The sequence below is a fragment of the Oryx dammah genome, unplaced genomic scaffold (assembly GCF_014754425.2).
Source record: "Oryx dammah isolate SB20612 unplaced genomic scaffold, SCBI_Odam_1.1 HiC_scaffold_7, whole genome shotgun sequence".
Classification (NCBI taxonomy): domain Eukaryota; kingdom Metazoa; phylum Chordata; class Mammalia; order Artiodactyla; family Bovidae; genus Oryx; species Oryx dammah.
In genome coordinates this window covers 18,231,744-18,303,832 of record NW_024070191.1, presented here as the reverse complement: position 1 = coordinate 18,303,832, position 72,089 = coordinate 18,231,744, and the positions used below count along the sequence as shown (strand labels likewise).

General features: G+C 39.5%; 1 protein-coding gene across 1 annotated transcript; it reads right to left on the bottom strand.

Moving 5' to 3' along the window:
* Positions 1–36,923: 36,923 nt before the first annotated feature.
* FGL1 (fibrinogen like 1) lies at positions 36,924–61,461 on the bottom strand. Its single transcript, XM_040243142.1, has 8 exons — positions 61,367–61,461; positions 54,627–54,706; positions 51,296–51,476; positions 46,019–46,178; positions 45,696–45,793; positions 42,264–42,352; positions 41,808–41,995; positions 36,924–37,288 (listed from the first exon to the last, which is right to left on the bottom strand). Exons 2-8 carry the CDS (start codon positions 54,696–54,698, stop codon positions 37,129–37,131), a joined length of 948 nt encoding a protein of 315 aa, XP_040099076.1. The 5' UTR covers positions 54,699–54,706; positions 61,367–61,461; the 3' UTR covers positions 36,924–37,128.
* Positions 61,462–72,089: the final 10,628 nt, after the last annotated feature.

Here is a 72,089-nt window from a genome sequence, read left to right as displayed (position 1 = left end):
AGAGGAGCCTAGTGTGCTAAACAGTCCATAGGGTTGCAAACAGTCAGACACTACTAGTGACTGAACGTATACCATCACTTTGGAGGAGGAAATGGGAACCTATTTCAGTATTCTTGCCTGGAGAATTCCATGGACAAAGAAGCCTGGTGGGCTATAGTACATGGGGTCGCAAAGAGTCGGATATGGCTGAGCAACTAATACACACACTATACTATCACTTCATTGAACAAGGGATCTGAGCAACTCACAAAGACAGGCACAGTAAAATTTTAAAATAAATATTTACAAATATAAAATAGAATCCAAGGAAAAGCAAACATCTGAGAGTAAACATATCCCTGAGTAACAAATTAAGCCAGTGAGCTTCTTGGTAGCCAAGTGCCCCAACCAGTTACATAACAGCCATTCTTCCAAAGGGGCTGATAGTTCCTCAGTGGAAGCACTGAATTTCCTAGCACTGAATTCAAATAAAAAAATGTTTTCACTCACATTTCCAGTCAAGACTACTGAATGGAAAACAATAATATATTGTTGATAATGCTGTAAGAACCTTTTATGTATGTGGTTATTTTTGTAGTCATTTTGAACAAAACTCAAAGTATTCTAATGAAACTCAACAAAGGTATTCACCCAATCAGGTACCAGGTCAGCGTCAATCAAACCTTGTAACAACCTAGTGTGAACAAGGATTGACCGGAAACAGATATGACTGGACTGCAGTTCCTTACTATAGTCTTCAGAAAATCAAACATACTCACAGTCAGATTTTTAATGTCTCCACACATCCCTCACCTTAGAGATAGATGTTTCTTTATACAACATTCCAGAAATTTTCTAGTCGGCCAGTCATCTGATAATTATTAGAAGTGAACTCAGTTGCTTTAGTCATGTCTGACCCTATGGACTGTAGCCTGCCAGGCTCCTCTGTCCCTGGAATTCTCCAGGCAAGAATACTGGAGTAGGTTGCCATTTCCTTCTCCAGGGGATCTTCCTGACCCAAGGATTGAACCTGCATCTCTTGAGTCTCCTACATTGCAGGTGGATTCTTTACCACTAGTTCCACCTGGGGAGCCCTTAGATGTGATAGAGACCCGGAATGCTAGAATTCTGTAATGCTGTAGATGACTTTTTTCCTATTTTTGTTAATAGAAAGATGTACATTACAAATTGCCATGTGACTTTTGTGACTTGTATCCCAAGATCATGAGACATGCAAAGTCAAATGTGCATACTGACCAACGGTAGCAATGACTGCAGAGCAAGAAAACATCATCACAGCAGTGAATGGTCTTGATTTATTTACAAATAATTCTTAGGTTCCTAATTATCCATTCTTTTCAGTGGGTTTGGAGACTCAAGTGGACTCCTCTCTCTGTGTTCCAAAAGGGTGAGATCAGATTAGGGATGTTCTAGTGTAGAAGTCTGCAGATTAATAAGTAAAGTATCTCAAGAAAGAAAAGAGTTTCTTGTGAGTTCACAGCCGTAGCAGTTATAAGGAAATATAGCTTTCTCTTATCAAAATGACTTGAGAACATCTAAGAAACTTCTCCATCCTCTAATAAAATGGAAGGCATCTTCAACAGTCCTTTTATTCCATTTATAGACTCGGTAGAAGGAATCATTCTTATAGCATGATGCCAAAATTATTTTAGCTCATGCACAAACAAGTTGTTCTGTAATTGTGCTTTTGACCACTTCATATTAGGAAAAAATTTAAAAATATATAGCACTACCACTTTGTTATGAAACCACTTTGAAAATGTTTACTTGGACTCTTTTAAATGTCATGACTAAAGAAACTACTGTTGTGTGTAATCCACTCTTGACAGTGAATCATAACTGTGTCACACTTGGACTTGGTTAGCCTTTGCTCTGATCTGACAGTCTTTCCTTAAAAAGTGGATGTCTTTTCAATTGCAAACTATTTATTGCTTCCTGAAAAATATAATAACAAGTTTGTGACTCTGAAATCCCATATCTTTGAGACTATCATAGTCTTGATTTAGACTTTTTGAATATGCTTTCAATTTATACCTCTGGCCTTATGCTCCTGGCCAAATGCAAGGGCTGGGAGATGCCTTCCAACTAGTCTCCATTTCCCTCAGGCCTTGATAATTGATCAGTGATCTCCTAAAAAAGAGTGCAAACCGTGGAGTTCAGTGGGTTCAGTGTTGCTTCATGGTGACCTGTCCAGGCCTCATCTGATTGATTTTGGTTCAATACTGATGTGGAGAACCAACTCATTGGAAAAGATCCTGATGCTGGGAAAGATTGAAGGTGGGAGAAGAAGGGGATGACAGAGGATGAGATGGTTGGATGGCATCACCGACACGATGGACATGAGTAGGCTCCGGGAGATGGTGATGGACAGGGAGGCCTGACGTGCTGCAGTCCATGGGGTCGCAAAGAGCCAGACACAACTGAGCGACTGAACTGAACTGAACTTTTACAGCTTTTGGTCTGGGATCAGAGTTCCTGATCCATCCTTGACCTGGAGATCCTCCGGCCTTGCATAGGATATGCAGTCCAGCAGGCCTAGTGTTCTAAGTTCTAACAAATGTTTCAAAATATAATGATGTAGGAAGAGCCCTAGACTAAATCAATGACAGCAATTAGCTCTCATGCTCTTACATAAGCATTCCTCAAAATAGAACCGCTCTTCTAAACATAGACTGGCAATTCAGGATAGAGCCACTGGAAATGCTACCCTCATTATTCTCTTCATACAGTGGATAGGACCCGCACCAAGGGCCTAAACTGCACACTGCTCTGTGACAACACTGTCAGGTCAGCGTGCCTGGTTAGTGACCGGCAAGCAGGGCGATCTTAATTCTGGGTTTCTAGAACATTGAGAAGTCAGATTGATAATCCAGGAGAGCAGTTTAACACTACCAAAGATCTATCTGTTTTGGATAAGTCTACTTTTTATCTCTTTTTGAGTATCTACAAAATTATGGTTAGTTTTTCATAATTTACAACACAATTACCAATTACCATATACATACGTACATATGTGTATATGTACGTATGTATATATTTGTTATCTAATCCAGTAAAAAAAAATTATTGTCTGCAGATTTTAAATAGAATAAATCCACTACAACCAGCAAAAAAAAAAATACGACTGGGACTTCCCTGGTGATCCGGTGGTTCAGACTCTGCTTCCACTGCAGAGGACATGGGTTCAATCTGTGATTAGGGAACTAAGATCCCACATGCTGTGCAGCTTGACCAAACAAAGAACACAAGACCAAAAAAACCCCATAAAATATTATCACTCCAAAAACAAAACAAACAAAAAAAAACATTATCACTCCAAAATCAGGGACACAAATAAGACTTAGTTTTGATACCTATTAATAGATATGTTTTAATTGATTTGATCAGGTTTAGATCTTAGGGTCTTTTCTATAAAATTACTTTTTTAGATCTCATGGGGGCTTTGTGAGGACAAAGTATGTTTGGAATTACTGATATCACTCATTTCCCTTCCCATTGGTCTGTGAACTTGAGCTGAGGAAAGGCTTACCTTCCCCAACACCATCCCCTCCAGTCTACCGAGGCCTGCCACATTCCTCCTCACTTCGCCTTTCATTTCACACCTGAAATATTCAAGTGAGCAGACCAGTGATTTCCAAACCATTCCCCCATACACCCCATCTATAAAAAAATTAAGTGTGCATGCCAACATTTGTTTCTTTATACATTGTATATAGCATCAGAATACTGATATGTACACAATAAACTACACAGAAAAATAGAAATGGATCAGATTCAAAAATCGATAACTAGATTACAGTTCTCATATTTTCTTCCCACACCCCACCATATACCCTCTGGGGACAAGAAACAATCTCATTCCTCTTAAGAGCCTTTATTTATTTATTAAAAAATTTTTCATCATGCTGCACAGCTTGTGGGATCTGAGTTCCCCAACCAGGGATTGAACTTAGGCCCTTAGCAGTGAAAGGGCAGAGTCCTAACCACTTGACTGCCAGGGAATTCCCTAAAGCAGTCTTTAGTGTAGAAGACTTTTCCACTGGTGATAAGTTAAAAGGCAAAAAGTAAGTGCCACTTTCAGTGTAAATACCCAAAGTCACCTCTTTCAACAGTTCAGCATTCTAGGTAAACTCCAACAGGTTTCCATTAAAATGAACGTACCTGGATGCAACCCTTTAAATATTAATTTAACTTCTATCTATAAATTTAATTAATTTATCTTCTATCCAGAAAGACATGGGTGAATTTTTTAAACTTCTCCAATGTGTTTTATTCCAACACACACAAATCAATTCTGAGAACACTGACAGGTTGCCTTACAAATTTCACTCACTTCTTTGATAGCATCAGATCCCACAGGATAAGAGCTCAGTCTCACAAGACCTCTCCACTTCAGATGACGCACCCAAGTCCAGCTTGTTACGTGAGCTCCTGACCCTGAGTGTGTGTGCTCATGCTCAGTCAAGTCCCACTCTTTGCTGCCCTACGGACCAGGCTCCTCTGTCCACGGAATTTCCCAGGCAAGAATACTGGAGTGGGTTGCCATTTCCTCCTCCCTTCCAGACCCAGGGATCAAACCAGGTCTCCTTCATCTCCTACATCGGCAGGCAGATTCTTTACCAATGTGCCACTTGGGAAGTCGTGTTTCTGACCAACTGGCTATAAATTGGAGGTTCCCGTGACTCTCTTCTTGTGAAAGTGAAAGTTGCTCAATCGTGTCCGACTCTTTGCGACCCCATGGAGTATACAGTCCATGGAATTCTCCAGGCCAGAATACTGGAGTGGGTAGCCTTTCCCTTCTCCAGGGGATTTTTCCCAACCCAGGGATTGAACCCAGGTCTCCCACATTGCAGGTAGATTCTTTACCAGCTGAGCCACCAGGGAAGCCCTCTTCTTGGGTCTGATTAATTTGCTAGAGAGGTTCACAGAACTCAGAGAAACATTTATTTATATGTATCAGTTTATTACAAAGGACATTATTAAAAGGATAGACAGATGAAGAGGTATAAGGAGTGAGATGTAGAAGGTCCCAGAGCACCAGAGCTTCTGCCCCCGTGGAAGTGGGTGCACTGCCTTTCCAGTGCCTGGATGCATTCACCGACCTCAAAGCTCATCAAAGCTTATTCAAGAATTTTTATAGAGCTCAATCTGAAGCACCCTCGTACCACCCCTTTCCCCTTCCAGAGGTCGCTGAGCAGGGCTGAAAGTTCCAACCTTCTAAACAACAGGTCTTTCTCATGACCAATCCCATCCTGAGGCTGTATAGGAATCCCACCCTAAGTCAAGTGAAGTGTTCAGTTTTAGTTCAGTTCAGTCGCTCAGTTGTGTCCAACTCTTTGTGACCCCATGAATCGCAGTATGCCAGGCCTCCCTGTCCATCACCAACTCCCGGAGTTCACTCAGACTTGTGTCCATCGAGGCAGTGATGTGTTAGTCATGTTCAACTCTTTGTGATCCCATGGACTGTCCACCAGGTGCCTCTGTCCATGGAATTCCCCAGGCAAGAATACTGGAGTGGGTTGCCATTCCCTTTTCCAAGGGATCTTCCCAACCCAGGGATCAAACCCAGGTCTCCTGCATTGTAGGCAGATTCTTTATCATCTGAGACACCAGAGAAGCCCCAACTCAGGGAAGCAGAAACTTAAGTGTGCTCAAAAGCAGCTTCTTATGAATGAGGAAGTAAAGTGAGGTGTAATCGCTCAGTTGTATCCAACTCTTTGAGACCCCATGGATGGCAGCCTACCAGGCTCCTCCATCCATGGGATTTTCCCGGCAAGAGTGCTGGAGTGGGTTGCCATTTCCTTCTCCAGAGGATCTTCCCAACCCAGGTCTCCTGCATTGCAGACAGACGCTTTACCATCTGCGCCACCAGGGAAGCCACCACTGAGGAAAGATATACCTACTTTTGGAGAAATTCCAAGGGTTTTAGGATCTTTGTGCCTTTAACTGGGGCAAAGACCTAATCCATTTTTTGTTACACCACAGTCTAATTTTAAAACATAACAGACACAAAACTTCATGAAACAAATTAGTAACCTAATACATTTTATAAAATAAACATCCTTTAAAGCCACTGCTTCACTTAAGAAGTAGAAGGGGAGTAGGAACTGGATGAAGATGATCAAAAGTACAAACTCCGAGAGATAATGAGGGACAGGGAAGCTTGGCGTGCTGCAGTCCATGGAGTCTCAAAGAGTCAGACATGACTTAGCTACTGAACAACAACAAGTGCTATAATGGCCAACATGATAAATATAATTAACACTGCTTCATGTTATATATGAAAGGTAAATCCTGAGTTCTCATTACAAGGAAAAAATTTTTTTTTCTTTTGTATTTATGTGAGATGTTCACTAACTTATTGTGACAATCATTTCATGATGTGTGTAATACAGTGCTGTGATCCTCTGTTTTTATGGAGAGATTGGTGACCCTCCATCTTCCAGACACAGTGACTATCAGATGGAAAATTTTGGTCACCACAAAACCTGTTTGGTGGGCACTTCTTGACAGCACAGAGAATGAAATGTTCACACAGGTTGACCGAAGCCTTCTGTGGATGCTTAAAGAGATCCATAGAGAGAAAAAAAGAACACAGCAGAAGGCAACCAGCTTTTACTTGAAGTCGACTATGTGCTTGATATTTTGCTATCAGTTTCCATATCTGTTATTTCCATTTGCATTAATCTAATCAGCACCGCAATTTTCTGAAATAGAATTTAAGCCCAGGTCTGCATAAGCCCTATGTTCACTTCACTTGTAATTATGAGAAACTTAATCTCTCTGAAGGAATAGAAATTGATTAAAATGCGACAGAGTACAGATAGCTGCCTCAGCATTACAGAATCTTTGTGAGGTCCTTTTGTTTTAGTCAAACTTGGTTGGAATCTTAAAGTAAGGTTATGAATATCTTTTAAATGCAAAGGATGACATAGCTAAACTTAAAAAGCATAGGAAAATATCTTTCTAAGATGTAAAAGGAGTAGATTTAATAACAGAGATCCTCCTATCAAATCAGGCAATTCAGAAAATATAGAAACATTGGCACAACACTGTAAATCAACTATACTTCAACAAAAAAATGTAAAAAGAAAATATAGAAACATAGCCTTGAAAAGTTAAACAGCAGCACGCAGCTTGATAGAGAGCATAGATTCAAGAGTTTTGTGGTTAAAATCCTGTCATTAAAATTAATTATGATTATAAAAATAATAATAGCAAACCTTGATGTGTGCCATGCACTAGTATAAGCATTTTATATTTTACATGTGTTGTATAATTACCCATAACAACCCTATTAACTAGGTATTATTTTATCCATTTTATAAATTAAAAATTGAAACCCAGTCTGGCTAGAAATATTACCCAGTGTCACACAGCTGATAATTAACAGGACATAGGATGGAAACCCAGGTCAGTTTGACCTCCGAGCACCAAACTCTTCATAATTCTTCATTAGATTTACTGTTGCTTTCCAACAGCAGATGTATAGCTCAAAAATAATGCGTTACATTAAAACTAAAGGTAAGTTTTAAATGAAAAGAATCAGGAACAATTGTATAATCTGTTGTTAAGGACCTTTTAGTGAGAAACACGAGATTCAGGTCACACAGTAGTCAGTTTACTTACAGAAACATAATGAGGTAATTCTGTTACCACATCACTAAATATAAAGAGTGTAAACAAATTTACATTTGCATATTACCTGGTTGCATGCTGAAAATTTCAATGGAGTCAAATAAGAATTAGTTATTATAGACAACTAGAAAGCAGAATTCATCATATCAACAAATGCATTAAGTATCTGGAAATAAATGTAATTAAAATATGCTTTTTATGATTAAATCCTAAGGGGGGAAAAATAATGTAACCAAAGAATTGGGCATGTTTTTTCTGAGAAACCAAAGACCTTAATATTATTTTTATATTTAGATTTATTGCATTACAAGTAAAATTCCTATAAGAACTAATGAAAAATAAATGAACAACAACATCAAAACATTTTCATAGGTAATAAGGTAAGGGTAGATTCAGCCTAGCAGATTTGGAAAACTAAACTCACTGTGACAATGATGAAAATCATATGGTATTGAGTTATTGGAGTTTGAAATATGAGCCTGACCTATAATAGAGACAAAACAAATAAAGGGCAAAGGATAACCACTTAATTCATTGTCTTTCAAATAGTTAGCTAACGACTTGGAAAGAATCAACTTAGATAAACACAGGAGAACGAAACACTACAATAAATTCCAGCTGTATCAAAAAATAAAAGAATTTTTTAAAAACCAAAGAATACCTTATTTATCCCAGATGTGGAGAGAACATGTTCTTCTAATCCCTGGAGAAATGAAGGTTGTTATCAGGAATAAAATAGAGTAATTGAATATGCTTTTAACCCTGGTGGCTCAGAGGGTAAAATGTCTGCCTGCAATACGGGAGACCTGGGTTTGATTCCTGCGTCAGGTAGATCCCCTGGAGAAGGAAATGGCAACCCACTCCAGTACCCTTGCCTGTAAAATCCTATGGACGAAGCCTGGTAGGCTACAGTCCATGGGGTCGCAAAGAGTTGGACACGACTGAGTGACTTCACTTTCACTTTAAAACTTTTAATTTTCAAGCAACAAAATATAAAATTCAGTAATCTGATTATAGATTTCTCCCCCAAATATATGAGGAAATCAATGACTGTATAAGTCAATAACCACGACAAATTCATCACTTTCAAAGGGGGAAATGTTCCCAACAGTTTGATTTCAAACTTTCTTGTAGGTTGACTCTTCCCAGGTAAGCCTGACCTGTTAGACTTCTTTGTCACTGCTTGATGGAATTATTCTTTATCTTTCAGAGACCAAGGTGAACTGGAAACTGGGAGATGTTTGAAAAAGCACTGTAGACTGTTGATATGTCTTCTGTTTTGTACCCCAGGTAGAAATGCTAAGCCAAGGAAAAGAAGTAGGTAAATTCAATTTTAGTTTCAAGGGCCTTTTGTGGGTAATTATAAGGATGAATTATCTGCACTCACGTGGTAAAGCTCTGTGGCCCCTGAGAGTAGGATTTATAACAGTCCTGTGACTGGTATTTCAAGACAAAAGCCATAAAGCAAAGACTTAAAAATTTCATCATTAGACTAATTGTGATTCACTTGAGCCTCCAGTGTAACAATATCCTTCTGTCCAAGCCATTATTCCTTCCATTCAGCATACTGGCTTGTCTATCATTAAATATTCATTTTCTGCCATGCTTTTTGGAAGGCAGACAAAGCAGTCACTTTCCTGCTTTATATTGATTCCTGCCTGGGTTGTCTTTAGGAAAAGGTTTCAGTAGGTTCAATTGTTTTGAAATATATTTAGGTTTACTCCATGATTGGCAAATATATTTCTTTCTTCTTACTTCAAAAGTGGAATCTTAGAACTTAGATCTTTATTTTTTCCATCTAGTCTGTACTCTTATTATCAGTGAAGACCTTAAATGGTACTGAACTGTAAATGAACTCTATCTGCTTAAGAGAGTATTAGAGGAAACAGGGTCACTTTGCATGCTTCCAGACATGATTTCAACTGTTTTCAAAGGAAGTTGTACAATGAAGAAAAGAGCCTTTAGGAAAGCTGAAGTTATGGGCTTCAGGTATATTTCTGACTTCTATGGGGAAGAACTTAATAGTTTTATTTAACTAAGAAGGCCCTTTATCAAGACCTTCTTACAACTGGCTTAAACTTGAACTTGTGATTTATAGAATCCTTTCATGAAGCTTCAGTGCTTTTTTTACAAGATACTTATCACATATTTATCCAGGTTCTTATGAGACCCCTCTTTTGTTTGAGTGTGTGATGTATTATCTTCCTGAAAGGGGATTTAAATAAAATAGTTTTATTTTATGTTATTACATATTTGCTGTGGTAAATATTTGAGGGGCCAGTTATAGTGGAAAAAAATACATGGATGTATGTATTAATAGTCATTTTCTTTTCTTCCCCAGCTTTATAATTGATATAAAACACTGTGCAAGTTCAAGGTGTATCATTTGCTGTTTATTATAGCTAATCCAAAGATATTTCCTAATTGGATGCTATATTTTCTATATGCTTTACCATGTGCAGCTACTTTAAAAGATCCACTGTATAGAGTATAAAAAAAGTATAAAATGTGGTTCCTGACCTAAAATATAAAGTTATAGTAATCAAGATGGGTAATATTGGCAAAAGAAGAGACACACAGATCAGCAGAACAGAAGGAAGAGCAGAAATAGGCCAGCACCTATATGTTTATTTCATTGTGGGTAAAGATGCCAACTCACAGAAATAGAAGAAACAATCCTAAGATTTCTTTGGAACAAGAAAAGACCTGGAAAAATAAAAGCAATCCTAAGATAAAACAACAAAGCTGGTGTTATCTCAATTCCAGATTTCAAACAAAGGTAACAAAAGGTACCAAAGCAATTCAATGAGGAAAGAAAGTCTTAAATAAATTATGCTGGAAAACTGGATATTCACATGGAAACAAAAGAACTATGACCACTACCTCTTTAATTCAAGATAAATCATGGACCTAAATGTAAAGGAGAGAGCTATAGAGAGTTTAAAGGAAAAACATCAGTATATTGGTACAACGTAGGAAAAGGCAATCATAGAAGAAAAAAAATAACAAATTAAGCTCTCTCAAAATTAAAAAATCTTCTTTTTAAAAGTCAGTTAAGAGAGTGAATAGGAAGCCACAGACTGGAAGATGGACTTGTGCCCAGAATAGAAAAATAACTGCTGTATCTCAATAATGAGAGCCCAATCCCAAAAGAAAAGGAAAACTTTGAGACACATGGCAAAAGAAGCTTTATGAACATCTAATAAGTACACAATAAAGAACTCAGTATTGTTAATAACCAGGGAAACACAAGTTAAACTAAGAGAATTTCCGTCAGGCCAGTGGTTAGGACTCAGGACTCAGAACTTTTACTGCTGTGGGCTCAGGTTTGATCCCTGGTCAGGGAACTAATATCTCACAAGGTAGTGCCAAAAAACAAACAAGCAAAAAAAAAAATACAAATATGATGAGATATTACTCCATACTCAACTAGAATGGCTAAAATTAAATACACTGAAAATACCAAATATAGGCCAAGAGGTGGAAGAAGTAAAACTCCCACACCTTACTGATGAGATGCAAAATAGTACAACCACATGCCCTCTTGAGAGTCCCTTGGACAGCAAGGAGATCAAACCAGTCAATCCAGTCCAAAAGGAAATCAACCCTGAATATTCATTGGAAGGACTGATGCTGAAGCTGAAGAAGCTCCAATACTTTGGGCTACCTGATGCGAAGAGCAGACTCATTGGAAAAGACCCTGATGTTGGGAAAGATTGAGGACAAGAGAAGGGGACAACAGAGGATGAGATGGTTGGATGGCATCACTGACTTAATGCACATGAGTTTGAGCAAGCTCTGGGAGAGGGTGAAGGACAGGGAAGCCTCGCGAGCTGCAGTCCATGGGGTCAAAAAGAGTTAGACACAACTTAGCGACTCAACAACTACAGCAACCAACCTCATTCATTTGGCAATTTCTTATAGACGTACATCTACCTTATGACTCAGAAATTTTACTCATAAACGTTTACCAAAGAGGAAAGAAAACATACACCCACCAAAATGCATGAACAAGAATATTCACAGGCATCAAAAGCTGAAAATAACCCAAATGCTCATTAATAAGTGGGCCAAAATCACTATTCTTTTTTTTTCCCCAGTCCCATTTTTAAGCCATTTTAACCTTCAAAATTCCTCCACAAAATCTGGTCTTCTTGTATTTCCTGTCTCAAAGTCTATCATTCTCATCCACTCAGTTGCTTAAGCCAGAAGCTTGGGCCTTATCCTTGACCTCACTTTCCTTCAGCACCCATATCCAAGAAAGCACTAAGTTCTGACCATTTCTTATCAAATAGCTTTTCTGAATTTTCACTTTTTTCCATCTCCTCTGACCCTGTCTCAGTTCAATAGACATCTACCCAGAAGTTCTCTCCAAATCTCTCAGATCGTGGGTGTATGCGTGCTTAGTCACTCAGTCTTGTCCGACTCTTTGCGACCCTATGGACTGTAGCCTGCCAGACTCCTCTGTCTATGGGATTCTCCAGGCAAGAATACTGGAGTGGGTTGCCATTTTCTTTTCCAGGGGATCCCCCCAACCCAAGGCTCAAACCCAGGTCTCCCACATTGCAGGCAGTTTCTTTATAGACTGAGCTAGCAGGGAAGCCCATGAAAACTGGACTCGAACTGGGGTCTCTTGCATTCCAGGCAGATTCTTTACCAGCTGAACTTTAGTGTAAATATAACTTTTCTATGCACTAGAAAACCAACATTGCACAGTATGCCCCGAGGGGAATCCAGGGTGAAGAAAAACAGATTATTGGCCCTAGATAGTGAAGACACATATTAAAGAAATAATTTCAACAAGCCTCGACTCTTCCTATACATAGAAAAGCGTTAAAATCATTAACTTGAGATGTCTAGATTTTTGTGACTAGAAGTAATCTTTTGATGTTCAATTACATGTGCTGTGGAGTTTGGGGTTTTTCTGTTGTTGTGTTCTCTGTTGTTGGTTTTTGTTTTTGTTTTTCAAGTGAAAGCTCCCACATATCCTAGCTCTTCCCTTATTTCTTTGATTAGACCCTCAGATCTGTATGGGAGGCTGCCTTCCCAGGCTACAGTCCTCAGCAATGTCTTTGAATAAAAATATAATTCTGAACTTTTAGGTTGTGCTTTTTTTTCAGTCAGACCTTCTTTTCTTGGTTAACGCTTATTTAACAGTTGGATCTCAGCTTAATAGTTCCCTTTCTCAGAGAAATCTTCCTTAATCCCCCAGCCTAGATCAAGTACTCTGCACTTTAACATTTACCACACTGTGGCGGGTGGGGGGAGGGGGGGCCGGCCACGGAACAGGTACAAAAACCTATTAATAAGATTTTACTTTTTTTTCCCTACCATTAGCACAGAAATATCTTGCCAGAAGCTAACTTCATTTGTAGTGAGGCTAGACTAGATGAAAAAAGAGAGAGGATGAGAGATCAAGGAGGTAGTTCTTCAGGCTGAGAGTAAGGAAGAACTTTGGGAAAATCAGTTTCATCAGCTTACTACTGGCTGGGTGCCATATTGAGAATTTAAGATAAAGGAAATAAAAGATATTTTATTGTGCAATAAGAATGGACTCACCCTCGGGTATTTTCTGCATAGCCTGCAATAAAGATTCAAGTTGCTTTTATTTAATATGTTCTGCTGGACTAACCAAGAGGGTGGCTGGTTTATATGGGTTACACATATTGAATATTAACTTAATGACTCCCCACCTCTCACCCCTACTTGCATACAAACTTTATAAGGTCAGTGGCCTTGGGTGCTTTGCTCATTGTTTTAGCTCTAGTGTTTGCACAATTAGTAGCAGATGCTGAATCAATACTGGTTGAATTAATGTGTGATTTGAGGCAATTTGCTTAGTCTCTCCAGGCCTTAACTAGTATTGCAATTTCATGTTTCTCAAATTTTCAATAGACAGAACCAGCTGCAGAAGAGAAAAAAAAAAAAAAATTACCCCTAGAAGCCTCGGGTTGCCTGAAACATCCCATTACAGTTCTGATATTTCTCTGTAGTTTCTTTCAAGTTTTGAAATCAAGCAGGACCCTGAGGGGCCCTCCCAAGTATAAAAGCCCTCCTGTGTCCCCATTTCTTGTTGTAGAAATAGGCCTTAGTTGAGTCCAAAGAAGAGACTCAACAGTTACTAATTAGGAAAGTGAGTGGATGCAGAAACAGAGGAAAAGAAGTTAAGCAAGAAAAGTAATGATAGCTTAAACAATAGTCAGCAGCTGAAACAAAGTTCTATTGATAGTTCCTCCTCAAGAAATAATACCTAACAATCTGACACATATCTTTGAGTTATCTGGCAGAAACTAAGATCCCTGCCCCGGCTGAGGATGATGACTACACGCTGACAACAAGCATGTAGACCCCAGACAGGTTGGAACCAAAACGTTGATGAAGGTTCCTGAAACACCGCCTTCTCTCACAAGCAACCAAACAGAAGAAAGTCCGTGTGTTGCAACCCTCACCCCAAACATTTGCCTTTTAAAACCCTTCTCTAAAAGTCACTGTGGCTTCCCCGGCAGTCCAGTGATCAAGACTCTGAACTTCCACTGCAGGTGGCACAGATTTGAGCCCTGGTCCAGAATTAGGACTCCACATGTCATGTGGTGCATCCCCTACACGACCCGCCTTCCCCGGCCCCCCACCAAAAAAAGGCTTGGTGGCTTGCAAATAAGTGCTGTACTTTCCTTTACCACAACTTGGTGTCCACAGATTGGTTTTGCTGTGCAGCAGGCAAGCGAGCCCTAGTTTGGTAACAGTTTCAGATTTCAGCTTCTTTTGGCCACATGGCATATGGGATCTTTGTTCGCTAAACAGGGATCGAACCCACGACCCCTGCATTGGAAGTGTGGCGTCTTAACCACCAGACTACAGGGAAGTCCCTCGAGTTTCACCTTAAAAACCTGTTTCTTGTTTCACTTTAAAATGTACTTAAATTTTACACCACTATATATCAGTGTTTATTTAAAACTAAAGTAATTTTTAATCTCAATTCTTCTAATGAAAATGAATGACATTGTACCTATCACCTGCTGGGCTATATAAACCTCAAAACTTCTGAGAAACAGAAGCACTCATTAAGTGATCTATAAGGGTCCCTTTTCGCTCAGAGTTTTATGATTCTCTAATTATAACTAGTCAAACAACTAATATTTACTGAGTTCCTTTCCTGTTCAAGTCACAGGGAGAGAATACAAGAAACAGACAAACCATCTGCTTTTAAGAAGGTTGAGCTGTCATGATAAGTCATAAATACGTAAAAAGATAGTATTACAAGGTAGTGCAGACTGAGTGCCAAGTGACTGAAGAATCTTGTTAGCACAGAACAGTGCAGAAGAATTAAGCCCTCTAAGCCTCCATTTCCTCATTTGTAACACGGGATAGATGCTCACACCTTTTATCTCAGAGGGTGGTTGTAAAGTTCGAGAAGGTAAAACATGCCCACTTACAAATAAAAAATAACATCATTAAGAGATCAGGGCATTCCGTAGCATGGTGGAAACTTGACGTATGGGTTGCAGACAAGTGGAAAGGTGAGTATGGGTAATGGTCTTCGTAAGGTCATGGAAGGAGAAATACATCACAAAGTCACCGGAAACTAAAAATAACAATCTTTATTGAGCTGAAGCTCAATTAAGGAAGATATGTGTGAACAAAACAGAATGTTGCTGGCCATGAATTCTAAGTTAGGGAGTTTAGAATCATTTCTGTAAAGTTTATTTTGAAAAGATAAGCCCCTTAAAATAATTTGGTCCATATTTTGAGACAGCTGGGAATGTTTTCACACAGACCAAAGAACTATTTAAAATGTTTCAATTCCTTTAAAGAATAGTAAAAGGAAAATTGAAGAAACCAGATAATTGTTTGCAGAGATCAAGTGTCAGGATTGCCATATGGCTAAAAGAATAAAGAAGGAGAAGATGGCTGCATTTTCTAGCCAAAAGTGAGTTGGCATTATGCCAAGTGAGAAAGAACAAAATAGAAGTAAATTCAAAAAGGAGTTTCAATATAACTATATAACTCTTGATGGGAGGCTAGAAGCAAATGGCCTCCAGAATAATTTGGAATACACTTCAGCACTATTGAATGAATAACACATGGTTCAAATCTTAATCTGAAAACGCCATCAGTTACATGTGATGAAACCTTGACATTTGTAGAAAGCTGAGCTTTGGAGGCATGAGTTTTTTAGGGGAAATGTTACCTGGTGATGATGATAACTCTATCTGATCATTTAAATGGGATATCTGAAAATCAAATAAAAAGAAAAGGCATTGCTAGTACACAGCCCGAGAAGGCAATGGCACCCCACTCCAGTGTTCTTGCCTGGAGAATCCAGGGACGGGGGAGCCTGGTGGGCTGCCATCTATGGGGTCAAACAGAGCCAGACAGGACTGTAGCAACTTAGCAGCAGCAGCAGCAGCAGCAGTACACAGCATGAGAATTTGTGTTTAATGGAAGCATTTAAGTGTAAAACAAATCCCTATTTGAAGAAGTTTCCACAAAGCACATCTTCTTTTGCAAAATTAGAGAAGGCCATAGAACTTAATGTTGGCATGATATACATTGAGTACATTTGAACAGTGAGTAGGGTGTACCACATCTTGTATAGAAAAAAGAATATACCTATTTGCTGGTGTATGCATAAAATAAGCCTGGAAGGATAGAAAACAAGCTATTCATCTTGTTTTGCCTCCAGGACACAGGAATAAAGAGGAGAAATTTCTTTGTGGGCCCTTTTGTATTTTTTATTTTTTTAATTGGAGTATAATTGTTTTACAATGTTGTGTGAGTTCCTGCTGTACAACAAGGTGAATCAGCCATAAGTATACATAGAGCCCCTCTCTCTTGAGCCTCCCTCCAACCCCACCCCACCCCTCTAGTTCATAACAGAGCACCGAGCTCGGCTCCCTGTGGTACACAGCAGCTTCCCATGCTATCTGTTTTACACATGGTGGTGTATATATATCAAAGCTACTTTCTCAGTTTGTCCCACCCTCCTCCCTGTGTCCACAAGTCCGTTGTCTACATCTGGATCTCTATTCCTGTAGTACCCATTTATATTTTTAAAATCTGACTCCCGTTCATTATGTAGTCCGATAAACAGACAGACAGATCAAGTGCCTGCAAAGAAGACAGGTATCTTTGACATGGTTTCTGGAGATTTGATGTTCAGTGAATTAATAAGTGAAACAGCTTACATCCTATAGTCAGACAGATAAGAGTTACCCTTCTGAAGCATGTTTTCCCCAAACTTTAGCATGCATTAGAATACCTTGGTTAAATATGGAATTGACATGGTAATATTATACTTTACCCACCAAATTGTGTGCAGTGCAACAGTGGAACATTTAGGGGGAGAATACTGAAAAAACTAATATGCAATGAATATGCCTTTTGTTGAGTAAGGCTTGCTCTGATTGTTTTGGATTTGTGAGTCAGAATCTGGAGGAGGAGGGAGTGGAATCCTTCCCCTCCCTTCCCACCCCCCTTCCCCTGTTCTCCCACACGGCGCCCCTTACTGACCACAGATTCTTGGCTTTAACTCTTATTAGGGGTTTTCTGTCAGATTTTATGGTTTTCCACATTCTAAAATACAAGTTATATAAATAAATGACACATGCTTCAGGCCCACAGATGCCTTTAGATGTTTTTGAGATTCCCTGTGGGCTAGTTCTCCACCTTACTTCATAATGTAACACAGATTGGGCGTTTGGACTGGAATTAGCCAGCAATAACTGGGTTTCAGCCCTGGACTTGTGCTTGCCCGTTGCTGCAGTGGCCCTGGATGGGGTTTGATTAGGGTACATAGGATTTTAATGAACCCACTTTTAACAATTTTTGGAAAGTTCCCATCTATCAAAGTAAAAATTTTTGTGATGTCTCTGTGAATATTGACAGTATGTTGGTGTATCACGTGCTTCATTCTGTAAAACTAACCTGCAGTGTATCACAGACAACTGGTAAAGCTAGAGTTCATTCAGTCAGCTTCTGCCCTCAGGTTCAGAGGATACATCCTACCAAGTAGGCAGAAGGGAGAAGCAGAAGTTTCCACGGAGCAGTGGGGAATAAGGTATTAATAGCCAACTCACTGGAAAAGACCCTGATGCTGGGAAAGATTGAGGGCAGGAGGAGAAGGGGGCGAGAGAGGATGAGATGTTTGGATGGCATCACTGACTCGATGGACACGAGTTTGAGCAAACTCCGGGAGATGGTGAAGGACAGGGAAGCCTGGTGCGCTGCAGTCCACAGGGTTGCAAAGAGTCAGACACAACTTAGCAACTGAACAACAACAACATAATAAAGAATATTAGTGGACTTCTCTGGTGGCTCAGTGGTAAAGAATCCACCTGTCAATACTGGAAACACGGGTTCAGTCCCTGATCTGGGAAGATTCCACGTGCGTGTAGCAACTAAGCCTGTGCACCACAATTATTGAGCCTGTGCTCTAGAGCCCAGGAACTTCAAGTACTGAAGCCAGAGCTCCCTGGAGACTGTAGTCCGAATTAAGAGAAGCCACCTCGATGAGAAGCCGGCACATCGCGACTAGGGAATAGCTTCCGCTCACCACAGCTAGAGAAAGCCAGCAGAGCAATGAAGACCCAGCACAGTCAAAAGTTTTAATAAATAAAATTATATATATGTATAGATAAGAATATTAGTAAGATCTTCCTCCAATCAACTCTGATTGCACCAAATTAGGGAGAAATGTCTAGGATCCAGAGAAAGGACTGAGCATTAGATGACCTTGGCCTCCAGCATCAGGGGCAGAAGAAGGCTTCTGTGGTGGATCATCATTTTGAGATTGTATATATATAAGTATTCTTCCACTACTTACCTCCTTCAACCAGATGAAAAACATGCGTGCTGTATGCTTAGTCGCTCAATTGTGTCCGACTCTTTGTGACCCCATGAATTGTAGCCCCCACCAACCAGGTTTCTCTGTCCATGGGGATTCTCCAGGTAAGAATACTGGAGTGGGTTGCCATCAGGGGATCTTCCAAATCCAGAGTTCAAACCCAGGTCTCCAGCATAGCAGGCGGGTTCTTTACCGTCTGAGCCACCAGGGAAGACCAATGAAAAACATCAATTCAGTTCAGTTCAGTTCAGTCGCTCAGTCGTGTCCGACTCTTTGCGACCCCATGAATCGCAGCACACCAGGCCTCCGTGTCCATCACCAACTCCCAGAGTTTACTCAGACTCACGTCCATCGAGTCAGTGATGACATTCAGCCATCTCATTTCTAATTACTGAGTCTGAGGATGCCTGTATCCTCACTCATCATGCCTGAGTTTGGGCTTTGTTACAGAGATTACAATTAAAAAGAGGTGCTTTCTTCCCTCTGTCCCTGTAGATGACTGCAAAGATGATCCCTTCTGGCATTTATCACTTGGGGTTAGGTCAGATCCACAGGCACAAATGCCACATATTTGAAAGACATTCAGAAGTCAATTTGTTAAAATGATTTCCAATGAGGAGAATTAGAACAGTATTAAGAAAATATTTCCATTTTTCCTGATTTTAAATTAAAAATTCACATCTAATGGTTACTTACTCTGTTTTTAAAAAATAGAATTGAAATTGTTAGTTCATTTTTCCTTAGTTGTTTTCTTTAAACCCCTACTCCTCTCCTGTGTGACTCATTTATTCTGAACTTAGAGACACAGGTGTCACTCAGGTGTTTATAGAGTGTGAATTCTAGAGCCAGGGTTGTTGTTGTTTAGTTATTAAGTTGTGTTCTACTCTTTGCGACCCTGTGGACTATAGCCTGCCAGGCTCCTCTGTCCACCGGGATTCTCCAGGCAAGAACACTGGAGTGGGTTGCCATTTCCTTCTCCAGGAGATCTTCCTGACCCAGGGATCGACCGCGCGTCTCCTGCATTGGCAGGTGGATTCTTTACCACTGAGCCACCAGGGAAGCGCAATACTTGCATTCAAATCCCAGTCCCTGCCTCCTAGCTGTGTGATTCTGAGGCATTATTACTTAATTTTTCTGTGCCTATGTTTCTTCACTCATCAAAAGGAAATACCTTTTATAAAATCTAGCTTATAGGGTTGTTGGGAGGCTCGATAAGCAGAGAAGAAGCACCAAGAACAGCGTTTGGCACTTGGTTAAATAGCACAGTGTCACCTTTGTTCCTGTTCTTGCTGAAAGGCTTTCCTGTACCTTTTGCCACGTGATTTGTCTCTTCTTGATGTGGCTTCTCTCCTGGTCTTGCCTCAAGCCTTCACTCTATTAATATATAAACATGATGACTTCATTTGTTTATTTCTTGGTGTAGATTTTTCCCAGTGGTTTTGGATCATAAGATTTCCTGGGTGGTAATGACTTTTATTATTAATCATCAAGATTTTGATATAAAGACTATCACTTGCTAAGTGATTCATTTATTACCCATTATGGTCATGCATGGGCATCCCAGTGGCACTGTGATAAAGAACGTGCCTGCCAATGCATGAGACATAACAGAAGAGGGTTTGATCCCCAGGTCAGGAGGATCAATTTATCATTTGGAAATAATGTGTAACATTAAAACCACAACCCAAAATCATAACACCTAAGCTTTGGGAGGTTAGGTGGTCTGGTGTTCCCATCTCTTTCAGGATTTTCCAGTTTATTGTGATCCACACAGTCAAAGGCTTTGGCAGAGTCAATAAAGCAGAAAAGGACGTTTTTTGGAACTCTCTTGCTTTTTCAAGGATCCAGCAGATGTTGGCAATTTGATTTCTGGTTCCTCTGCCTTTTCTAAAACCAGCTTGAACATCAGGGAGTTCACGGTTCACGTATTGCTGAAGCCTGGCTTGGAGAATTTTGAGCATTACTTTACTAGCATGTGAGATGAGTGCAATTGTGCAGTAGTTTGAGCATTCTTTGGCATTGCCTTTCTTTGGGATTGGAATGAAAACTGACCTTTTCCAGTCCTGTGGCCACTGCTGAGTTTTCCAAATTTGCTGGCATATTGAGTGCAGCACTTTCACAGCATCATCTTTCAGGATTTGAAACGGCTCAACTGGAATTCCATCACCTCCACTAGCTTTGTTCGTAGTGATGCTTTCTAAGACCCACTTGACTTCACATTCCAGGATGTCTGGCTCTAGATTAGTGATCACATCATATCGTGAATATCTGGGTCGTGGAGATCTTTTTTGTACAGTTCTTCCATGTATTCTTGCCACCTCTTCTTAATATCTTCTGCTTCTGTTAGGTCCATACCATTTCTGTCCTTTATCGAGCCCACCTTGCATGAAATGTTCCCTTGGTATCTCTAATTTTCTTGAAGAGAGCTCTAGTCTTTCCCATTCTGTTGTTTTCCTCAATTTCTTTGCATCGATTGCTGAAGAAGGCTTTCTTATCTCTTCTTGCTATTCTTTGGAACTCTGCATTCAGATGCTTATATCTTTCCTTTTCTCCTTTGCTTTTTGCCTCTCTCCTTTTCACAGCTATTTGTAAGGCCTCTCCAGACAGCCATTTTGCTTTTTTGCATTTCTTTTCCATGGGGATGGTCTTGATCCCTGTCTCCTGTACAATGTCACGAACCTCATTCCATAGTTCATCAGGCACTCTATCTATCAGATCTAGGCCCTTAAATCTATTTCTCACTTCCACTGTATAATCATAAGGGATTTGATTTAGGTCATACCTGAATGGTCTAGCAGTTTTCCCTACTTTCTTCAATTTGAGTCTGAATTTGGTAATAAGGAGTTCATGATCTGAGCCACAGTCAGCTCCTGGTATTGTTTTTGTTGACTGTATACAGCTTCTCCGTCTTTGGCTGCAAAGAATATAATCAATCTGATTTTGGTGTTGACCATCTGGTGATGTCCATGTGTAGAGTCTTCTCTTGTGTTGTTGGAAGACAGTGTTTGCTATGACCAGTGCATTTTCTTGGCAAAACTCTATTAGTCTTTGCCCTGCTTCATTCCGCATTCCTAGGCCAAATTTGCCTGTTACTCCAGGTGTTTCTTGACTTCCTACTTTTGCATTCCAGTCCCCTGCCTCTTGAGAAATCTGTATGCAGGTCAGGAAGCAACAGTTAGAACTGGACATGGAACAACAGACTGGGTCCAAATAGGAAAAGGAGTACATCAAGGCTGTATATTGTCACCCTGCTTATTTAACTTATATGCAGAGTACATCATGAGAAACACTGGACTGGAAGAAACACAAGCTGGAATCAAGATTGCCGGGAGAAATATCAATAACCTCAGATATGCAGATGACACCACCATTATGGCAGAAAGTGAAGAGGAGCTAAAAAGCCTCTTGGTGAAAGTGAAAGAGGAGAGCGAAAAAGTTGGCTTCAAGCTCAACATTCAGAAAACGAAGATCATGGCATCCGGTCCCATCACTTCATGGGAAATAGATGGGGAAACAGTGGAAAGAATGTCAGACTTTATTTTTTTGGCCTCCAAAATCACTGCAGACGGTGACTGCAGCTATGAAATTAAAAGACGCTTACTCCTTGGAAGGAAAGTTATGACCAACCTAGATAGCATATTCAAAAGCAGAGACATTACTTTGCTGACTAAGATCCATCTAGTCAAGGCTATGGTTTTTCCTGTGGTCATGTATGGATGTGAGAGTTAGACTGTGAAGAAGGCTGAGCACTGAAGAATTGATGCTTTTGAACTGTGGTGTTGGAGAAGACTCTTGAGAGTCCCTTGGACTGCAAGGAGATCCAACCAGTCCATTCTGAAGGAGATCAACCCTGGGATTTCTTTGGAAGGAATGATGCTAAAGCTGAAACTCCAGTACTTTGGCCACCTCATGAGAAGAGTTGACTCATTGGAAAAGACTCTGATGCTGGGAGGGATTGGGGGCAGGAGGAGAAAGGGACGACCGAGGATGAGATGGCTGGATGGCATCACTGACTCGATGGATATGAGTCTGAGTGAACTCTGGGAGATGGTGATGAACAGGGAGGCCTGGCGTGCTGCAATTCATGGGGTGGCAAAGAGTCGGACATGACTGAGCGACTGAACTGAACTGAACTGAACTGAAGCTTTGGGAGAAACCAAAAAGATCACTCTACTTATTACTCAGCTGATGCGTGTGTGTATTTACAGTTCAGTTCAGTTCAGACCCATGGACTACAGCACTCCAGGCCTCCCTGTCCATCACCAACTCCCAGAATTTACCCAAACTCACGTCCATCGAGTTGGTGATGCCATCCAGCCATCTCATCCTCTGTCGTCCCCTTCTCCTCCTGCCCTCAATCTTTCCCAGCATCAGGATCTTTTCAGATGAGTCAGCTCTTCTCATCAGGTGGCCAAAATATTGGAGTTTCAGCTTCAACATCAGTCCTTCCAATGAACACTCAGGACTTATCTCCTTTAGGTTGGACTGGTTGGATCTCCTTGCAGTCCAAAGGACTCTCAAGAGTCTTCTCCAATGCCACAGTTCAAAAGCATCAGTTCTTCAGTGCTCAGCTTTCTTTATAGTCCAACTCTCACATCCATACATGACTACTGGAAAAACCATAGCCTTGACTAGACAGATCTTTGTTGGCAAAGTAATGTCTCTGCTTTTTAATATGCTATCTAGGTTGGTCATAATTTTCCTTCCTAGGAGTAAGTGCCTTTTAATTTCATGGCTGCAATCACCATCTGCAGTGATTTTGAAGCCTCCAAAAATAAAGTCTTTCACTGTTTCCACTGTTTCCCTATCTATTTGCCATGAAGTAATGGGACCGGATGCCATGATCTTCGTTTTCTGAATGTTGAGCTTTAAGCCAACTTTTTCACTCTCCTGTTTCACTTTCATCAAGAGGCTCTTTAGTTCTTCACTTTCTGCCATAAGGGTGGTGTCATCTGTATATCTGAGGTTATTGATATTTCTCCTGGCAATCTTGATTCTAGATTGTGCTTCATCTAGCCCAGTATTTCTCATGATGTACTCTGAGAAGTTAAATAAACAGGGTGACAATATACAGCCATATCCTCTACCAAAATTCCAGCTTTGGTTAAATCCTGTGATAATAATTTTATCAACACAAGAGGCAGCTTATATTATCGTTTAGGTAGCTTTGATTCTTAGGAGATTCCTCCTAACTTAATCAACATTAGCATACTTGAATTTTGCATCCATCATGCATTTAATTTACTTATTTTACTCTTGAGTTTGGGGGAATAAATATAATACATCTTTCCACAGAAACACTTCAGACATTCCCTGACCATTCATATTTCTCCATGAGTTTCTCTGGGTACCCCAGTTGAGCAAAGTATTACTAATTTTGTCCATTGTAGACAGTCTTTCCTCAGTGAACTTATAGTTTCTTAATATCCTTTTAATTTTGGTCCAAATTGAACCCAGTACTCTGTATCTAGCTGGTAAAGTTCAAAGTAGTTACTACTGATATTTACTATTCTATATTCTAGATGTTATACTTCTACTAATAGTTCCCAAGATCAAACTAACTTATTTTTTGGTAGCTACATCATCTTTGTGAATAATATTGTATTAATTTTGTCCAAGTGACTGTCCCCACACAGGTCTAATTAGCAGCTCATTCTTCGGTGGTTTCTTTGGCAGTTCCAAGGTATTTTGTATATAGACTGCTATTATCAAAGTACAAAGGTATTTTAATCATTTTATCGTGCTTTGATTCTAATTTCTAATTATTTTATTGTGATTTTGCATTTGACTATGAACTCTACCTAGGTGAATTTTTCATCATTTGTTGTAGTGACTAATAACTTATCTACTACACAAACATGTCTGTTCAATAAATGTTATATTAATCATTATAGTGCTTTTTAAAGGTCATTGTAGTTAACAAAGATCATTGTACCATAAAGCACATGAAAATTTTGATAGGAGAGGGCCACAGAGGTGAAAAAACCCATCTCCTTTTCTAGAAGCTTGCATTCCAAACCATCTAGATAAAGAGTTGTATAACCTGAATCTACTGAATATCAAGATAAGGGATTATTAAACCTAGTAGCTTAGCCAAGTGTATGCCCTGTGCATGCCTCCAACTGTACAACCATTAGAAACATCGTGTGAGATATGAATGGATTACCATGCAGAGTCAGCACCCGCCATGGCAAAGTTATCAGTTTTAGAAAACTAACGCCATGAGCAAACCTGTTCCAAGGAAACTTGATGCTGGAAACTTCCAGTGAATTCTGCGGCCTCAGCAGTTCCTTGACATCCCACAATTTGGACCAAGAAAACTTAGAGAACAGCATGCCTTTCAGGAGATTGCAATAACTCTGACCTTAAACTAAACATGGTAGCCTGAAAGACTATGGTTCTATTTCTGCTGTTTGGGTTTTTATGTCCTTCATATCCTTTCTTATTTGCCCTTTGGTTAATATACTTTCTTCGGTAACAGCTGCCGTACTAGACACAGAGGAACAGCTACCTCGAGACCTTAAATTCTACTAGATTTTGCAAACCTGATGTACAATTTCTAGATTAGCATTGATAGCAATGGTTCCAAGTGACAATTAGTAGAAAATGATGAGGTCGGTTCTCCTGACAGTCAGTCCTGTGTGCACTGGGACGATGTGGGACATTGAAAAAGTGGATGTCCCTGTCTTTGATGTGACTCAGGCTGCATCCAGTCACTCTTCCTTTCCTTTTTGTCCAGAAATTCCCAACAGAAAGGTTACAACCAAAATAAATAAAGCTGTTGCTTGCTTACTGAAGGGCATTTCCGTTACTTGAGAAGAAGGGAAGAAATTCTAGCCCTTCCTTATTAACATCTCAGGAGGCACTGGTGAAGCAACACCTGAGAAGATACAAGCAAGAACATACCCAGTGGACAATCAATTCCCAGTGACTGTTCCCAGGCCCATACACAGAGCCTCTCTGAAGACCCTGAGGAGCCCGAGGCAGGGAATGCCAAGGAGTGGTGAGGCGTGAAGGCCTCGGCCAATGTCTAGCGAGCCCACTGGGCCAGTTCCTTAGGGAGGAAGGCTTAAAGACAGGAGAGGGAAAAGCTTGTCTTCACCTAGGATTTGATCTGCCAAGAAAGTTGTCTCTGGGTGGCATCCTTTGTCACTATCACTTTGCAGGGTGAGCACGCCATGATCTGAATCCACAGTACAATTCCACCTGGGAAGCAGCAGGACCAGACCCACAAAGCGGCCTGTAAGCAATCAGACAGAGGCAGTCACTCTGTCAGAGCCCACACGGTGCGGGCAGGGAGGCCCGGCCTACACTGCAGCCGGTTCTTCAGACAGTGGCCACCGTGTCTCATCGAAGGACGGAACTCAGGTCACACCCAATGAAGGGCCTCGGGTCTGCCCGTTTTACACCTTTCCTGCCAAATTCATAAACAGCAAATCTAGAAAAAGCTAACAAGAGTGTGTTCATGTCCCACCACTGGTGGACCTTCTTTTTCTTTAATAAACTATTGCACAAAATTCCCTCCTACATTTTCGTTCTGTTGCTTCAGGAAATTTGAACAACATATTTTTCAGGTAACATACGCAAGTATTTATTATAAAATATTTAAATTTTTACATTTTAAAGCACTCTCTGGCCCAGAAAGTATTCTGTCCTGAGGACTTGTCGCATCTTAGAATGGAAGGCTGTATTTTGGCGGGTTTTATTTATGGATATAGGAAAAAACGAGTCACTGAAACTGGTCAAATAGACTGCCCTCACACTTTACCAAAAAAAAAAAAAAAAATTGCTCTGGGCTTGCATCCAGCGTGGAAAAGTTTTAGTCTCTAAATAGACTCTTTCAGGAAGTTGTGGGTGATGGTGAAGGATGGTATGAAGAGAAGACTTGTGGCACCCTAACTTTGGCTTTGATGAATATTTTCTTATTCAGAAACTAGAGTGACCAACAGACTTCAGGGACCAGTCTTTCATTAGATTATGAAATGAGGAGAAAGACAGCTGACATTCATGCCGCCTTGGCCAGCCTGGGCTTATTGACTGAAGGAATGAATGCGGAGCGCTCTCCAGCTGTCTAAGCATCCTCCTTTGGGGCATCTGATCCTCAAGCGGTCCCTGAAGGATTGGGAGAGCATACCTGAGAGCCATCAGCACGCTGTAACCATTATTGAGGGGTTTCCTTCTTGTACTGTTTCAGAAAACCGTGCTAGACGATAGATCTGGTTTTCACAGAAACTATTATCACTTTCCTTTTCTCCAGGAAAGCAAAGTTTATCGCTTTCAGGTTCATCCCGAAAGACTATCCTTGAACTAAGACTAAGATGTCAGACAGTGCAACTTCTCTGAATGAGAAGAGTGTAGAGGAGAGACTCCAGGATCTTTAAATTCACCCTGAAGGGTGAGTCAGATTTGTTTAGGCAAGTTGTTCAAAAGTAAGTGGCGCTGGATGACAGCTCGATAGTTAAAAGCAGCCTTAAAAATAAGATACATGGTCCTTCCAAAGGCCTAGTTCCTCTGAGTTACTCATCCTGCTACCTGTGACTTACGTACAAACAGTATGCAGATGTTCTCTGAACCCACCTTTCCAAGATCCTTATTGAGAAAAAGCTCTTCATCGTATTCACCAAATTCCTTACATATTCTGAAAGTTTGCAGAATAACTATTTTTCTGGTCCTACTGGTCTCTGAGGCAACATGGAACTCCATGTAGAATTCTAAATAAATTTCACATTATTTTGCATAATCATTGCCTAGATAGAAGTCTATCAGCTTTTGACTTTTCAGCCAAAACCTCATAGACTTTTTTCTGTTTTTTTCTTTTATATATATTATTTCCTGCCTCTTCAACATGAGTGAATACATGAGGATATAATACTCTTTCAAACCACAGCCATTAGAATCAGACATAAGTTGCAAGAGAATGATCATTTTCCACCAGCGAGCTACTTAGTATTGTTTCAGAGTTAACTTTCTCATAACTCGGAAAACATAAGTTATTTTTATCTTTTTTAAAAAAACTCATGATTAAAAAGATGGTATTATCTCTTGAGGGCCTTCTTTGAAGAGTGTGAGATTCCTAAGGATCTCAGTTAGTTAGCTGGTCACCAGAAAAGGAAAGAGAAGCCTTCATAACTAGCTGACTTTTCTGAGGTTTCGTTTTACATTTCAAGAGCTCCAAGTTTCAGTATCCCTCAACTGAAGAGATAGAGTGGGTGTAATTAAAGGAGAAGAGCAAAAGAGATGAAACAGCTGGCATGTTTTAGCCACCTTTAAGAGCTCCCAAACTACCTGGTATTCCAAAGAATTATGACGTGCATGGTCATTCCTAAGGGTTTAATCATTCCTTCTGGGAGAGAAGCCACAGCAGAAACCAGAGAGTGAGCTAGTATCCAACAAAGGAATATCTGTTCAGCACCCGGAATAAAGAAAAAACAAATTACACTACCCCTAAATCCAACTGTGTAAGGTCGTCTTCCAAAGAACTAGAAAACTAGTTCTTTTAAGATATACTCCTGGCCTCATTCCAGTTACTATATGACCTTGCAGAAACCTCTTTTGAAGTTTTCTGTGTCTATAAAACCTGGATAATAGTACTATCTGTCCCAGATGGTTGGATTATATGAATTAATTAGTTCAAGCTGGAATGATCTTTGATAATGTTAAAGTGCTGAATATTGTTGTTAGAGGTGCAGGTGGGGACAATGTTATGAAGCACATTTATAATTAGAAAGGCCTAGAAACTGCAAACGGTGCCAACACCCAAGGAGTGAAGCTAAAAAGACAATACCCGGTGTCATTTTCTCCCTGAGACCAAGTTGGCGTGACTGAATGCCTAATTTGCTCTTTTATCCTCTTGTAAAGGTGGCAGCTTGTCATGAACTTGCCCACCATAGAGTGTGGTATTTACTGAGTGCACAGGCTTTAGAAGGCAGTTTTCTAAAGGAAGTGCTTGATATTCATTAGAACACAGGGTACAGTCTTGGGATTATAATACTTGTTAACTCATCTTAATCCAGGGAGTAACAAAGTCCTTCCCCAGAAAGACCCGTCCTCTGCAAAATGTAGTAAACTTCTTCATCGGAATCTGAAAAAAGGAACAGATCTAAACCTTGTTTGAGAGACAATAAGCTTTCTTTCTTTTCCAAACAAACAAAATGAAGTGAGGTCACTCAGTCGTGTCCGACTCTTTGCAACCCCGTGGACTGTAGCCCACCAGGCTCCTCCATCCACGGGATTCTCCAGGCAGGACTACTGGAGTGGGTTGCCATTTCCTTCTCCAGGGGATCTTCCCGACCCAGGGAAAACAAACAAAACCACATAAAATATAGCCAAGTGTTATGTGGAACCCAAATACAGAGACTAGATTAAAAACAAAAACAAACAAACAAAAACAGCTGTGTCGAATGAAAAATGAAAGACGAAAACTTCTTGTTCTCTGAAGTGACCCCAAGGCACACTGTCAAAATAAAAGACCCTTCCCCACCCCAGCCCTCTGTAGAGACCACTGGATGAGATAATCTGTAAACCAGGTTTCATTCTCTCACTTTTTAGAATTTTAAATTCTATTAAGAACCTGGACTGCGGAGCTTTTAAAAAAAAGATACAACTTACCCAGAGACATAACTCACTTTATCTACACCCTGTCTGGAGAACCTCTATCTTCTCACACCTGCAACTATAGGTGAAGGTCGCACAGGACTCTAGTTCACCATTACCACATTCCCTTTTTTAAAAAAATTTTGATTACTTTGCCAATTATCTTTTAAAAAATATATTATTTATTTTTAAATTTTTGGCCATGCAGTGGAGCATGCAGGACCTTAGTTCGCTGACCAGAGATCAAGTCTGTGTCCTCTACATTGGGAGTGCAGAGTACTAACCACTAGACAGCCAGGAAAATTCCCATATTCCTTTTTTATCTTCCTCTTCTTCACTAGCATCACCACTGTTATCATAGGAAATATTTATGGAGCACTTAGTATGTGCCCAGCATAGTATATCTCATTTAATCCTCACAACACTATTATAGGGTAGCTAGATTGTTATTAATACTTTAGAGATGAGAACACAGCACAGAGATGTAATTTGTCATAGGAAAAAGCAAAGATAAAATTTAAACTCCAGACAGTCACATTGCAATCTTTTGGGACAATAGCTTAACATTAAACAATCTTGATTATCACTTGGAGTAGACCAACTGCCTGTGTGTTGCCTTGCCTTTCTTTCCGATTAATTTCGTGCTGGCCGAACCATAGATTGTGGGCTGTATGGAGGGATCTTAATTTTATTATTTACATCCTTGTTGAAACTATAGATGTTGGGCAAACATGTGAAGTTGGTACTTTAAGGAACACCTCCCTACCCTCCTTTTCTTAAAAGTACCATTCGTCTTCTGGTGGAAAACTCTTCTATAATGATGTCAGGTATTCAGTATTCTTGCATTTTATTTCTACTTTGCTTTATTAAAAAAAAAAAAAAAACAACTCTTGGCCATAATACAATTACCTGATGTAAATTAAAAGATATTTGCAATTTTAGGATGGGGAGGGAGATGGGAGGGAGGTTCAAAAGGGAGAAGATATATGTATATCTATGGCTGATTCATGTTGAGGTTTGACAGAAAACAACAAAATTCTGTAAAGCAATTATCCTTCAATAAAAAATTAATAAACGTTTTTAAAAAGTGGTAAAGTCTAGCAAATAACTCTCTAATGGTAAATTTTTTAGGAATTGGTTTTAGACTGGGGTATTTCTTGGGTTTTGACTTCAGGTAGTATAGTGAAGTTGCTCAGTTGTGTCCGACTCTTTTCGAAACGATGGACTGTAGCCTACCAGGCTCCTCCATCCCTGGGATTCTCCAGGCAAGAATACTGGAGTGGGTTGCCATTTCCTTCTCCAGGGATCTTCCCGACACAGAGGTCGAACCCAGGTCTCCCACACTGTAGGCAGACACTTTTACAGTCTGACTTCAGGTAAACTAGTCCAATTTCCCTCTCTCACATCTAAACTCAAATGGCCCATCTTCTTTAACTGCTTTTATTTCTGCCCTCTGGCTATTCTCCCAGACTAGTCCATTGAAATGGGCTTAAGGACACTTAAGTTTAATTAACATTATCACTAAATCCAAAGGTTTTTCATTAGAACTCTTTCTCTTCCATCTTTTTATGGCATTAAAATTGTTTTTCATTCCCTCTGCATTGAAAAATTATTACACTGAGACTTATGTAACACGATACTTGTTTAGCTCTCCTCCCACTTGTCTGTAAAATCATTTTTCTCTCCTTTAAAAGCTTTTCTTCTTTTGATCTCCTAATTGCATGAGGTCTTCATGCTATTACTTGAGCAAATAATACCCATATTTAAAATTGCCACTGGTGCTCCATTATTTATACCTTCACAAAGTATGATCTATGGAACACTGTTCCCTCAAGATGGCATTAAAAAAAAAAAAGTTCAGTAATCTATGAAATAGACTCACAGAAAGAGCAGACTTGTGGTTGCCAAAGGGAAGGGTGGGATGGGGGAAGGATGTGGGAGTTTAGGATTAGAAGATGCAAACTCATATATAGAATGGATAAACAGCAAGGTCCTATTATATAGCCCAGGAAACTATATTCAGTACTATTTGATAAACCATCATGGAAAAGAATATGAAAAAGAATGTATCTATATGCATAACTTTGAATCACTTAGCTGCATGGCAGAAATTAACACAACATTGTAAATCAACTATAATCAAATAAGTTTTAAAAAATTCAGGAACCACGGCAGATGCTTCTCTTGCCTGTACATTCTAGCAACTATAAAATTAAGCAATCTCCCTCATGATCTTACTTCCAGATAGAATAACTACATGAAACAATTCTGGCCAATAAGGCATAAACTGAGGTCTATTTATGCTTTATTAAGCCAATAAGGCATAAATAAGAAGATAAATAAATCCTCCCTTCTTCCTGCTTTCAACAGGGACTCAAAGCAGAAACTGCAGAAGAAAACCTGAGATTCTGAAGGAAGGGCAAAGTGAGTGGCAGAGATATCAGCTTCCACACTGCAGAGCACTGAACCAAGGCCAGCAACCTCCTACCTCCTGAGTTCTTGTTACATAAGAGGGACATGTCCCCGTTTGTCTGGACTTCCATAATCAAGCGATTAACATCTTGCAGCTGAACACACTCCTGCTGCTGCTGCTGTTAAGTCACTTCAATCGTGTCTGATTCTGTGCGACCCCATAGACGGCAGCCCATCAGGCTCCCCCGTCCCTGGGATTCTCCAGGCAAGAACACTGGAGTGGGTTGCCATTTCCTTCTCCAATGCATGAAAGTGAAAAGTGAAAGTGAAGTCGCTCAATGGGAACACACTCCTAACTAGATCTAAAAACACAAAAGTGGTTTCCCCTGCTTATCTGTAGGGAATATGTTCAAAGACCCTCGTGGATGCCTAAAACCGTGGATAATACTGAACTCTATGTATTTTTTTTCTTACATATACATATCAATGACTAAGTTTAATTTATAATTGAGGCATAGTAAGAGATTTACAGTTGTGGTAGCTCAGACAGTAAAGCATCTGCCTACAATGTGGGAGACTCGGGTTTGATCCCTGGGTCGAAAAGATCCCCTAGAGAAGGAAATGGCAACCCACTCCTGTACTCTTGCCTGGAAAATCCCACGGACTGAGGAGCCTGGTAGGCTTCAGTCCATGGGGTCGCCAAGAGTTGGACATGACTAAGTGACTTCACTTTTTCAAGAGATTAACAGGCTTCCCTGGTGGCTCAGAGGGTAAAGCGTCTGCCTACAATGTGGGAGACCGGGTTCAATCACTGAATCAGGAAGATCCCCTGGAGAAGGAAATGGAAACCCACTCCAGTATTTTTTCCTGAAAAATCCCATGGACAGAGAAGCCTGGTAGGCTACAGTCCATGGGGGTTGCAAAGAGTTGGACACGACTGAGCGACTTCACTTTCACTTCACTAAGAGATTAACAACAACATTTGTTGGATCATAGAGAAAGCAAGGGAATTCCAGAAAAACATTTAATTCTGCTTCGTTGACTATGCTAAAACCTACGTATGGATCACAACAAACTGGAAAATTCTTAAAGAGATGGGAATACCAGACTTCCTTACCTGTCTCCTGAGAAACCTGTATGCAGGTCAAGAAGCAACAGCTAAAACCAGAGATGGAACACAAATTGGTTCCAAATTGGGAAAGGAGTACATGAAAGCTATATATTGTCACCCTGCTTATTTAACTTCTGTGCAGAGTACATCATGCACAATACCAGGCTGGATGAATCACAGGCTGAAATCAAGATTGCCTGGAAAAACATCAACAACCGCAGATATACAGATGATACCACTCTAATGGCAGAAAGCAAAGAGGAACTAAAGAGCCTCTTGATGAGGGTCAAAGAGGCGAATGAAAAAGCTGGTTTAAAACTCAACATTCAAAAACTAAGATCATGGCATCCAGTCCCATCACTTCATAGCAAATAGAAGGGGAAAAAGTGAAAACAGAGACAGATTTTACTTTCTTGAGCTCCAAAATCACTGCAGATAGTGACTGCAGCCATGAAATTAAGACATTTGCTCCTTGGCAGAAAAGCTACAACAAATCTAGACAGGATATTAAAAAGCAGAGATATCACTTTGCCCATAAAGATCAGTATTGATCACAGCTATGGTTTTTCCAGTAGTCATGTACAGATGTGAGAGTTGGACCATTGAGAAGGCTGAGAGCCAAAGAATTGATGCTTTCAAATTGTGGTGCTGGAGAAGACCCTTGAAGAGTCCCTTGGACAGCAAGGAGCTCAAACAAGTCAATCCTAAAGGAAATCAACCCTAAATATTCATTGGAAGGATTGCCACTGAAGCTCCAATAGTTTGGCCACCTGATGCAAAGAGTAGATTCATTGGAAAAGACCCTTTCCCTTTCATTGGGAAAGATTGATGGCAGGAGAAGTGGTCGACAGAGGTTGAGATGGTTGTATAGCATCACCGATTTAATGGCCATGAGTTTGAGCAAACTCTGGGAGATAGTGAAAGACAGGGAAGCCTGGTGTCCTGCAGTCCATGGGGTCACAAAGCATCATACATGACTGAGTGACTAAACAACAACAACAAACAGTAAAATAATAATACACTAATTAAAGATGTGAGCATGGTCTCTTCTCTCTCTCTCCCCGCAAATATTTTATTGTATAAATTTACTGCCTTTTCCATTTTAACTAAGCACTTAGCACACTCTGTGGCGATGACTTTTGCAGTTTGAAATGCCACAGCAAAACTAGCACAAATTTATTTTCCCTTGTTCCCAGTTTCACAGAAACGAGATGAGGTCTTACTGTAGACTTTAGCAACTCTGGTATATAACTTCTTTTCCTTTCTCATTGAGAACTTTCACATTTCAGTTAAAGGAAGCACTTTACAACTCCTCTTTGGCAAATCTGAATTTTAAGCATCGCTACCCTTGCCCTTAGGGTGTCATTATGAAGTAAGGGAAGGGTCGCTTGAACAAAAGCATCCCGATACCCGGTTGATCTGATACTGAAGTGGCTACTAAGTAACAGGTGAGAGACTCCAGACAAAAGGAAGATTTACGTCCTGCAAGGGACAGAGCAGATCGGTGTGAGATTTCATCACGTTAATCAGCAGTTGTATAATTTATCAATAACACACAGTTTATTTCTGAAATTTTCTGTTTAAAATGTTCATACCATGATTGACTGTGGGTAACTGAAACCTTGGAAAGGGAATCCACAGGTAAGAGGAGGAGGACTGTATGTTCCTGTTGGAACTTCAGCATGTACCTAAGGGTATTACGGGACCCGAGAAATACTCGAGAGAAGAAATCTGTTGAATTTTGTTTACTATATCATCTCCTAAATACATTTGATAGAGCCCTTTTCTTCTTGTATTAACTATTACTATCCCACAGAACTATAGGTCCCTGTTTTTGTTGTTTAGTCGCTAAGTCATGTCTGATTCTCTTGCGGTCCCATGGACTGTAACCCTCCTGGCTCCTCTGTCCACGGGATTTCAAAGGCAAGAATACTGGAGTCGGTTGCCATTTCCTACTTCAGGGGATCCTTCCAACTCCGGAATTGAACCCAAATCCCCTGCATCGGCAGGCAGGTTTTTTGCCACTGAGCCACCAAGCAAGCCCATGGTTCTGTACACCCTTATGGTTTAAAGTGTGATCCCTAGACCAGATTCCTCAATATTCATCATCTGGAAACTTGCTAAACTCACATCTTAGGCCCCATCCCAGAATCACTTTAACAAGATGCCCAGGTGGCTGGTATAACATTAAAGTTTGAGAAGCACTGCTTTGGGAAACACTGTTTAGAGGAGAAAGTACGACTAACTTTGACATCTTTACGTTACTCATTATTTCAAGACATCTATTGTTATTGTCCCCTAATGCCTATTTCACTAATAATCACACCTATTTCTTTCTGACTGTTTTGTGCAAGGCACTATTCTAAGTGCTTATGAATCCTCAACCCAATCCAAAGAGGCAGGCACTGTTATAATCTTCATTTTATAGATGAGATTATTGAGGCTCAGCGGAGTTAAGAACCATATTCAAGGTCACACAGATATTAGGCAGCAGAAACCTTGGTTTAAGGAATTAAGGATCACCAAATATACTTTCTATGTTTCCATGTACTTTCTTGCTTTGTATACTTTACACAAGGATTTCTTTCTTCCTACAATGATCTCCCACACACACACCTAGTGAAAAGATCTCAGGGACTTCCGTGGTGGTCCAGTGGTTAAGAATCTGCCTTTTAATGCAGGGAACTCGGATTTGATCCCTGGTTGAGGAATTAAGATTCCGCATGCCAAGGGGCAACAAAGCCCATGTGCCACAACTACTGAGCCTGGGCTCTAGAGCCCATGCCACAGTGAAGATCCCACACGCCCCAATGAAGACCCGACACAGCCAAAGAAATGAAAGCATATTAAAGAAAACAAAAAAAGCTCTCAGTTTAAAAAGTTCATTCCTCCAGGGAACTTCTCTGGCCCCTCTCCTCTGAACCAGGTCATGTTCCCTACTATACAGCTCCCAGGCACACAGTTTTCCTTCTTACTTATCAGCTTCTGGGATTATTTACATTTCTGTGATTGTATGGCTGGTATAGCAGTAGCAATGTTAGTTGCTCAGTCGTGTCCAACTCTTTGTGACCCCACGAACTGTAGCCCGACAAACTCCTCCATCCGTGGGATTCTCCAGGCAAAAATACTGGAATGGATCGCCATTCCCTTCTCCAGAGGATCTTCCTGACCTAGGGATCGAACTCAGGTCTCCTGCATTGCAGGCAGCTTCTTTACCATCCGAGGTACAGGGAAGATCTATGGTTAGTGTGTGCTGCTGCTGCTGCTCAGGCGCTTCAGTTGTGTCCGACTCTGTGCGACCCCATAGACAGCAGCCCACCAGGCTCCCCAGTCCCTGGGATTCTCCAGGCAAGAACACTGGAGTGGGTTGCCATTTCCTTCTCCAATGCATGAAAGTGAAAAGTGAAAGTGAAGTCGCTCAGTCATGTCCCACCCTTATCGACCCTATGGACTGCAGCCCACCGGGCTCCTCCATCCATGGGATTTTCCAGGCCAGAGTACTGGAGTGGGGTGCCATTGCCTTCTCCAATGGTTAGTGTATATCTTTAGCTAAAAAACTGAGCTTCATGTGGACTTGAAGTGTGTCCTCTGTGTCTGATGCAGGCTGGCAGAAGCTGTAGCCTGTATGCAAAGTATTTGATTTTGCATCAGAAGACTTGGATTTGAGTCCTGTTCCCCTACTTATTAGTTTTCTAAATATTAAGCAGTCAGACTGTCTTAGATCCATAAATTCTCAGCTCTGTTAAGTGGGGATAATAATGCCTGGGCTTCCCTGGTGGTTCAGTGGTCTGCCTGCCAATGCAAGAGATATGGGCTTGAGCCCTGGGTCGGGAAGATCCCCTGTAGAAGGGGATGCAACCCACTCCAGTATTCTTGCCTGGGTGACCGTATGGACAAAGGAGCCTGGTGGGCTACAGCCCATAGGGTCACAAGAGTCGGACATGAGTTAGCAACTAAACAACAACAATAACGCCTTACAAGGTAGATAAAAGAATTAAAATGAGGATTCCGAAAGAAGTGTATAGTCTACATAAGCATCTGAAAAGTATGACAGAGTGTTCCATAGTGATTAGGATCCTGGGTTGTATTTTAAAGTTCTAATGTGCAGTCAGACACCTGAGTTCATTGCTAACTCATAATATTTACCATCCAGGCAGCTGATTTGGCCATCCATCATTTCCTAAACTTTTTTTCATGTATTTTTTAAACTGTATTTATATGTAATTTATTATATATCTATGCTGTGTTGTCTCCCAAGTCATGTATATACTGAATGATTTTATATTTTGCTCATCATCTCTTATTAGAACCCTTTGCACATAGCAATTCAATAGATATTGATACAATCTACATTTATTTGGTGAGTATCACATATTTGCTGTATGGAAAGTACCTTAAGTAAGAAAAGTAAGGATGAAAAGTAGTGCACATAATAATTGCCATCATCATACATGGGAATGTTCAGATTTGCTACATTTTCAAAGCACTTAAACCAAGATAAACTGCAGAAATGAAACCCCAGCAGGGACAATTAAACAATATTTGGAATGAAATCATTTGGCCTAATTTTCATAACCACAGATTTCAAGGAATACCACCATCCATGCCAGGTGTGCCAGACAATCCCATTGTCCGTTTTAGCGGTGTAGGGACCCTTGTGGTATAAACCATTCAGGTTTGCAGAGTGACACCTAGTGGGAGGAAAAATAAACACAAAGCAATCAGACTAGAAAGATATCCTTTGAAACCCTTATTTTGTGAGCAAATGGCTGAACACATTTTAACTATGAATTCTGCCATTTTTTCTTTTTCTTTTTGGCTATCCCTTGTGGCTTATGGGATTTTAATTCCCCAACCAGGGACTGAACCCATGCTCTTGGGAGTGATTGCACAGAGTCCTAACCACTGGACCTCCAGGGAATTTCCTGTGCTGTTTTTGGATAAGAGAATATTTAGCAGTTTCCAAAAGCCAAGAGATTTCTACAACATGAGTTTTTTAAACTGGTGGGTTTTAGTACCATAACAACTCTCAGGATAAAACCCAGGCCACTTATAGAGTATTTATTTATTTATATCTGGCTGTGCCTGATCTTAGTTGCAACATGCAGAATCTTTGATTTTCATCGCAGCAATGCAAACTCTTAGTTGCAGCATGTGGGATCTAGTTCCCTGGCCAGAGACGAAACCCAGGGCCCCCTGCATCGGGAGCGCAAAGTCTTAGCCTCTGGACCGCCATGGAAGTCCCACTTATATTGATTAAAAAAAAAAAAAAAAAGTAGCTCTGTTCTTTAAATGAGAAAGAAAGGAAGGAAATGAGAGAGGGCAAGAGAGAGGCAGGAAGGAAGGAAGGAAGAAAAACAAGCAAACAAAAGCATGAGCTGGTAAGCCTGAGCCTTAGCCAGAGTGGTATGGGTGTGGCACGCTGCTCCATTTGCCAGCTTCCCTGTATAATTTACACTTAAAATGTTCATCCGTCTGCTGCCAAGACTTAGCTTTCATAATTTCAATTCCCTTCCTCCCTCTTGAGTCACCAGTATATCAATTATTTTGACCTCACAGGGGTAAAGAAACAAAACCCAAACCATGATTTAAAGTTTTCCAGTCATCAGCTAATGATCATCTGTCTTAACTGCGGAGTTTATTATTTTTACCTATATTGTTCTAACCGAGATACACTGATTAGGTTATCATGAATTTTAAAATGTCCCCCTTCCTCTTTGGGATCTGTAAATTTTGCTCCTAATATGGCTAAACGAAGAATAGGCGATAATTTTCTGGATACTGTTATTAAGTTAATTACTATATATTTCTTTACTGCTACAACCAATGAAAAGATTTCAGACACTGGGACATAGAGGAACATTCAAAAGAATAGTTCTGAAAATCTGTGGAAAGTGCCTGAATTAATGAGTCAAAGTAAGCATATAATTTACCCATCAGTATTGAGTGGTTGACCAGCCTCACTTACCAGCCTTCGTAATTCTTTCCTGCTAATTGTCCCCACAGTCCTCCTAATTTAAATTGATGTAACTAATCAAAACCATGTATGCTAAATCTGCAAATGTTAAGAGCCTGTTATGTTTTTAAAACTGCATGGAAAGTAATGGCAAAAGAGAAAATACTCTAGATTGAGCCTCCCAAATACATAGTTTGACATATTCTATCTTCCTAGAGATATCTACTACATATATTAATATTTTTCTATTTAGTCTGTGATTTGAGTCCTGTTAGGAAGCTGACTGTGGTCAACATAGCAAACCTTAGCAATTCTAAGACCACTTTTCCCAGCATGTTTCAGGTTCTAGAACAGCCTAGACTTGAGGCTAGGTTGGGAGATGGTTGGGGCTCCCTTGGTGAAGAAGTAGCCTCGTGCACACACATGAGATGCCACACTGGTAAAGAAGAGAAGACATCGACTCTCAGTGATTGGTTGGCTACGATAAGGAACGCCTAGTAGGTGGGTAAACCTTAGAAATGCCCAGATTCTATGTAAATTGGAAGAACTATGGGACAGGGAAAAAATAAGAACAAAACAAGAATAAGGAGGAAGAGGATGATGGAGTTAAACCACAGCAGAAGCAGGCATGGAGGAATTAGCACCGAGCTGCTGGAACAATTGGCTTTCTCTTCAGCTTTTCTGACTTTCCATCGCACAATCTCCTTTGACTCCAAGGATAATGGAGTTTCCTTGGGTGGCTCCACCAACTGAATTGCCTTTCTTTGTCTTCCCTGAACTCCTATCTTTAAAGTCAAGTAAATCATTTATTATTCCACATTGAACTGTGTGCCACTTATCATTTCATTGGGTGGGTAGTTGGTATTGATCTCCTGCTAATATTAACCAACATGGTTGTTATTTCCATGTATGGAATTCTGTTATATTAAGGGGTGCTTTGGAGAGGGCAATGGCACCCCACTCCAGTACTCTTGCCTAGAAAATCCCACGGACAGAGGAGCCTGGTGGGCTGCAGTCCATGGGGTCACAAAGAGTTGGACACGACTGAGCGACTTCACTTTCACTTTTCACTTTCATGCACTGGAGAAGGAAATGGCAACCCACTCCAGTGTTCTTGCCTGGAGAATCCCAGGGATGGGGGAGCCTGGTGGGCTGCCGTCTATAGGGTCGCACAGAGTCGGACACGACTGAAGTGACTTAGCAGCAGTAGCAGCAGTAAGGGTTCCTTGAGACTTTGTGAATTATAGACAAGTTCTATATAATGTTGATAATTCTTACATAATGCTAACTTAGAAGGAAAGGGGAAGAAAAAGGAGGATAAAGAGAAGGTGATAATTATGATTTTAAAGAGAACAAGAAAACCATAAGGGAAAAAGATTGTCACCACCTTTGTTTGATTTGTTAAGTAGGAAAGATAACTTTGGTTTTCTCTCCCCTCTCACTGCTGTGTATGTTCCACTTCCTTTACAAATGACCAAAATTTAAATGGACTCAAACTTTGAAAAAAGCAAAATCCCAATAAAATAGTGTTTATACAACTACTTAGATTCAACTTGATATTCCACACTATATACAGCTAACTGTACCTCCATAGAATCTATGACTCTAAAATCAGCACATCATAACTCAAGATGTTCATAAGGAGGATTCTCATGATTTTATGGAAAATAGACCTATGTCTGGTATACCTCCACTTAATAAGACAGAAGATTCTTTATATCTTAAAAAGTATTTACGTAATGAAAAAATGTTAAAATTTAGATTGTGGAATTTAAATGATTAGTTCTCAATTACATGGAAAACTCAGCACTCCAGACATACACACAAGGGATTCTGTAATGGAATGTTTAAGTGTCCAGATATTTTGTCTTCTAAAGACAAAAAGAGATGTTCAAAGACCATGTACTAAACAAAAAAAAAAGCCCATGTATGGCATAACAGTTGAACACAACTGCTTTGTAGACATAGTGGGCTTATCAGGTTATTTTTAAGGACTGAATTTTTCCATTCCTGCCTTAACTTTGTGATGACGACAAAGGGTACTGTCTGGAAATCATCCTGGGTGAAGAATAGTTAAAGGAATGAGGAATACCTAGCCTACAGAAGAGAAAAGGTCGAGGAGCACAGTAAATATTTTCTTATCCAGCACCCGAAGAGTTATGTTGAGAAAGAATACAGTTACTCTGTAACTACTGAGGAAAAAAAACTGACAAAGTAATAAGAAGTAAGATTTCAGGTTAGTACAAGAAAATGAAGAAAAGTTGACATAGCAGACTTCCCTGGTGGTCCCGTGGTTAAAACTCTGTGCTTGCAGTGCTGGGGGCCTGGGCTCAATCCCTGGTCAGGGAACTAAGATCCTACAGGTCCCACAATAGCACTCTCCAAAAAATTTTAATACACAAAAAAAGATTAAAAAAAGAAAAATTGATTTAGTACAATCAAAAATGGAATGAATTTGCTGATATTCAACATTGGAGTATTCAACCAGAAGATGGAATTAGGTTTCAGGAATGTTAGAGGAAATTTATGCATTGAGAGGAGCTTGGGTTGAATGATTTTTAAAAAGTCACAGTAAATGTAAAATAATATTACACAGAAAAATTTACAATAACATGGTAGGAGAAGGTGAAGAGCTACCTGGTTATTAGAATGTCAAAAATGCTCTGTATTTCTTTGTGTCAATTTGTGACCCACTATTTATGATAACTCACCCGTAACTCCATTTGCAAACAATCTTTATAAAAGCAGTAATTTGATTTTTCTCTATGACATATCTTTCAGGCTTGACTACGGTACACAGTGAACAAATCCTTAAAGCTATTTCATTATTGAAAGATTCTAATAAGGATGATTACTTAATAATACCAGTATTACAAAGCAGACCAACACTCCTGCATACGTTATAATTAATGCCCACCAGTCAGATATCTGGAGAAGGCAATGGCAACCCACTCCAGTACCCTTGCCTGGAAAATTCCATGGACGGAGGAGCCTGGTAGGCTGCAGTCCATGGGGTCTCTAAGAGTCAGACACGACTGAGCGACTTCACTTTCACTTTTCACTTTCATGCATTGGAGAGGGAAATGGCAACTCACTCCAGTGTTCTTGCCTGGAGAATCGCAGGGACAGGGGAGCCTGGTGGGCTGCCATCTACGGGGTCACACAGAGTCGGACATGACTGAAGTGACTTAGCAGCAGCAGCAGCAGTCAGATATCATCAATGCAATTGCAACTGTGTTTATGAAACATCTAACCTGTTAAACCACCAGCCAGACTGATCTTCTTTTGCACAGTTCCCTTCGTAGTTGTCGTTATCTCTGTCCCACGTGCTGAATTTCATTCTTTGGTGACTGGCCCACCATTGCACTTCAGGATGAAAATTTCCAGTAAGGGAGTCTCCAGCGGTTCCAGAATATTCCCCAATATGTAAATCATAGGAATTCTGAAGAAAGAGAGGCGATTTCCATGATCAGTTGTTACTATTTTGTGTGTGTGTACGTGTGTGTTTAGTCACTCGGTAGTGTCTGACTCCTTGTGACCCTATGGAGTGCAGCCCGCCCGGGTTTCTCTATTACTATTTTAAAAACAGGCTTATTTAATAAATAAAAGATCAGGCTCTATCGCAGATTTTTGTTTCCCCTGACTTTGGGTTTTATATTGCACGTTTTACACATTAATTTGTGGTGATATATATTTGAAAATGTTAGTACCTTTTCATCTCCAACTTTGAAATTTTTATATTGAGCATAACAGCTATTTTTCTCAAAATCTGCAAGGTCGATTTTTAACGTGTAATCTCCTAGGAAAGGGAAAAAAAAGAAATTGTAGGGTTGTTTTTTTTTTTTTTTAATGTATGAGATGACATTTACTTACTGAGGCTTAAAAACAGTTTGTGTCTCTATTTTACTTAGACCATTTCCTTCTACCATAAGTCAGCTTTTGAAGAATAAACAGTGACTCCATTGTATTTACAACATGCATGTTTTATTGTGTATTTTACTTGGAAAAAGTTAGGAATGTAATATTAAAGGTAGAACATTTCTACTAGACCTATCATAGATAGGAGCCAGTGTAATTCACTTGGCAAAGAAGAACAGAAAGCAAGTCATTTTTCAGTACATAAATTAAGAAATCTAACAGTGAATAAACAGAAGTTTTATGAAGTTTAAAAGTTGACTTTTTTTCTTGCTTTTGGTAAGGATGCTGATCTTCAACATTAAATAATGACTGAAATAGTTGATACCATCAAGTAATCAGCTTTTCTTCACTGTCTCATCATTTGCAAATAACAAAGACTACTCTTTCAGAAACAGAAGTATTGTTAGGAACATAGAAAGTTATAAATCAAATTGACAGTCAGATAATATATTTGTATTCAATTGTTCTATTTTGATAAATAAAACTTCACAATGACCAGTAAGATCAGGTCTGAATTCAGAGTCTTAGCCTCCTCCCAATTCTAAGCTGGAACGTAGCAGCAGGTCATGCAGACCTGGCGCACGGTCAGCCTGCTCTCTTGTCCCACCCCAGTCTCCATCACACAGAGTAAAGGGCCTTGCCCACACTTATGGACATTCCAGACTGCACACCAAGCTCTGCTGACATCCAAAATAAAAGCTGTTTCTTCACTTCCCCTCAGACTTAGGGGTGCACACACCAGATGTACAATTTTCCTACAGGGGGACAGATGAAGAAGAGGCATGAATAGGTCCTGGAGACAAAGTCAAGGCTTCTTCAGCAGAGAATGCTGGACTCTATATCACCAGAGTGAGTCTAGGAGACTCTCTGGCCCCACAGATTCCTTGACTCATGGAGCTTTCTAAAGTGGGATTTCAAGGAAGAGGCCACTTTAATCTGATCAAAAGGTAGTAAATGTTATGTGAGCTAAGACTGTGAAGTGGACTAGAGCAGAAATAAAGGCTAAATCAATGCTCCTAAAAAGTACTTTGCATTACAGAAGAGGTTTAGACTTTTAGGTAACCATCTAAATATCTTTTTAGTCAATGAGTAAATAAAAATTCAATTTTGGATCATTTCTAAGTTAGCTTTACTGCAAACACTTCCAGCCAAAATTTATATAATGGGGATAAAGCTATTTTAAAGAGGCAACTCCTTAGCTTTAAATGCTCTCATAATTAAGAAATGTGGGGGGACTTCTCTGGCAGTCTAGTGGTTAAGATTCTGTGCTCCCACTGCACAGGGCATGAGTTCTATACCTGGTCTGGGAACTAAGATCCCTCATGCCGTACATGGGGGATATTGTGGTACAGCCACAATATATATTTTTTTTTTTAAGAAAGAAAAGAAATGTAGGGAGAAAGTCACTCTTTCTCCTTGGGATGATGTTCTATGCAGTTGTGACACCTGGAACTCATAAATACATTTTTGCTATCATGAGAGTAGCCAGCCTGAAACACCAATAAAAATGTGAAGCAGATACATTGCCAAAGTGCATCTGGACAAATAAATACTTAATAATAATTTGAAAAATAATATTTTATTTTTAAAATAATTAATTAATAATATTTATTGTTGTTTAGTTGTTCAGTCATGTCTGACTCTTTGCCACTCCATGGACTGCAGCACACCAGGCTTCCCTGTCCTTCACTATTATTAATAAGTTTGAATTCTGTATGTTTAGAAGGATCCAAGGGTTACTTCTTGGGGTTTTCATTGTTTCAATGAAAAACCAGATGCATATTACTATGTAAAAGAAACAGAAATTGGTATGATAAATGTTATATATCTATCATAAAACACAAGTAGGATAATAAATACTTCGAAATTTAGAGAACACTGATCATAAGAAGAATGTACAAAGAAAGCTTTAGATTTCTAGGATTACACATCCTCTCTAAGTTACTATTCTGGGGTGTTTCCAAGATCTCTATAATTATAATGATACTATTATGAATATAGACACACAAATCACTTTCCTTAACTTGTTTGGAATGAATAAACCTTGTTCTTACAATTAGTGCCTTGCCAGTGTGATTTAACATGCTTTCTTGAGCAAGACAATTGCCTTTTATGAAACATTAAGAATCAGATTTGAGTGGAACTGACTACAATCTTAGGTAGAAAGTGAGGTAAGGAAGATAAAGAATTGGAGCAAAAGAACATGGAAAATGGAAGCTTGGAAAATATTAAGCTAGTGATACTTTAAACAAATGTCTAACTCTAGTTAAAGACATCCATGCAAAAGCAGATAGAGGGAATGATACAGATGTCTGCAATATACTTGGAAATGTAAAAAAAATGGATCAATGGATGGATAGATGAAAAATTACAGGATTAAAATGTTAATGTAAAATCTAGGTGGTAGGTTGAAATCTCTTGCAAGTTTTTCAAATTAAGATTTGGAGGGGGATGGGAATAAGAACATTTATATTTTATGGTATTTGATTCCAAAAACAGCCATAATTCCTCAATTCTTCACCTTTCCCTTTGCAGTGGGACTTTGTAAGTCCTCCCATTAAGCCTATTTCCTTTCTCCTTACATCTGAGCTGGTCCTGTGACTTGCTTTCACCAAAACAGAAGGCAGTGTAAGTGACTGTGTGCCATTACTGAGTCTAGGTCTCAAGTAAGTTACGTGCTTTCATTCTCTTTCTTAGAACTCTGCTTCTGCTTCAAGAACAAGTCCAGGCTAGCCAGCTGGAAGATGATGGACCATGTGGAGTGAGCTGGACAGCCAGCCTCCCACTGTTGAGGAAGTTGATCACCAGCTCATGAGCAAGCCCAGCGAGATCAGCAGAGCCCAGCCCTAATGAGCAAAACCACCCAGCTGCCCTGTATATTTGTGAGAAATAATAAAGAGCTGTTGTTTTAAGTCACTAAATTCGTAAGTGGCTTGTTATACATACAATATATATGTTTTGAGTCATATAAGTCATTTAAAAGAATGATTATGACAGTAGCTTTCCTTTCCAGAAACAGAAAAAATGTATGTGAGAAATATCTCTCCCACAACCTAGGTCTAAGCAGCCACCTTTTACAAAGGAGATTATTTCCCAAAACGGATTATTGGCTATCTGCAAATCATAGTAGTTACTGAATTAGTTCTATTGTCTAGGATTTAGTGAAAAACAGTTGTATTCCCTTTGTTGTATTTCCAGTGAATTTGGTATAAGGTAAACCTTACCTTGTGTGGTCAGTAAGTGAAGATTTCTATTACCCAACCAATATTCACCATTTTTTTGGACAAAATTTCCAAAGCCATTTTCATAGTCATTCCAGTCTCTAAAAAAGAAAGTGAAAGCTGACTTTAGCAAAATCCAAATGGACCTTTGCAGTACCCAAGGTGCACACTTCTATTCCTACCCACAATATCTTCTTGATTAGCTGATGTACTTTTATTTAGAAAGAATGAAGTTCTAATGCACTTCAGGTATAATAAAGAGGCTTAACTTTTGTGAACCTCATATTTCCTACTCCAAATAAATCCTTATGTCATAATTAGCACACCTGTTAAAGTTTTCACTGCCATCAGATCGTCTCTGAATTACAGTCCATCCTCCTCCATCAGACATGTCACAATAAACAGAGAATGCTGCTGGGCTCTGGAGAGGTTTGATTTTATAAAATCCACTCTGCTTGTACCCGTCATTGAAAATCTCTGAACAATCTGTTTGGAAAACAACGTAATGTAATATTTGTCATGTGTTTTTTTTTTTTAAAGGGAGCCTCTGAATGAGATTACTCAATACTAATAGAGACAGATAAATACATGATGTAGATAATCAGCTGTTTAAAACTGAATCTTGTGCATCTTCCAGTGGCTACTGGAAGTTCTTTTTTTCTAGATGATATAATTATCATCTGACTTCTTGATATGATCATGGAAAAAATAAAATGGAGAAATAGGTATATGGTTTCTCATTTCTGATTTTTTTAGAAGAGTCTGAAATTACATTTTAGGTAATTACAGTATATTTAAGTGAAACATATCTTTATCAGACAGGACAGAACTTTTTCTCTCATAGCACTAAAATGAAAGTAGAAATATAATACCAAACAATTTAATACAGATTATCTTGATTTACAGCATTATAAATCATTCTGAACATCTGGAAATGAACTCAAAATAGTAATCTTGTTAGATTCTTATAACCTCCCAGTCTCACCAGAGTTTTTACTCACCCACTGAAATTTCTAAGAGTCCATACATTCTTAGATGTTTTTGCTAAAAACTGCAAGTTTCTATTATTTCATGCCTGCGGTCTTCTCTGTGCTGATATTTCTTTGACCACTGAAGCTACCAATTTGTCACCAAAAAGTAATATCTGTTTCTTAAATCACGTGCTGCTGCTGCTGCTAAGTCGCTTCAGTCATGTCCGACTCTGTGCGACCCCATAGATGGCACCCCACCAGGCTCTCCCGTCCCTGGGATTCTCCAGGCAAGAACACTGGAGTGGGTTGCCATTTCCTTCTCCAATGCATGAAAGTGAAAAGTGAAAGTGAAGTTGCTCAGTCGTGTCTGACTCTTCGCGACCCCATGGACTGCAGCCTACCAGGCTCCTCCGTCCATGGTATTTTCCAGGCAGGAGTACTGGAGTGGGTTGCCATTGCCTTCTCTGTAAATCTTGTGAGGGTGGGATAAATTAATAACCATTGGTCTCATCTAGGATGATCTGGGCTGAATTAGAGAATACGGCTGATATGTGTGTCCTAGATCACTTCAATCATGTCCAGCCCTGTGGGATCCTATGGACTGTTGCCCACCAGGCTCCCCTGTCTATGGGATTCTCCCAGGCAAGAATACTGGAGTGAGTTGCCGTGCCCTCTTCCAGGGGATCTTCCCAACCCAGGGATTAACTTGGCCTCTGCATTGCAGATGGATTGTTTCCCACAATCCTCCTGCATTGCGGGTGGATTCTTTACCACTGAGCCACCGCGGAAGGCCGTATGGCAGACATGAACTCACTGTTGTTTAGAAGCCCAGGCAGTTCTGTTTTAGGGGAGTTGAATTAATGGCCACTGTAAAGAGATAGTTTCAAGGATACCCAATCACAGACTTTTGAATAAAAATACTATAATTTAACATCACTAACTTTCAAATTTTACCCTTATCATTTTGTTCATTTCCTCCTTTAAAAAAAATATTTTCTACAATTCTGTAACTATAAATGGTGATGGATGCTAACTGGACTTAGTACAGTGATCATTTCACAATATATACAAACATCATATCATTGTATTATATATCAGAAACTAATATAATGTTTTATGTTCAATTGTACCTAATAAAAAATTTCTTGCCCTGATTGACAATTTCATTCTTTTAGCATATTAAGTTCTTTCTTTATTTTCATTTTTCTGATGCCAAATTGTCTATAATTTTGTTACAAATAAAATATATCCCACATTAAATAGATTGAACAGGCAATAGGAATCAGAGGAGAAACAAAAATAAAGAACCTTAGTCACTTTCTAAAACCCTCATCAGGTTGAGATCCATCATATACTACTGCTTTGGTGAGATGTCCATTTTTCTAATGAGTTAGGCCTTAATCATGTATTTATTTTTGAGATTCAGAAGCCCCTGTGTTCTTTTCCACATCCTGGATTATTTTTTTAAAAATCCTGTTTTGCAGTTAAACAAAAAGAAAACCAATGTGAAAATGCTTATCTAAAATTAGTTCAAGGTTGTTCAGAAGCTCACATCTTGTGGTCAAGTACATTGCACAGCATTTTTCATTAGAGTGAACAGATTTTTTTTTTCCATTTACTTTTTTTAAAAATTGGAGGATAATTGCTTTACAATGTCGTGTTGGTTTCTGCTGCACGACAAGGTGAGCCACCCGTAAGTACACATGCATCCCCTCCCTCTTGAGCGTCCCTTCCACCCCGCCCCACACCCCCAGGTTGTCACAGAGCACTCTGTGCGCTACACTGGCCTCCCACTGGCTCTCTTACACAGGGAAGGGTATGTATCAGTGCTTCTCTCTCAGTTGGTCCCACCTTCTATTTCCCCTGCTGCGTCCACAAGTCTGTTCTCCATGTCTGCATCTCTATTCCTACCCTGCAAATAGGTTAATCAGTACCATTATTCTCGATTCCATATATATGTGTTAATATGCAATATTTATTTTTCTCTTTCTTACTTCACTCTGTATAAGCTTGTTAGGAAAAGAGCACTTTGCTTACATTAAACCACCTACCAAACAGCTGAATAGTAAAGACTCATAAGCTTCAGACTATTTCCCAAGCAAATATGGAAATAATTAGCTATAACATTTCCCTTTGGAAAACTCTGTGAATATGGAGTTTTCAGCCAACATTTTCTATTTGTTCTTACTTTATGCCAACTTTGAGTTTAAGTTTTTAAAAAGTTTTTGATCTTCCCAGAGGAAAATGCCAAACACAACTTAAGATTCAGAGGAAAGATTTCCACTGAAAAAAAAAACAAAAACAAAACCCAAACAAAGAAAAAAAAAATGCCACTAGCTCAATTCCTTACAGCAAATAGATTAAGGAGCCTGCTTTGGGAAAATGTGACTTTTACTCTGATAGAAAGTTCAAGCAATAGAGGGTTTAAAATATTAACTAGATATTTCAAACTATGATTTTCAAAATGTTTTGACTCACTCAACCACCCTAGAGAATAGGCAGAAGAAGGGTAGGGTTAGAGATATCTGTGTTCATGGGAGTTTAAAAAAGAATTTTTGGATACTTACGTAATGCTAGAGTGAGGCCATGGCTTCCTGCCCTCTGTTTGACAAACACTGTGTTAAACTGGGTGAGGTGAATACACTTTGGTGACTCAGAGGTTAAAGCATCTGCCTGCAATGCAGGGGACCTGGGTTTGATCCCTGGGTCAGGAAGATCGCCTGGAGAAGGAAATGGCAACCCACTCCAGTATTCTTGCCTGGAGAATCCCATGGATGGAGGAGCCTGGTGGGCTACAGTCCACGGGGTTCGCAAAGAGTCGGACACGACTGAGCGACTTCACTTCACTTTCAAGCAGAAAGCAAACCGTGCTGGAAGCACGAATGTTAAAGCTTCACAAAAGGACGTGCCAGCCTGCCAAATGAACTTTTTCGTTTTGTCACAGAATGGTGACTGAGAACCAAAGGCACGAAGTACCCCCACATTCTAAACTCAAAGGAAGGCCAGCCTGAGCTCAGCCACATGCCACAGAGCATACTGGGAAATGCCAGGAATGCCATCCTCAGCCCCAGGCAACATAAGATGAGACTTAGAGGAGAGAGAGGAAGTTGCAATATTGCTGTGGGGAGGATTGGTGGGCTCTCTTCTCTGAAAGTAAAGGAGAGAAGATATAATGTAGGTAGAGAGCTGGCATTCATTGAGCCAAATGAGAAATACTTTTGTAAGCATTTCATTAGATATATTAACTTTTTTGATCTTAACACCAAAGAAACAGGTATCCTTATCACCCCCATTTTACAGATGAGGAATAAGAGGCACAAAGAGGTCAATTTGCTCAAAGGCTACTTCTAGCAACATGTGCAACTGGACTTTGAACCCAGGCTTTGGAGTCTCTACTTTAAACACTACACACACTGCCTTTTGAGATACTGTCTCATAAATACTGGGGGGGCTCCTGCACGAGGGGACATGGTTAAACTAGTGGTCGTGTTGGCTGAACAGATGATGCTAAAAGGCTGTTTTGATTGTCAACAATTAGTGTGAATTTGGTAGACTAATCTTTTAATAAAGGCACATAATTCAATCACACCTAAAAGCTTAAAAAGTACATTTATATTGTATAAAAATCATGTGATTTGTGCATTGTTTTCAAAAATTGCCAGGTTGTGTGTAATTAGGTGTTTACTACTATGAGATGAATTAGGATTCAGAAAATAATTGATTTAGTAATAATACAGTAACTTATAAGTAAGAAAAAAGAAATTTATTTCTATGGATCATATACATAAATATTTAACCTTTGTTTAAATTTAAGGAGACCAAAAATATACCCTTTGGTGTGAGCAAATTTTTATATATTTTATACATTATATATTATGCTAAATATATTATATATTTTCTTAGAATTTGTTATTATATATTTTGTTTATTGAGTGTTTTTTTTTTTTGCTCTTGATAGATTCTCCAGTAGTTTTCCTGTATGCTGAAAAATAAAGTAAAATTGAATTGGATTTATATTTCATAGTTTATTCCTCCTTCTCTTTCATGCTTACAACATCTGTGAAGAATATTAAATACAGATCTACTGACTTCTGGAATTTTTTAGCTGTTATACCCCAAACAGTCACATAGGATGTCTATTATCTATCTTAGGGGCTTCCCTCATAGTTCAGTTGGTAAAGAAATCTGCCTGCAATGTGGGAGACCCGGGTTCAATCCCTGGGTTGGGAAGATCTCCTGGAGAAGCGAAAGGCTACCTACTCTGGTATTCTGGCCTGGAGAATTCCATGAAGAGTCAGACACGACTGAGTGACTTTCACTTTTTATTATCTATCTTACCATTGTGTCATAAATTTATTTTTTATTTAAAAATCTTTATTATTATTATTTTTAATAAACTTTGGCTTAAATTTTTTTTTTTTGGCCAGGCTGCACAGCATGAGGGATTTTAGTTCCCTGACCAGGGATGGGACCCATGCCCCTTGCATTGGAAGGGTGGAGTCTTAACCACTGGACCACCAGGGAAGCCCCGGTGTTAAGTTATTGAAACACTTAAGAAAATTAGATTATGTAAATGAACTATACCGCAATAAAAAGTTAATTAAGGAAAAAGAAATAAAAATAAATTCTGACCTGCGTATTGCCTCTTGCCTCCAAGGTCAATGACAATATTCTCCTCTCCTTTATCAAGGAGCTGGATTTCCTTCTCATGCAAAAGCTGTGAGATCTTGACTTGTTGCTGCTTGACCCGAGTCTCCAACAGGTACACCTGGGCTCTGAGCCGCGCCTGCTCCTGGAGGCAGTTCTCCAGAGCCTGCAAAGTAATGTGCATCTCGTCTTACAGAAAATAAGCCCCCGGAATGAGTTGCTAAATTTATGGTTCGATTTTGTCCCCAGTTCCCATTTCAGAATAGTATTCTAACCAGGAAGTATTTAGAGGTCCTAAAACCATGTATTTGAAGAAAAAGGAATTATGGCTTACCAGAATAAGAAATTTTTGAACTAAAAATGCTATAATCTGAATGACCATGCTAAGAGCTTTAGAATCGCTGCTTCATTTGATCCTCATAATAATTCCATGAGATAGGAAAGAGCACATCTTTGAGTAAACTTGCTCAAAAATTCTCAGTGGGCAAGAAGAGTCTGGATTCACATCCAGTTCAAGGTCCCTGCTCTCAATCTCAATATGTCTTCTCCTGAGTGCTTTCTTAACAGGAAAGTGCTTTGTGCATGACTAGAGTTGCACTTTCTAAAATAAACGAGGCTTTTGAATGATCTTTTGGTATTAACATGTTTAAAAATATATTTGAATGCTTATAACCTGATGACACATGGCCATCTTTATAAAGGATGCTACTTCAGTTCCTCCTGTCCCCAAGGTTCTTACCCATTTACCTGTTGCTAGAAATACGACTGGAGTCACTTAACTTTGTATAGTGTTTTTCCCTTAATGACTTCAAAAAAGGGATGGAGAAGCCTGAGTTTTTCAGTTGAATCAGCTACTATCTTTAACATATGCAAACAACCCAAGAATGCCGCACATGAACGAGTTTATCAGTTCCTTTCTAAAGTGGCATCTGACTGAGCAGATTCCTCCAGTAATAAAGTGAATGTGGTGAGTTGGGAAGGGGAATTGCAGAGGTGGGTCTCCTGGGAAGAGCTACTAAGACCAAGAAGCTGTAATAAAGGCTCTTAAGTATTCAACACTGACAGAGTTACTTGGGGACGATGAGAAAAAAGGACAAAACACAAAATTTTTGCCAGTTTCCCATTTTTACTTTGACATCTCTGTTTGCAGCTCATGTCATGATCTCCTGTGATAAATGCAAATGTTTGCTGAGAAATTATGATTTTTAACATGTAAGTGCTTTACACTACTTTTATATTATTTCCTTTTATAGGCATTTAATTAGAGTCAGGTATATTTCTCAATTTATATTCACATAACTTCCTGTTCCTATCTTTATCTACTACCTTATATATATTCCTTCCATAATCCTCCAGGGGATCTTCCCAACCCAGGGATCAAACCCAGGTCTCCTGCTTTGCCAGGCAGATTCTTTACCAGCTGAGCTACCAGGGAAGCACCTTATATATATTTCTTCTATAAATTAGAGGACCTACTGTGTTCTGGGCCCTCTGTTAGGCAGTTTGAACAGTAGATATCTTATTTGGGAAAAAGAAAGAGGTACGTTTTTTCACTATGGTCTATAATGCAAAAATAGAAATTCAACCTCAAAACTGAAAGTCTTACAGCAAGTGCGTAAGAATGACTATAGAGTCCCTCTCTCTCCCATCTCCAGGTCCAAATCACCAACTCTCTCCTGGCTGTTTCTCTAGGACTATTTCTCTTTCTTAAAAATTTTCATTTCTTTATTTATTTCTGGCTGTGCTAGGTCTTTGTCGGTTGGTGAGTGCAGGCTTTCTTTAGTCGTGGCAAGCAGGGGCTACTCTCTAGTTGTGGTGTGAAGGCTTCTCCTTGAGGCTTCTCTTGTTGCAGAGCACCAGCCCTACAACACACAGCTTTCAGTTGTGGTTATTCCAGGGCTCTAGAGCCCAGGCTCAGGAACTGTGGCACACGGGCTTAGTTGCTTCTCAGCATGTGATATGTTCCTGGATCACGGATCGAAATCGTGTCTCCTGTTTTGGCAGGCAGATTCCCAGCCACTGGACCACCAAAGAAGTTCATCTCTAGGACTATTTTGTATTTTTGTAACTTTCACCTCACCACTCTTTGATTCATTCTGTCTGAACCAATTATTTGCTTAGCCCCCTCAGTCATGCCTGTCTAAAAAATAAACAGCAAAGTCATTTTATGGCATCTGGAATTCTGCCTTGCTTTCTAACAGTGGAAGATTGGTTGTGATACTGTTAAATACAGTGAACTATACAATTTAGAGTCCCTTGGACTGCAAGGAGATCCAACCAGTCCATTCTGAAGGAGATCAGCCCTGGGATTTCTTTGGAAGGAATGATGCTAAAGCTGAAACTCCAGTACTTTGGCCACCTCATGCGAAGAGTTGACTCATTGGAAAAGACTCTGATGCTGGGAGGGATTGGGGGCAGGAGGAGAAGGGGACGAGAGAGGATGAGATGGCTGGATGGCATCACTGACTCGATGGGCGTGAGTCTGAGTGAACTCCAGGAGTTGGTGATGGACAGGGAGGCCTGGCGTGCTGCGATTCATGGGGTCACAAAGAGTCGGACACGACTGAGCGACGGAACTGAACTGAACTAAATACAATTTAAAGTGACTAAAGGATTACAGGGCAAGAATGTTCAATTTTTATGTGACTATATATACAGTATTAGTAAACTTATTTAAAACTTAGTGGGGGAGCTTCCCTGGAGTACATGGCTGGGATCTCACCTTCTAAACCAGGGGTTGCAGGTTTGATCCCTGGTCAGGAAGCTAAGATCCTACATGCCTGGTGGTCAAAAAAGCCAAAACATAAAACAGAAGTGATACTGTAACAAATTCAATGAAGACTTTAAAAATGGTCCACATCAAAGAAAAAAAAAGATCTTTAAAAAAATTAGGGATTTTCTTTCTCCTACAACTTTGAGTAAATGAGTGTTTTCTCACTTTTATTCATGGAGGGAGGCATAAGTTCATTGCAATTACTTTCAAATAACCTGTTTGGTTTACAAGGACAGTGTCCAATATTGCAAAGCTCAAGGTAAATCTGAAAGAGTTTTTAAATTCTTAATACCATGTAACCACCCAAATAACCTCAGTAAATCAAAAAGACTTAGTGTGAATACTGATTTTTTACTCTAAAAAATTTTTAAAGCACTTAATAAGTGCCTATCACATGGCAAGTGCTGCCACAAATCTTTTTCATTTCTCCTCCTTAGTTTTTTTCAGTGACAAGTTACTACAGTTGTGTTTTTTTTTTTTTGCAAGAGAAAATTAAGATCAAAGCAGGAATTAAAAATATAATAGTTTTTGTAATAAGCTTACCGAGCTTCCCCTGCCCATTAGCAGAGCAGTGGTGACAAGGATGAAACTAAACATCTTCTCCATTTTTCCCATTGGAAGAACTGTAAGAACAAAGAGAATTTAACTTATTGTGAATTTTTTATGAGACCAGTGCTGGCTTGACTCAACGTGATCCAGGAGGTCAGACACAGCTCTAGGTCGAGTTTAATCTGTGAGTTGCCAAGGAAATTCCCAGGCTTCCCCCGACAGAAGGATGCTCACTGTTACCTTGTAGAGAATTGAAGCAGTTTGCAAATACAGAGGAAAGACAATGGTTCTCTGAAGTGTGGGAAAGGCACAGACTCTTTAAGCACAAAGACCTGGTTCCATATTTTGGCTGGTCAGTTCCTAGTGGTGTGACCTCACACAGCTTACTATAAAATGCTCCTGATCTGTAAAATGGACATCATATCTTACTTTGTAGGACTGTGGCCATTTTGATATTAATTTTTCCATATACCCTGGCATGTGATAAGTGCTAAATGATTAGTTACTCATTTTGTATAGGGAAGCCTGTTTTTATTTTGAGAAAAAGGAAGAAAAAATTACAACAAATAGGAGGTAATATGAATTACTTTTCTTAATGTTTTAATGTGTAGGCAGCTAATGAGATAAAATAAAACCTGAAGTTCTCTTTAAAGTTGTAGAGGAAAATTAATTCTACCACTTCTTGAGATTATTCTTAAAATCAATCATGAAGTCATGAGTCTTGATGAAAAATTTTGCTCATCCTCAAAATAACTTCTCTATGCCACCAGTTGTGAATTCTCATAAATTTTAGAAGCTCAGGAGCCTAAGAGGACAGAAATATCCGCATAATATTCAAAGAAAATTTATACCTATGGTTGCTGCTAAAAAAACCTGAAATTAACTGAATTATTTATTTGTCAGCCTATTTTTACTCATATAAAACCTATGACCACAGGTCCTTTCCATGTATCTCTTTCTGAGTTTCTATGTAATTAAAAAAGTGGGTCCTAAACTTTGTTGCCCATTGGGATCATTTGAGGAGCTTTAAAAACATTTCCATGTCCAGGAATTGAGTCAAATGTCTAAAGGTGGCAGTCAGGCCTTAGAATTTTTAAAAGACTGCCAGCTTTTTCCAATGGTCAGCAAAGTCTGGGAAGCAACGATTTACGGACTTAATAGACACATTTTTTTCAGTCTATTTTAACAAAATAGGTAGTTTTCAATCTTTGTGGGGCCATACAAAACAACAACAACAAAAAGCAGCTACAGTATGAGAGGGGCATTACTTAAATTCAGGGGCAAGTAGCATGCATGAGCATCTTGGGAAGCATTACTATATATAATGTAAATTTTTAGAATATGTGAAATTTGCACATTACAGACAGAGAAGGCAATGGCACCCCACTCCAGTACTCTTGCCTGGAAAATCCCATGGACGGAGGAGCCTGCAAGGTTGCAGTCCATGGGGTCGCTAAGAGTTGGACACCACTGAGCGACTTCACTTTCATGCATTGGAGAAGGAAATGGCAACCCACTCCAGTGTTCTTGCCTGGAGAATCCCAGGGACGGGGGAGTCTGGTGGGCTGCCGTCTATGGGGTCGCACAGAGTCGGACACGACTGAAGTGACTTAGCAGCAGCAGCAGCAGCACATTACGGAGAGTAATAAAGAGTCTCCTAGATAAACCATAAAATTTTACTTCACACAATTTTACTTCTGGCTGATGTATATTTTTATTACATACCTAGAATTGTGCTGTGCATTTGACCCAAAGACTTTTTTTTTCTTCTAATTTTATTTATTTATTTTTTAACACCAAAAACATTTTGCACTGGGGTACAGCCAGTTAACAATGTTGTGATAGTTTCAGGTGAACAGTGAAGGGACTCAGCCACACATATACATATATCCATTCTCCCTTAAACTCCCCTCCCATCCAGGCTGGCACATAACATTGAGAGTTCCACGTGCTATACAATGGGTTTTTGTTGGTTATCCATTTTCAATATTGGGCTATGCATTTTCTAAGCATCTTATTTCATCCTCAAATAATTCTCTAAGGCAAGTACTATTATCCTCATCCTACAAATGGGTAGATCAGAGATGTCAAGATGCTGAATACCTAACGTTCCTTCACAAAGCACAGGACTTAGGAACGGATAAGTCATAGTCGTGTTTAGAAGTGAGAGTGATCTTCACTGGAGAAGGTCAAGGAGCAGGGCCTCTATACCTCTGTGCATCTTGCGTCACTTTGTGTAACAGGCATATATGTACATAGAAAGGAAGACCATGCAGAATGCAGGTTCGGAGCCACGGACCCTCCAGGTAGGAAGCCTTTAGCTCCTGTGAAGGAACATTAGGTCAGCCTGGCAGGAGAGGAGACAGCAGCACTAACGAGAAGCAGTTCTAGAGAACTGTGGGGCCAGCAAGCGCCAACTGATCATCAGCTAGCTGCTCAGCACTGGCTCACATGCTGTGGGAAGATAAAATATAGCTGCCTCATCAAGGCAATATTTGGGGGAAGAAATTAAAATAAATATTAAAATGGAAAGAAAGACAACAGAAATTTAGTATACATGAAGCCATATGTAGTTAAACATAAAAACTCAATTTTTCCAGATGAACTCTCAAGACAAAATTAATTACTTCCTCCACTGTGATCTCATACTATGTTTACAGACCAATAAAGCATTCATTCACTCAGGGAACAGTGTGCGCTTGCGTGCTATGGTCCAGGCACTGTGCCAGGTGATGGAATTGTCATCTGGTCGGCTTTTCACATGTCTCTCTCCAACTGCTTCCCTTTGTCCATGATTTTGTTTAGGATAGAGTTTTTGAAGGCAAAGGCCACAACTTGGAAACCGTTGTATCCTAGCATCTAACTGAAATTGCGGTGACTCCCATATAAGTTTAGAGTTTCCCAAGAGGGAAAATCTTTCTCAGAGGGGAAAAATGTGATTTCCTTGGCATAAAACTGGTCTGTTCCCAGTGATATACTTCCTCCCCTGTGCTTATCCTTGTCAGGGGGAAAACAACGAACCAAGTGTATTTTGAAAATATGTGTTAAGAAGGAGTTAGGGACGTTGGGTTGGATTGAACACATAAGTTTTTTTTCTTTCTCACAAAACCCCACTAGGAAAGGAGTAAAGAAAAATGGAAAAGACAGGGATTGACAAGGTGGAGGAGAAAGAGAAAGAGAGGGGAGAAAGCACTTTGCATGCAATGTCAACAACAGAACAAAAAGCACATGGCAGAGTTCACAAAGCTGCTAAAGAAGAATCACTTTAAGAAGAGATACTTGGATTTATAAAATCCCCAAAGGAAAAAAGAATGGAAAACTTAATACCTAAAATATTAAAAATTTGGCTCTTAATGGGCAGCTCAGCTGGTAAAGAATCCACCTGCAATGTGGGAGACCGGGGTTCGATCCCTGGATTGGGAAGATTCCCTGGAGAAGGGAAAGGCCACCCACTCCAATATTCTGGCCTGAAGAATTTGATGGACTGTATAGTCTATGGGGTCGCAAATAGTCGGACACGACTGAGTGACTTGCACTTCACCAATGGGGCTAAAGCCATTATCATAGCTATCTCATGATAAATTATTAGTTTGAACTCTTATTTTCAGTTGGTAGTAAATATATTTATTGAGCAAAATTACAACAGTTATGCTGCTATTTTAAAAAAATCTCATTTGTACTCTTATGGTCACTTATTATTTAATTTTAAAATTTACCATGAAGTTTAAGTAGCAAAAAGTAAAACCAAACCAAACCAAAAAAACCCTCCACATAATGGAGGTTTCTTAACGTGTAATAGTCTTCTACATATAATCATACAAAAGAAAAGAAGCAAGAATAATTGTTTTATTATAAGCAAGCAAAAGAAAATAAAGATAAAAAATAGAAAATGTTATTTTAAAACACATAAAAGAGATTTTAGAAGTAGAAAGTATTATCCCATGAGGCTAGAACACACGGTCAAAATATAATTAAAGGAAGTGAGATCAGCCGGTCAAATGTCATCAACATTTGAGGAAACAAGGCTCAGAGAGGGAAAATAATTTGCCTAAAGAAATAAAACAGACTTTTACTAAGGAGATTCACATTAACTTAGAAGCTTAGTATAAAAATGTACTACCATTTGTGAATGTGAGTCATACTGTTTTTCTGACTGAAAAGAATCAATATAGTGAATGGATTATTGATTGGGGTTTTTCCTTTTCCTTTCCAGTAGGAAAATTAATCTCATTTTTCTTATATAATAGCAACCAGATCTTCATTACTTTAATTCACTACCAGCAGCTATCAGATACAATATTCAGGAGTCAGGAACTACAGTATGAAAACTTTTGCCATCCTCACTTTGTTTTAATATTATCTGTTGAAATTATTATAGTTTTGTTTGGTTCATCAAATTCTCTCATATATTTGTGGGATCAAGTATTTTATTTCAGAAATGAATAAATTAGGTTAAAAAGAGAGCTTTAAAAATTGTTATTTTTTTCCCCAAAATTGCAGTATAGTTAGAAAGCAACCTAAATGTCCACGGACAGATGAATGAATGAAGGGGATGCAGTGTCTGTGTATATAATGGAATATTACTCAGCCATAAAACTAATGAAATAATGTCATTTGCAGCAACACAAATAAACCTGGAGATTATCACATTAAGTTGAAGTGAAGTCAGACAGAGAGAAACAAATATCATATGATATCACTTATTTGTGGAATCTAAAAAAAAAATGACACAAATGAATTTATTTACCAAACAAACAGACTCACAAACATAGAACACTTATGGTTACCAACGGGGAAAGGGGCGGGGCCATTAGGAGCTAGGGGTTAACATATACACAACACAATATATATAAAATAGGTAAACAACAAATACCTAATATATAGCACAGGGAACTATGTTGCTATTTAGTCACCAAGGTATGCCTGACTCTGCGCCCTCATGGACTGTAGCCCGCCAGGCTTTCCTCTGTCCATGGAATTTCCCAGGCAAGAATATTGGGAGTGGGCTGCCATTTCCTTCTCCAGAGTATCTTTCAGACCCAGAGATTGAACCCATACCTCAAGCATCTCCTGCACTGGCAGGTGAATTCTTTTTCACTGAACCACTTGGGAAGTCACAGGGAACCATACCACTTTGCTATACACTTGAAGATACCATTAACTATACTTTAATTAAAAAAAGTTATGTTCTTAAATCTGTATCTGAATCTGGCTCTTGTGCAAGTAAAAGTGTGTGTTGAAAGTGCTCTGGGAGATACTGGGAAATTATTTAACATATATACAGATTGCAATGTATTAGATTTTGTAGAAAATAAAGGGCCGGTGAAAAGCTTTGGCAGGTTTCTCTTGTTCTCCTGAAATTTCCAACTCATTGCCATTAAAATAATCAAATCTGATCTTTATCAGAGAAAGGAGGAAGCCCCTAGTCTGGCAGATCTTTAAACAATAAGGCATTTCAAAATGCTATATATATTTTAACAGTCATTACATTACTTTATCATCTTTAGAATAATTCCTGAGACTATCTTAAGACCTCTAAAATTCCCTAGTGCCTCTATTAGTAACCCCACCCATCTTCTACAATATTGAAGAAATATTTAGGTATAAGAAACTTGCTTTGAAATTCTCATCTCCATCATTCATTATAGTAACCATTATTGTTTTTCAAATCTGGCTTGTGGTGAAGCTATCAGATTATTCACTCCTCATTATACAATTAGTTGTATTTATTTTATCTCTTTTGCTTTGGGCTGTCTCAAAACTTTGAATTATTATAAAATTGAAATAGTTTCAAATTAGTTTATTTATTCTATCTCTTTTGCTTTGGGCTGTCTCAAAACTTTGAATTATTATAAAATTGAAATAGTTTCAAATGGCGGTCCTTTGATGTACTGTATTATTTGATATAAATTGTTCAAAGTGTTAAGTCTAATTTCTTCCCAATAAACATTTTTAAGTTAATTAATTATAGTAAATTAAAATTAAAGGCAAAATATTAACTTTAGGGCTATAAAGTTTTATAGTTAACATGTAAGTTTTAAAAACACAATCACCAAACAAACATACATTACTAGCATGTAAAATTTCAAAAATGGTATGTTTTAAGTGAGCTATTATGAAAGGATACAAGATAGAAGAAATTAAAAAGAAGAAAAAGTTATTGAAGGAAGCATATTTAATCAGTTGGCATTCTCAGACGGCAGTGCTCACACATATTAATGTGTCTCATATTAATGTAAAACAGTTAAACAATTACCCTTAACATAGACTTAGAGACTCCTTTTGGGTTATTTTCCTCTAATTTCCACCCCTCCTTTTTTTCTGGTAATGGAATATAACAGTATTTTTGTTATTTATCTCAAGAGTGTATACTCAATGAAAGCCTTAAAAAGCCAAGTAAGTTTGACTTCCAAAAGACAGAAATAAAGAAAACATATCTGGAGTTTTTACTTCTGAGGTAAAAATTATAACACGGTCCATTTCGTTTTCTATTCTGTATTTAAAGTTGAAAATCTTTTTATTTACATTAAATTCTCATCTAATTCATTCAAAATGTATCAGGAATGAAAAAAATGTAATTCTAATCTCTTTTCCAAGCCGCAGAAGCGGACATCTATCTAATCAACATCTTTCTCAACAGCCAACAGTTGTTTCTTGAGTTGTGTTTTAATATCATACCTATGAAACAAACTAGCATTATTACAATTATGTCAAAGTGCTGAGAGGTTAAATACCTTGCCTAAAGTCAGAAATGAGTCAGAGACACGGCTTAGGCGAGGTCCAGTTGCTCTGCCTTCCAGGCTCCTCTATCTGCATTCAGGCTTTCTAATTGCTTCTCCGCTATTTGATTAGAAAAACGGACAATGTTGATTCTGGCTTCAGTCCAGAAATAGATGAGGAAATAGTTTAACTGGAAGGAAAACTAAAAAAGGAGATTCAAAGACAAATTCTAATACTCTGATATTTTTCTTTTTTTCCGTATTTGTATGAATTTTTATGAAAGATCCAATACTATATAAAAATATATCTCTGATTTTTTAACCTTTTACTATTGTGCTCATCCAGAAAATTTTTGTACTTTGACTAATTTCAGTAATGCTCACTTTAAGATTAAGTAAAACCAAAGTGCAGTGGAAGCTTTGCTTTATTGTACTAATGATAACAAAATTTTACCTATAAAGATATGGATTAAAGGTCATTTCAATTACCATATGGAGAGAAGCCAGATTTTTCTTATAGAAAAAAGTGGCAATATTTGCCAAGATGAAACAGTTTATTTGACCTTTAAAATACACAAAAATATTCCCTGAGGGGCAAAAAATTTATCTGTAAGCATCAGTTATCCTCTGAATGAGCTGTTCCTTTTGTTTTAAATTGTAGAGGAGTTTTGGATGTGTAAGATGTTAGCTTCATTAATCATATTGCATAATAGTTTCAGACTGGAAACCCAGGTTCATTTCTATTTTCATTCTGTTGTAACTCACACAGTCCTTTGCCGTTTGTTCTTTGATCACTATTTGTGATCACTATTTATTAACTCAGATTCCAGTAAAAAGTTGTTCCCTTGCTGTTCTTTGTTGTTTTCTGAACTCAAGTATTACTGGGGTTCAGCCTTCCCGTTAAGCATTTTCACATTATTCCCTGAAAAGTTTTCCAGTTTATTAAGGAAAAGGTAATCCTGCTGATTTATTGGAAAGAAAAAGTCAATTAGGTTGGGGTGATTTACACCCACAGGAGAAGTGATTATACATTCATAATAACAAATTCAAGCTGCTTCAGTTAAATTTCAAAAACAAAGGTATGGGATTATTTGGCTGATTTGATAATTACCTCCGGTAAAATGCAACATTTTGAAGTAAAAACGTACATTTTTTTTATTCTTGTATACCTTTTGCCTCTTCCCTGTTAAAGCATTTAATGAGTCTTGTGCCTACTTCCTCAGAGGAGGGACAATCACTGTGGTAACAAAACCTATCATGTGTGGCACAGTTTTGTACCAGACATGGTAAAAAATGAACTCATTCAGACCCAACAACCCTATCATCAGGAACCGCTATCTTCATTTCACAGATGAGGAAACTGAGGCACAGAGGTTTAAAGAACTAGCCCAAGGTCACACGTTTGCAAGAGGGAGAGCTAGCATTCAAAGGAAGACTGGCTCAGAATCTGTGCCCTTTACCATTAAAGATGGTCATTGCTCTCTGTCAAGGATCTCTCCAGCCCTATGCCTCAAGAGAAACTTGGAAAAAGCAAATCAGACACAGGGGCAGAAAAAAAAGTGAAAGTGAAAGTCACTCAGTTGTGTCCGACTCTTACAACCCTATGGACTGTAGCCCTCCAAGCTCCTCTGTGCATGGAATTCTCCAGGCGAGAATACTGGAGTGGGTTGCCATTCCCATCTCCAGCGGATCTTTCTGACCCAGGGATCGAACCTGGGTCTCCTACATTGCAGGCAGATTATTTACGGCCTGAGCCACCAGGGAAGCCCCCAAGGGCAGAATTTAGGGTGAACGTCTTGTGAAGGCATGCCAGAACCTGAACTTGCTGGGAGGAATGCTATCGCTGTAGTTCTTGGAGGCAATGTCCCAGCATAGTGGAGGAACTGGCATCAGGAAAGGTCAGATTTGTGACCTTGCACAACTGTAGCAAAGCCATGAAGTGAGAATGAGACTCGAACCCACTGGCTGACAGAAATGTGAGAAAACAATGATACAGAGTAGCCAGTGGGATCCAGGTTTTGAGGAGATGGGCCAGAAACAGAGTGGTTGGAACGTGTACTCTAAGGCACAGCTGCTTCCCACGCGTGCCCCCACCCCCCAGCTTGCTTTCTTTGTTAAAATTTGAAGCACAGTTGCTCTACAATATTATACAATACAAGTGTACATACAGTGATTTGCCTTTTTAAAGGTTATACTCCAATGATTGTTATTATAAAATATCGCCTACACAGAGTCACATAAGTAGAGAACAAATTTATAGGCTCCAAGGGGGAAGGGAGGAGTGGGATGAATTGGGAGAACGGGATTGGTACATACATACTATTGATACTATGTATAGATAACTAATGAGAACCTACTATATAGCACAGGGAACTCTACTCAATGCTGTGGTGACCTTAATTGGAAGGAAATCCAAAAAAAAGAGGTGATTTATGTTTAGGTATAGCTGATTTATTTTGCTGTACAGCAGACACTAACCACATTGTAAAGCAACTAGACTCCAATAAATAAATAAAATATTGGCTATATTCCCCCATGTTGTACAATAAGTCCTGTTAGTTTATTTTATAGGTAATAGTTATACCTCTTACTCCCCTACCTTTCCCCCTCCCTGCTTCTCTCTCCTCACTGGTAACCATTAATTTATTCGCTATATCTGCGGGTCTGCTTCTTTCCTGTTATATTCACTAGTTTGTGTATTTTTGAGATCCCCATATCATACAGTATTTGTCTTTCTCTGTCTTTTTTCACTTAGCATACAGAGCACAGCTTCTTAAAGGAACTTTACTGAGCAGAATAGTGAGATCGTTAGGCTTACACCCTCAATCAGCTTGTCCAGAAGTTGCATTTTACACATTTACCCTGAGTGATTATTTTCTGGAAAATGGACTCACAGATAACAGTTTTTCAAAGGATAAATGAAACAGAAAAGTAACCATATTAATTTAGAAAAAGAGAATTTCTTGGTAAGATAACCTGTTTAGGAATTTAGAGATTTCCTCATGGTGGACAGATATTCAGTTCAGTCAGTTCAGTTGCTCAGTTGTGTCTGACTCTGCGACCCCATGAACCACAGCACGCCAGGCCTCCCTGTCTATCACCAACTCCCAGGGTTCACTCAAACTCATGTTCATTGAGTCGGTGATGCCATCCAACCATCTCATCCTCTGTCGTCCCCTTCTCCTCCTGCCCTCTATCTTTCCCAGCATCAGGGTCTTTTCTTTTTATTTATTTATTTATTATTATTTTTTTTATTTATTTTACTTTACAATTCTGTATTGGTTTTGCCATACATTGACATGAATCCACCATGAGTGTACATGTGTTCGTAAACATGAACTCCCCTCCCACCCCCCTCCCCACAACATCTCTCTGGGTCATCCCCGTGTACCAGCCCCAAGCATGCCGTATCCTGCATCGGACATAGACTGGCAATTTGATTCTTACATGATATTATACATGTTTCAATGCCATTCTCCCAAATCATCTCACCCTCTCCCTCTCCCTCTGAGTCCAAAAGTCCGCTATACACATCTGTGTCTTTTTTGCTGTCCTGCATACAGGGTCATCATTGCCATCTTTCTAAATTCCATATATAAGTGTTAGTATACTGTATTGGTGTTTTTCTTTCTGGCTTACTTCACTCTGTATAATCGGCTCCAGTTTCATCCATCTCATCAGAACTGATTCAAATGTATTCTTTTTATCGGCTGATACACTCCATTGTGTATATGTACCACAGCTTTCTTATCCTTTCATCTGCTGATGGACATCTAGGTTGTTTCCATGTCCTGGCTATTATAAACAATGCTGCGATGAACATTGGGGTACATGTGTCTCTTTCAATTCTGGTTTCCTCAGTGTGTATGCCCAGCAGTGGGATTGCTGGGTCATAAGGCAGTTCTATTTGCAGTTTTTTAAGGAATCTCCACACTGTTCTCCATAGTGGCTGTACTAGTTTGCATTCCCACCAACAGTGTAGGAGGGTTCCCTTCTCTCCACACCCTCTCCAGCATTTATTGCTTGCAGATTTTTGGATCTCAGACATTCTGACTGGTGTGAAGTGGTACCTCATTGTGGTTTTGATTTGCATTTCTCTAATAATGAGTGATGTTGAGCATCTTTTCATGTGTTTGTTAGCCATCCGTATGTCTTCTTTGGAGAAATGTCTATTTAGTTCTTTGGCCCATTTTTTGATTGGGTCGTTTATTTCCCTGGAATTGAGCTGCAGGAGTTGCTTGTATATTTTTGAGATTAGTTGTTTGTCAGTTGCTTCATTTGCTATTATTTTCTCCCATTCGGAAGGCTGTCTTTTCACTTTGCTTATATTTTCCTTTGTTGTGCAGAAGCTTTTAATTTTAATTAGGTCCCATTTGTTTATTTTTGCTTTTATTTCCAGAATTCTGGGAGGTGGATCATAGAGGATCCTGCTGTAGTTTATGTCGGAGAGTGTTTTGCCTATGTCAAATGAGTCAGTTCTTCGCATCAGGTGGCCAAAGTATTGGAGTTTCAGCTTCAGCATCAGATAGATATTACCCAAAAGCAAATCAAGCAAAAGGAATTTTGATGAACAAAGAACTTGAATAAAGTGCATTGGACTTAGAGGCTTTTTTTTTTCTTTCCCCAAAGTATAGTAATTAGATATAATTTTCTTCTCTGACTGGAGAATATTTCCACTGGATGACAGGTATAGTTGTTGCACCAAGATCAATCAGGTCACTCTGGCTCCTAGACAAGATTAGATGAGCACTGACAAATACTTTCCTTCTCCTTTTGGATTTCCCTGGTGGCTCAGATAGTAAAGCATCTGTCTACAATGCAGGAGACCTGGGTTCAATCTCTGGGTTGGGAAGGTCCTCTGGAGAAGGAAATGGCAACCCACTCCAGTACTCTTGCCTGGAAAATGGAGGAGCGTGGTAGGCTACAGCCCATGGGGTCACAAAGGGTCGTACATGATTGAACGACTTCACTTTTCTCCTTTTGGAAGACCATAGTCAGAGAACTCTCTCAGTTAATACATCACTTATAGCACAACTATCATCCAAACCCTCTGGACTCTGTATTGTGTCTGCCCTTTACTTGATACCTGACCCAGTCCCAGGAGGAAAGTTAAGTTCCAGGTCTCCCCATCTTCAGGCTCCCGCCTGCAGCAGTGAACATGTCTGTTCTCATCCCCATCATGAACTAGAGTCAGACAACTGTCATATACCCATTAGTGTATTCTACTAGCATGTATTCCTGATGATCACACTTTCCAACCTTAACCACCAATGAAGGGGGAGACACCTTGTATGGGACTTATAAAATCCTTTGCTCTAAATACAGTGAGTGTACAATTGCACTCATCTCACATGCTAGGAAAGTAATGCTCAAAATTCTCCAAGCCAGGCTTAAGCAATACATGAACCGTGAGCTTCCAGATGTTCAAGCTGGTTTTAGAAAAGGCAAAGGAGCCAGAGATCAAATTGCCAACATCTGCTGGATCATCGAAAAAGCAAGAGAGTTCCAGAAAAACATCTACTTCTGCTTTATTGACGATGCCAAAGCCTTTGACTGTGTGGATCACAACAAAATGTGGAAAATTCTTAAAGAGATGGGAATACTGGACCACCTGACCTGCCTCTTGAGAAACCTATATGCAGGTCAGGAAGCAAGTTAGAACTGGACATGGAACAACAGATTGGTTCCAGATAGGGAAAGGAGTACGTCAAGGCTGTATATTGTTACCCTGTTTATTTAACTTATATGCAGAGTACATCATGAGAAACGTTGGGCTGGATAAAGCACAAGCTGGAATCAGGATTGCTGGGAGAAATATCAATAACCTCAGATATGCAGATGATACCACCCTTATGGCAGAAAGTGAAGAAGAACTAAAGAGCCTCTTGATGAAAGTGAAAGAGGAGAGTGAAAACGTTGGCTTAAAACTCGACATTCAGAAAACTAAAATAATGGAATCTGATCCCATCACTTCATGGTGGAAACAGTGGCTAACTTTATTTTTGGGGGCTCCAAAATCACTGCAGATGGTGACTGCTGTCATGAAATTAAGACACTTGCTTCTTGGAAGAAAAGTTATGACCAACCTAGACAGCATATTAAAAAGCAGAGACATTACTTTGCTGACAAACGTCTGTCTAGTCAAAGCTATGGTTTTTCCAGTATCATGTATGGATGTGAGAGTTGGAGTATAAAGAAAGCTGAGCACTGAAGAATTGATGCTTTTGAACTGTGGTGTTGGAGAAGACTCTTGAGAGTCCCTTGGACTGCAAGGAGATCCAACCAGTCCATCCTAAAGGAAATCAGTCCTGAATATTCATTGGAAGGACTGATGCTGAAGCTGAAACTCCAATACTTTGGTCACCTCATGTGAAGAACTCACTCATGTGAAAAGACCCTGATGCCAGGAAAGATTGAAGGTGGGAGGAGAATGGATGACAGAGGATGAAACGGTTGGATGGAATCACCGACTCAATGGACATGAGTTTGAGTGAAGTACAGGAGTTGGTGATGGACAGGGAGGCCTGGCATGCTGCGGTCCATGGGGTCACAAAGAGTTGGACACGACTGAGCAACTGAATTGAACTGAATACAGTGAGCACACTTTCAACTTAAAAATATAACTTCTATAAAAATATTTAGAATGGAACATACTTTAAGTATCAAGGAAAAGATTATCAAGGCTAATCTTCATTTCAGGCCACTAACAGGGCCCCTCAGGTGGAGATAATAAAACTTCTAAATATATAAAGTTCCTAAAATGTTGGTTTAGATATATTTCATGTGGAATCCTGACAGGGTATAAAACATTCTCATGTAGTGTAAGTCTGAGAAATTACCATGGAAAAGTATTTTTAAAATTAGTAAGACTAAACCAAAATCTTACTAGCAAATCACCCTTCCTATTTCTATTGTCTATGTAACTGCTGCTACTGCTAAGTCACTTCAGTTGTGTCCGACTCTGTGCGACCCCATACACGGCAGCCCACAAGACTCCCCCGTCCCTGGGATTCTCCAGGGAAGAACACTGGAGTGGGTTGCCATTTCCTTCTCCAGTGCATGAAAGTGAAAAGTGAAAGGGAAGTCGCTGAGTCTTGTCCGACTCTTAGCGACCCCGTGGACTGCGGCTCACCAGGCTCTTCTGTCCATGGGATTTTCCAGGCAAGAGTGCTGGAGTGGGGTGCCATTGCCTTCTCCAGTCTATGTAACTAGTAAAGTTTAAATTAATAGATACTCAAAAATGGGTTCTGAATTAATTAATCCATGTCATGTCAATATGAATGGTATGTCAAGGGAATAAAGTCATTTTCCTGAAGACTGAAAGAACTGCATTGATTTCCAAGCTCTGTCATGGCTCATTATATGCTCTTGAGCAAGTCACTGCTCCTCTCTGAACGTTAGTCTTCTCATCTATGAAAATAGCTATTGGATCTAATGACCCTTATGACCCATCCCACTTTTAAATTATTTTTTGCTTATTTATTATTATCTCCAAGAAATCTTCCTAGAATATGCTATAAAGAAAGAAAGATAGCACTAAGTCGTGTGACCCTATGAACCGTACCCTGCCAGGGTCCTCTGTCCATCAGATTGTCAAGGCAAGAATACTGGAGTGGGCTGCCATTTCCTTATCCAGGGGATCTTCCCAACCCAGGAACTGAATCCAGGTCTGCAGCATTGCAGGCAGATTCTTTACCAACTGAGCTACACAGGAAGCCCAGAACATGCTATGAGAGAGGACTGAAGTCTTATATCAAAGTTAAGAAACTTCACGGATAGCAAGGCAACACTAATAAGTATGTGCAATGGATGAGTCAACTGGGTTGGACCTGAGACCTGGGGTACAGAATCCCATGGAACTAAGAACCCCCTTCATAGCTCCTCTGGGACTCAAAGCAGAAAATCACAAAACTGCTGAATTATCCGGTTGGGAAACCCATATTATCTAAAAAAGTCTAGTTGTTTGTCTCTGTTCCTGGCCAACTCCTGGAGTTAGTTATAGGGCCATGGTGGTCTTGAAATGCTGCTGTTACCACCAGATTTCAAAATATAAGTAGTGGTGGTAGGAAAAAGTCACTTTCTCCTTCCCTAACCTAATCTAGACTCAGACACAAGTCTCTCCCCTGAAACCCCAACAAAAGCATTTAATAGGCTGTGATTTTTGCAAAACTTTTGAAACTCTGGGGATAAAGGAAGGAATTACAATGCAGAGAAGGAAAATGTTAAGCAGCAATATTAGCTATGACTATTCTTTTCTCCATAGAGAATAGAGGGCCCCCTGGGCCACCTCTCCCCTTATCCATGGACCCACACTACTGACATGTTGAAGGAATTACATAACCCCCCATGCAGAGAATGTCCTTGATAATATCCTACCCTTAATTCCTCTCTTGGTTTATAAGAGGGGAAGAAACTTCTATCTCCCCAGCCAATAAAGTACTAACCACTAAGGATTCTTTACCTACTATTAAGACAAATTCATAGATGATACAGAAAATTTTTGCTTTTTTTCCATAAAGTTTCCATTTCAGAATATAGTCTGCACTGTACTTTTGTATAATAAAAACTTATTAAAGTATCACTTACCAAGAAAAGGAAAAGCTTTCTCCAAAGATAAGTATAGCTCTGTTTCTAGCTAAACAAAAAATTGTTTCCAAAATCTTGTTAAATATGGTGGATTGATTACATATTTTAACATGTGCTTTCTCCTCAAATCTGTTTAAAATTACAGCAATGAAATAAAAAGGTATAAACCTACAACGTCAAAAAGGGCTTCCCTGGTGGCTCAGTGGTAAAGAATCCGCCTGCCAATGTAGGAGTTCATTCCCTGGGTCAGGAAGATCCTCTGTAGAAGGAAATGACAACTCACTCCAATATCCTTGCCTGGGAAAGCCCATGGACAGAGAAGCCTGGTGGGCTACATCCATGGGGTCGCAGAGTTGGACATGACTCAATGACTAAACAACAACAACGTCAAAGCAAACAGGAATGACATGTGAAGGAATAAGAGATTACAACAACTTATTGGAAGAGATTTTAGAGGAAACACAAAATTTGAGAGTGACTGTCAAGGCTGAAAATAAGGGGATTTTTGAAATAATATATAAAGTGTAGTTGGACCTAATTGCCTTTTCCCCACCCCATGTAACTACTACCCTCTTTATTCATACACTACCTACCACTTGCCTATTTTTTACTCCTAAAAGAATTTGATTTGGAACTTATTTTCATTTGGGAGTAGCAAGAACATTGAAAGTCAGGAGCTACAAACAGAGAAGTTAAAGTATGTATCAAAAAAATACAACCAGGCACCTCTTTCTATTAGCACAAAGCAGAAAGAGCTTAAATAAATTAAATAGTCAAAGTCAAACTTCACTGAGTGGATTAGAATATATATTCAAGGAATCCTCCCAAAAAGCAGAATAAAAATACAAAGGAAGTCAAATAGGAGGGAAAAGATAAGAAAATTAGAGGTATAGTTTAGGAAGTCAATCAGGTACCTAATAGAACTTTCAAAGAGGTGACAGGCCCTGATGGAGAGTGAATTATCAAAGAAACAATACAAAAGCAACTCCCGGGGCTGAAGGAGAGGAACCCAGCAAGCTCCTCTGCCAATGGGATTTCCCAGGCAAGAATACAGGGGTAGCTTTCCATTTCCTCCTCCAGGTGACCTTCCCAACCCAGAGAGCCAACTGGTGTCTCCTGCATGACAGGTAGATCCTTTGCCAGTGAGCCACCAGGGAAGGCTCAGTGAAGGAGATGAAGATGAGTCTATTTACTTGCCAGCACAAGGCTTTCCTGGTGGCTCAGTAGTAAAGAACCTGCCTTGCAGGAGATGTGGGTTTGATCCCTGGTCTGGTAAGATCCCCTGGAGAAGGAAATGAAAACCACTCCAGCTTTTTTTTTTTTTTTAGGTTTTGGCTACACTGGGTCTTCGCTGCTTTTGCGTGGGTTTTCTCTGGTTGCAGCAAGCAGTGGCCACTCTTTGTTGTGCTGCTTGGGCTTCTCATTGCAGTGGTTTCTCTTGTGAAGCACAGGCTCTAGGCTCTCAAGCTACTGTAGTTGAGGCACACAGGATTAGTTGCTCTGCGGCATGTGGAACCTTTCTGGACTAGGGATCGAACCCATGTCCCCTGCATTGGTAGGCGGATTCTTACCCACTCTGCCACCAGAGAAGTCCCCCAGTATTCTTGCCTGGGAAATCCCATGGACAGAAGAGCCTGGGGGGCTATAGTCCATTGGGTCACAAAGAGTCAGACAGGACTTAGAGACTAAATAACAACAACAAAGAATTTAAAAAGCAAGACAAAAAACACTCACCTTTTGGGAAAATCATGATAAAATTCTGAATAGCAGTATTAGTGAAAAATTGCAAAAAGCTTTTAGAAGAAGTGAAATCACGTAAAAAAGTATGGAGACTCAGAATGACATCTCGCTTCTCCACAAAAGACCACCTTAAAAATTCTGAGGGAATTTATATTGTCCAAATTGGGACTCTCCACTGCCAATCTAGCAGTCACGTGTGATGTGTGAATAAAGCCATTTCAGACGTGCAAGAACTAAAAAAACAAACAATAACAAATAAAACAAATAAATTGCCTTAACGTAGCCTTTCTGAGAAAGTGTGATAAATATGATCCAGAAAAAAGGGCAAATGAAGATTGATAAAGAAAAAGACAAAGAAAAGGAACCAAGAAAAAGGGTTGGGGCGGGAGGAGGGGGTGGGGGTGAGGTTGGT

Bases quoted from the DNA above. Each gene is read 5' to 3' on its own strand.
- FGL1 (XM_040243142.1), bottom strand. From the start codon at position 54,698: ATGGGAAAAATGGAGAAGATGTTTAGTTTCATCCTTGTCACCACTGCT. The intron at 42,353-45,695 runs GTAAGGTTTACC...TCCCTTTCCTAG, and splicing joins TCACTTACTGACCACACAAG to GAGATTACACGTTAAAAATC. The intron at 37,289-41,807 runs GTTAGATGTTTC...TCCTCCCACTAG, and splicing joins TCTGGCTGGTGGTTTAACAG to GTGTCACTCTGCAAACCTGA.